This window comes from Mustela lutreola, chromosome 7 (assembly GCF_030435805.1).
Source record: "Mustela lutreola isolate mMusLut2 chromosome 7, mMusLut2.pri, whole genome shotgun sequence".
NCBI lineage: Eukaryota > Metazoa > Chordata > Mammalia > Carnivora > Mustelidae > Mustela > Mustela lutreola.
In genome coordinates this window covers 20,342,759-20,414,847 of record NC_081296.1, presented here as the reverse complement: position 1 = coordinate 20,414,847, position 72,089 = coordinate 20,342,759, and the positions used below count along the sequence as shown (strand labels likewise).

At 40.0% G+C, this 72,089-nt stretch overlaps 1 protein-coding gene and 1 pseudogene across 1 annotated transcript; both read left to right on the top strand.

Annotated features, from left to right (window-relative positions):
• Window positions 1–20,647: 20,647 nt before the first annotated feature.
• Window positions 20,648–20,722, top strand: LOC131837344 (U4 spliceosomal RNA; annotated as a pseudogene).
• Window positions 20,723–32,304: 11,582 nt separating this feature from the next.
• Window positions 32,305–63,227, top strand: LOC131835455 (uncharacterized). The gene is made up of 4 exons (XM_059179748.1): window positions 32,305–32,602; window positions 41,613–41,898; window positions 57,051–57,148; window positions 63,102–63,227. The coding sequence occupies exons 1-3, from the start codon at window positions 32,305–32,307 to the stop codon at window positions 57,127–57,129; spliced, it is 663 nt and encodes a 220-aa protein (XP_059035731.1). The 3' UTR covers window positions 57,130–57,148; window positions 63,102–63,227.
• The last annotated feature ends 8,862 nt before the right edge of the window (window positions 63,228–72,089 follow it).

Genomic DNA, 72,089 nt, shown 5'->3' with positions numbered 1-72,089 from the left:
AGGCCTACCCACAGCCTCCTCCATGGCCCCCCCGTCTGAAATGTTATTATTCTGTCGTGAGGCCTTCTTCGGCCAGGATGTTACTTCATTTCCACCTTTTGTCTCGGGCTGAATGTGAATGATGCCCTTTCAGCAATATACAGCCGCTTAAGCTCCCAGCAGCAGCCTTACATAAATATACAACACCCGTCTCGCCCTATAACTCACTTTAGGCCTGGAAAAATAGTGACTTCCTTTATTGGTCAGATTCTCTCCCAATTCCCAAAAGCTGTATGTTCTCACCTCTGAGGATCCGAATCTTCAAGTTTCCATTTGTCTCAGCACTATTCCAGTGGATTGCCAATAAAAAGGGTTCCCATTTTTATAACCCTTGAGAACCCAGGAGTCGGCTTTCCAGAGAAGTGGATCCCCCCCCAACACACACACCCTGCCCCGCCCCCCCAAACAAACAAACAAACAAAACCTCCCTAAAATGTACCAAAAAGTGGTATTTGAGTCAAGGATTCAGTAAAACGTGAAGCCTGGTCTCTGAACACATCTGTTCTATTTCAGAAAATCTGTATTTGTTTTCCTCCTGGAGAAAACATATTGGGGGACACAGCATCAGCATATCGTCATTAAAATAACACAAGTTCCTCGGTGTATTTGATAGCCATAAATGCAAGAGGCTATGCCTGAAAGAAATATGAAATTCACATTACCTTAGTTATTCGACCTCTGTTAAGAAATTCAGTTACTTCCCTCTGCCTCTGAAATGAGAGTGGTGTTTTTTGTTGTTGTTGTTGTTTTGTTTTGTTTTTTTCTAGTTCTACCGAATTCAGTTATTAAAGGAGACTAAGGAAAGAAAAGTGCTTTTGAAATTAAAATTGCTACCCCTTGGAAAGGTGCTAAAGGCACTTGATTTCCTTACAGATGCTCACGGGGTATGGAGTTAAGCTCCTGTCCTGCTTAAGACCTATAAAAGGTGGAACAACTTCCTACATATATCTGAGGCTCAGTTGCTACATCTGTTCAATGGGGGCTAACTACCTCCCTGTCATGCTTTGTCAATTAAAAGCAAAAATATGCCCATGCGCCTTGGTGGCTCAGTCCCCTAAGCCTCTGCCTTTGGCTCAGGTCATGATCCCGAGTCCTGGAATCCAGCCCTGCATGGGACTCCCCGCCCAGCAGGGAGCCTGCTTCTCCCTCTCCCTCTACCCCTCTCCCATCTCTCTGCCAAATAAATAATAAAATCTTTTTAAAAAGAAAGAAAATATGCCTTAATGAGTGAAACCCCAAATGCTCTACAAACGGGAGAACTCACATTTTTTTTTTTCCTCCTCCATAATAAAGTTGTGGCTACTATATGCAACTTTTAAATAAAAATGTTCTGGAAGGGCAGGAGCATGTGATAGAGGAAATGAGCACATTGGCACATTTGTGCCACAGAACCGCATACTGAAGAGAAGGGCAAGAATATTAAATACTAGGGGCGCCTGGGTGGCTCAGTGGGTTAAAGCCTCTGTCTTCGGCTCAGGTCATGATCCCAGGGTCCTGGGACTGAGCCCTCTATCCGGCTCTCTGTTCAGCAGGGAGCCTGCTTCCCCCCCTCTCTCTGTCTCTCTGCCTGCTTGTGATCTCTGTGTGTCAAAAAACTAAATAAATAAATCTTCAAAAAAAAAAAAGAAGAATATTAAATACTGACGCACCAAGCTACACTTTAAAAAGAAGTAAGCTTAAGAAACAGGGAAATTTGCCAGATTAAAGTCAGTGATACTCTCTGTTTTATGACCTCGCAACTCTCCATAAGAGGAAGAAAGATGATTGCTGACACGTAGCATGTGTTAGCCGAAGAGACTGCCTGGGAGTGCAAACCGACAATTGTTCATGCAAAACTCTGGCTTTGGGAGGTGTTTTCCATTTGTGCTCCCAGCATCACCCCAAAGCAGGACAGATTGTTTTGGAAAGTCACCTAGCTGGGTTCAACATGTTAAGCCTGCCCCGGAAGACAGCTCCCAAATGAAGTCAAATTATCTGATCTGTATTTACGCTGAATATGTCCTAGAAATATGCCATGTCTTCATTCCTACACCTTCTCCTCAGATAGATGTGCAGAAGGAGCTTTTTATAAATTCTCTTCTACACTCTCAGATGGGACCCAAATCTCCAAAACTGTCCCTCTGAATGGGGAGGTGATTGTAATCTTATAGCCCGCATCATTGAAGGGAGCCCAGAGTCTTCCTTCTATTGCCCATTTCCTCCAACAGCTGTGGGTGGAACTTAACATTTTCTTAGGGTCAAATGTTCCCTTGTCAGTGGGGAAATTTTTCTGCTCTAAATGAAATGTTACAAAATACATTTCCCCCAACAAAGCTCTGGACTCGGAGCTGTTTTATTTATCTGACCATTCTGAGGACTGTAAAACATGGTGTTTCACATTGTAACATAAGCTTTTTTTTTTTTTTTTTTTTTTTTTTTAAAGTGTGCCCTGAGTATTTGCAATTGTTATCAGCCCCAGATGTATCCGAGTGTCTGCCTGAAGCTCTGCTAGCTGGCTCAGATATACAGAATGTAATTAGCTCAAAGATGTCTGTGCTAAGTTTGTAGTAGAAGCAGTGCCTGAGAATAACCATTTGCTCCTCTCCCCTCCCCCTCTCCCCTTCCAACTCACCCACCCCCCAAAAAAGGGGTGGCAAAGGTTAGAATCTATTGTTCTAGATGCTGAAGTTCTGAACAGAGCAAATTCATGTTCTGATGGAGATTTTTTTTTTTTTAAGTGAGAGAGAGCCCGTAACAAAAGTTAGCTGGGGAAAAGGGACAAGATTAATCAAAGCAGGGACTGGAAATGGATTGGTTGAGAGAACCTAAAAGGGAGAAGGTGGTCCTCACTGAGTTTTAAGACTGGGTGCTTGAAATCTCAAATCCCAGTACTTTGCTTTTTCCTCCATTCTGTTTTCCCCTTCTAGACCTTCAACTTTTAAAAATGTATCCAAGGTCCACCTGAGTAACTCAGTGGGTTAAAACCTCTGCCTTCAGCTCAGGTCATGATCTCAGGGTCCTGGGATTGAGCCCTGTATGGGGCTACTTGTGATCTCTGTCTGTCAAAAACAAAAACAAACAAACAAACAAAAAAATCTTAAAAAAAAAAATGTATCCAAGAAGGAACATCTGCCTAGAAGGCAACACTTCCCAACCTGGGCTCCATCCTGGGACTCATTCTAGAGAAAAGCTCTTAGGTACCATGAAGAAAGCAAATCTGGCGTGATGTAACAAGGATGGGCCTAGGGTGATCGGAGCTGCATTCTTAAGAAAACTGATCAGTATGTCAGTTTCAGAAAAAAAAAAGGGGGGGGGGCAAACCCAAACAAAAATAGGTGGGTCATTTACCCGATGCAAGCACACATTGGTGAAGGCAGTGTAATTCCTTCCTGACCCTTGGAGGAAATCAGTTTATGCCCTGAAGCATGAAATTTGATTGTAATTATTTTAGCTTGCTCGGCTACATATGTTATTGATGATCTTTCCTAAAAATCACCAGCCTTTTAGAAATCCTGCCACAGTACTTGACTCAATGACCTGTAAGGTATACATAATAGAAAATAAACCATGCAGGGTTTCTCTATTGATTATTCCATAGAAACTCTCTCTTCCTAAAGAGCAAGGCATCACAAGGATGGCGTATAAAATAAGATCATATTTACAAATGCCTATGTATTTATAAAAGATGCAAAGTCTCCATGAGTTAACCAGCTGCCTAGAAATCTCATGTGTCTGAGAAAACCCAGAGTTCGCTTAGACATTTTGCCCTCAGCTTATAGAAGGCTGTGTTGTGGGGTTTTTTTGTTTGTTAATTTGTTTTGTTTTATTTTGAGGGAGGTGTTTTCGGGGAGGGTTGTTTGTTTGTTTTTGTGTTTTGTGCTTTTTTGCTTTTTTTTTCATTTCGTTTTTTTTTTTTTTTTTTTCCCACAAATAGAGTGAAGTGACAGGTTGAGAGAATTGTGCAGAGGTATCCGAGGTGCTTTTGAGAACAGACCTAGGTGAAGATCTCATGCTGGCTTATGTATTTATCAGTGTTTAAATGAATTTCCCATTCCTCACTTTGCCTTGCTGCTCAGCAAGTGAGGGAAAATGCTAGCTATGTAAATAAATAATCGATCCATCAGATAAGCCAGATGATAGACGATTACGATTTCCTGAACCCCAAATTGGAGGCTTGAGGTATTTATGGGTTTGGTTGCTGACCTACTCTCCTTCCTCAGCTGATTTTCTTATCTTAAGAAAAATCAAAGACTTTTCTTGGAAAGCAGAGAAAGTTCTTTTTCACAATACAGGAAATACATGCCACTATCAATACATTTTCTGTTATTTTGCTCTTTGGAGAAGGCTGTCTTCCAGTCTGAGCAAGAAAACCTAATAGAAACAGAATTAAATCTTGACTACATCTTGAATCTCCATCCAAATGCCCTGTTTGACCAAGTTTTGCTCAGAATTTTGAATGGTTTCGGTACATATGCTTTTTTTTTTTCTTCTTTATGTTCTGCTTCCAAATACTTAATGTAAACCTACCATGTGTTATGGGCCTGATCCCAATCCAGTGATCAGACATGGCCATCTAGCCCTGGGGAGCTTCCCCTCACCAAGTAAGAGGAATATTACAAAAACTGATCATGCAATGAATTCTTGATTAGTCCTGCAGTGGGTAGGAAGAGAGAATGGTGAATAGTGTGAAAGCCCAGGGAAACAGGACCTCCGATGGTAGCTGGGAGCGAGGTGGAAGTGGTTTGCTGAGGGGATGTCTGAAATGAGATTTGAAGCTCCAATAGGAACCAAGCAGTCAGGTGGGAGGCAAAACACATTTTACACAGAAGAAACATTTCTTTCTCAGTGGAACACACCTGACTTTGCTTGGAGGTCTGAACTCTTCATTTAGAGGAAAAGTCAGTGTCAGCATATTCCTGACAAGATATGTACAAGAAACCTGTTCGATGAGTTGCCACGGGGACGGTTCTAATCTCAGGACATCCCTGTGACTCTTCTGGGTTCTACGGTCATTTTTCTTCAGACTTCACTCCCATGGCCCCTGATCTGTCTCTGGCAAGTCATCAAAACATCTCTTATGTAAAGGCCATGAGACCCCAGAGATGAAATTCAAACCAGCCTCATGTCAGAGGGAAAGAGGTTAAAGATATAAAGAGGCAGGAAAAAGATTTTTACAAGATATCAGAATATTCAAGAAGAGGGCAAAAGAAACATGGCAGATAAGACAAGAAAGAGGAAACCTCATCTTTCATAAAGATAATTCCTATTTTTTTTCATTTTTTGTTTCCTTTTTTTTTTAAGATTTTATTTATTTATTTGACAGACAGAGATCACAAGTATGCAGAGAGGCAGGCAGGGGCAGGGGGAAGCGGGCTCCCTGCTGAGCAGAGAGCCTGATGTGGGGCTTAATCCCAGGGTCCTGGGATCATGACCTGAGCTGAAGACAGAGGCTTTAACCCACTGAGCCACCCAGGTGCCCCAAGATTTTATTTATTTATTTGAGAGAGAATGAGTGAGAGAGAGCGTGAGAGAGGAGAAGGTCAGAGGGAGAAGCAGACTCCCCAAGGAGCTGGGAGCCTGATGCGGGACTCGATCCCGGGACTCCAGGATCATGACCTGAGCCGAAGGCAATTGCTCAACCAACTGAGCCACCCAGGCGCCCTCAGACGATTCCTATATTGTTAATAAGATAAAGAGACATCCATATGTTTCAAGAGCACCAGCCGGTAAATGTTGGGGAGGAAATGGGAGAAAAACCACAGGTCTTTAAATGTGGGTATGTTCTCTCTCCTTTCTGCCCTCCCTACCCCCACCCATCATCCCCACTTGGTCAGAGTTTGCAGGCTCCCTCGCACCTCCTCTTACGAGATAATTTCCCCCCTGAAGCCTTAGTTCTGCAAAGTCAACATGGCTTATGAAAATCGAGTTGTATTCTATATATTTAATACATCATCTCTAAGGATAATCATTCTGGAATCTGAACTTGTTTCTGTTATCTAGCTCGGCTTGACAATGATTTATGAACCAGAAAACAAGACAGCTTCATTTTCATAAAGCAAACGGAACCTTCTGGACCAGGAGGAGCTGTGAAACTCGTTTTGACTAGTAAACTGAAACAAACATGACATAAAAGTCAATACAATCGCACCGCTGGGCTCTCATTTTACAGAATAACTTTTTTCCCCAATCCAGCAAGATGACAGTTGAAATGTTGCATTATCCAATAGCAATTGTTATCTTACTAATTACCAGCCCAGTGTGATCAGGAAGGGCGCTGAGAAATGGAAATAAGCACATGACAATCATCTTCTAGAAATGTCAGTCTCACTCAGAAAGTGAGAGCTGAAAAAAAAAAAAAGCTGTTTTAAAGGAAATATTTTACAAGGTCTATTAAGAACACTTTGATGTCTTTAACTTAAGGAGATAGCGATATTATGTGCCTGATGTGGACATAATTTACCGATAGTAAATGTTACCCATAATGAAAATTTGCAAAATAATTGAATGACATACATGAACTACACTACACATTGTGAAGACTGACTTTTGCCTGTACACATGCGTAACATTTGCATAATTATCATAATAAACTCTTTGCTTATTCACGTAGAAGGAAGGTTGGTTGACTAGAGTGGTGGAGAGAACAAAGCACCATAGTTCATACCTGAGTGTAGCCACGTATTTGGGGCAAGTCTTTATATTCCCTGGGTATGTATCATTTTTCTCCTCTGCTAGAAGGAGACAATTAGGGGCTCCTGGGTGGCTCAGTGGGTAAAGCTTCTGCCTTTGGCTCAGGTCATGGTCCCGGGGTCCTGTGATCGGGCCCTGCGTCGGGCTCTCTGCTCAGCAGGGAGCCTGCTTCCCTCTCTCTCTCTGCCTGCCTCTCTGCCTACTTGTGATCTCTCTCTCTCTTTATGTCAAATAAATAAATAAAATCTTTTTTTTAAAAAGGGGGGGCAATTAATAACAGTATGAACCCAATAGGGTTGTTGAAAGACAATAAAAAAGACTTAGTTTGCTTTACGTGCCTCCTTTCATTGCGCTCGTTGAGTGGCTCAGCAAGCATTATGGAGTATCTGTCCATTTGCTTTTGGAAAATCAGACGAAGGTAAAAAATGATTCAAATGGTGCCCCCTATTTGAAATGCAAGAAGATGATTTATCAGAATCTTTTAAAATTAGGGAACAATGATGACTTTAAAGTTACATCATGAACACATCTGGGGAAAATGGAACAAGAGTGCTTTAAGTGCCTGATTTAGTCTTTGAAAATTGTCTTAAAAGGAGACAGGAACATAAAACAATGGGCATTTTAATGGACTGCGTTTGGTTAACTTCAATGTCTGAATAATTGATTTGAAATCATAATCTTCATCCATATTGTTACCTATTAAGGGTATATAAAAAGTATTAGATAGAACACAGGAGATCTCATATAATTTTCACGTATATTAAATAATCTCTGTCTAGTTTTGATTTAAATCTGACCTACTACAGAAACACCTTTCTATTTTTGAAGTACAATGCACAGCTTAGAGGGGCGCCTATTTTTGCCTATACCAGAAACCACTCCATGGTTGTGTCAGAGTTTTTTTTTTTTTTTTTTTTTTTTTTTTTTTTTAAGTGAAAAAGAGAAAGGAACAGAGCTGTGTCTTCGGAATCATCTCTACGTCTTCTCTAGCTATTGTTACTTTCTTTTTTTAAGATTTTATTTATTTATTTGGCAGACAAATTATAAGTAGGCAAAGAGGCAGGCAGAGAGAGAGAGGAGGAAGCAGGCTCTCTGCTGAGCAGAGAGCCTGATGCGGGGCTCGATCCCAGGACCCTGGGATCATGACCTGAGCCAAAGGCCGAGGCTTTAACCCACTGAGCCACCCAGGCACCCCTATTGTTACTCTTTTAAAATTTATTACTTGCTTGTTTTTTTTTAATTTTAAAAGGTATATTCAAAAGATGGATAAATTATACATGTGCAATTAAAAAAAAAAAAAGCCCTTCATATCTACCTTCTAAGGTTGAGAGATAGTGTTTCAATTCAGCAGTGTATTAAGAAATCTCTCCACCCACCGCAACACATTCCAATGCCCCAACCCACCAACTCGTTACTCCCAAGGATTCTGTGTTACTAATTCTCTCTTTTCCTTTTTTTAGATTTTTTTCACATTTATATAGTTCTCTGATCAGTATGAAATTTAGGTTTGCTTTTTAAAATTTTTATGGAAATGGAGTCATATGTGTTTATCTTTCATGGACTTGTGCTTTTATTCAACATTAAGTTTTTGTGATTTGTATGGCCATACACATCGCTATACATTCCTTTCTTCCAGCCTATATTTTCCATCTATAGTTTCCATTGTAGGAACATGCCATCAATTCTTTTTCATTCTACCTCTGATGTCTGTTCGGGTTATTTCCAATTTTAGACTATTTTGAATAGTGCTGGGCACATTTATAAGAATTCCTACAGGTGTACATCTACTAACCAAATTACTGTGGTGGAAAGTACACACATTGCCAAGTTACCTGATAATGCCAAACTGTTGTCCAAGATGATCACATCAATTTTATTCTCCATTAACTGTGGCTAAAACTCCCATTGTCCTATGTTCTCACCAAATCAATATAATGAGCATATTCATTGATTCAACTTTGGGACAACAAATCACCAAGGTGACATTTTGATTTTACAATCAGTTATCCCTGAGTATCATAAATATAGTAACATTTAACTGAAGTCTTCTTAGCTAATTAATTCAACACTGGTGTTTTCCGTGAAGGACTAAAAACAGAGTCAAGGTGCTCATCCAGGATTTTGTCCAAAACTATCTGACCATTTAAAATGCCATACCGACTCCGAAACCTCAAAATCAGAGGTGAGGAGATAAAGTCTACCATGAGATATACAAAGGACTGATAAGTACCCCGTCTTTTCTCCCTGGCTGCCTCATTTGGGTGTGGAGGGAGAAGAAGGCATAACACATCTCTTACCCAGGGGGTATTTCAAGGAAGAGTTAAATTTTGGTTAAGGAAGACCAGCCAGGTGATTCTAAATTTCCTCTTAACTCTACATATTGTCCTGTTGTCTTCAAATGTCAGCTCAACAGTGTAGAAAAGTTATACAGCTGTTTAGACCCAAGAATGTCCATAAATCCTCAGTCAATGATTTTCACTAATTACTCTGATGTTTTACCCAGGAAAACTTCATCAAAAGATATTTTCTCAATGGGATCAAATGTTGTAAGATTGGTAAATTTACAGACTTAAATAAGTCTAATTCTTAATGATTTCTAGCAATAAATAGACTAAATGATTTTATGACTAAATGATAGACTAAATGAATTTATGTGACTGATGAGGAAGTTACATATCGACAGATATTAAAAATGTATTTATGTTAACTAGATTGTGTGAACAGTAGCATTTTCAGAGGACAGTTTCTCCATACATCAAATTAATGCTTTTCCTTCAGAAGAAGAGACATAAAGTACTTAAAAAAAGGTTAGGTTAGGTCCTCATGTGGTGACCAGACCCCACTGAAAAATACAAGATTTAATCATTTCCTTTCTAAGAAAAATCAGCCGTAGTTACTATATAATTAATCCATCAGCAGCAATTATTGTATTGACTATAAAATAGACAAAAATATGGGTTTGACCCTGCCCTGTCTTCTTGTTCAGGTGAGAGGAGAGATGGTCTAAAGTATGAATCATCATCTTCTCACTTAAATTAGGCCAATGCAATGGGAATACAGAATTTAGGAGGGCATTTTTAAACAAACTGAAACAAAGCCCTTAAATTGACAAAATTTAACCTGACAGTTGCACTTTGTGAACTACATCTTGGAATATTTGTTCAACCAAGGAACAGAAAGACCACATGTGGGGATGGGATAAAGGTCTAAATTCTCCTTGGGTTGTTTATTTTCAAAATTACATTTTTGAATGGTTAAGGATAGTAATTTAGGCACGTTCAAATAATTTGCCAATAGAGAGTGTGGCTTGCCTAGTGGTGTGTATTTGTCATTATATAGTGCTATTGCCTTGAGATGATCTGCAAATTGTCCGCTTTAATGCGGAAGCATAGATGCAAGTTCATGAAGAAAAGCATGACTTGAACTCATCTCCGACTGAGATGCCGTAGTGACTCTTGTCTGACGTGTGTTTGTTGCTTGCAAGTAACCTGTTTTGATGGCCATTGGCAAGTAGGAACGGAAATCCCAATTTGTAAGATGGAGGAAATTAGAGATGTGTTTACTCACTCTTCCAACCAGTGTTTGTTGATTACCTACTCTGTTCTACATCCAGAGCTAGGTGCAGTGATTGTGACTGAAAAGAAGGCACTCCATAGACCTTTGGCTTCTCACTTGAGAGAATGGTGGTGGGAGTTTAACACATACATGGAGTAACTAGTTGAATATAACTCTGAGGCAATGTACAGTAAATACCTTGATATTGAGCCTGCCTTCCTGTGGCTGATGTTTTGTTCTGGGTTCTAGTACCAAAATGAATATTATTTTTGACTCCAACCTTCTTTTGAGTCACAGAACAATTTGAATGACTTTTACTAAAGATAATAAAATTCCCATGAATTGTGTGTGTTTGTGTGTGTGTGTGTGTGTGTGTCCATCCTTACTTTTGGTATAGATTGCTGACAATAATTAAAATGTTGGTATAGATTGCTGACAATAATTAAAATGTTGCTGACAATAATTAAAATGTTCTGATCAAGGTCATCAATGAGAATATTTATAATGTTAAGAATGAACTCAGCCCCTACGAACATATGTGTTCTGTTTCAATAGGAGATCTAAGCCAAGTTTAAAATTTTACTACACTCACAAAGCAATGCCTGTTTGTTTCTGAAATTTAAAGCCCTTATCAAACTCAAGTCGAGTTGTGGGGTCTCTGGGTTTCTACCAGCATTGCAGATACAGCTACATAAGTCAGTATGCTCATTGCTGAAAGGAAGAAAAAAGTCTTACAGGATTACTGTATTTTGAAATCAATGTTGGCCCTTCTTGAAATGCCCCATGAACCACAGAACATATTGTAATTTATGATAGCTTACAGAAAAAGGAGACGTGTCTGTGCAGAAATTTCAAAGGCCTCTGACGTAGGCCTTGCCTACCAGAACATGCTTCCAGAATTTCGCTTCTGGCCTGTGCTCCTCTTTTCTGCACATGGACTCCAGACTTTTAGGCCAGGAGAGCTGAAGGGAACCCCCTCCTGGCACAGAGCATCACTGAAGAAAGCCAACAGCAAGATTACCCCCGAAGCCCATTCATTATGTGCTTCCAATATCCTCTAAAAGGGTTGCCCACCCCTAACTACATATTTATACATATTTACTTGATAATCAATAAAGGAAAATGGCTGCATTATTTTGATTAAAATATCAACTCTACGTGTGACTATAAAATCACATTTAAGAAGCCAGAAAAGGGGAGATAGGAGTTCATGCTACTCTCCAGCCTATGATATATGATATTTTCAGGCTGTGAGGAGAGCAGACACATTAAGAAAATAGTGCTAATGATATTAAAGTACTTTACAAGGCTTGTTACTAAGAGCTGACAAACCTGTCAAGTGTATAATGTAGGAGGCTATCGTAACGTTCTCAGAAAACCATACCTCTACCCCATTTCACTGCAATCTCCTAATAATGGAGCTGCTATAAATTCTAGCCAGCAATGGGACAGAGCCATGGCTTCTCACCCCAATGTGAGGACATGATAAATATAAAAGAAAATGGCTGTCAGTTTTGGCGCCCGAACCTTATTACAAAGTCTTAATCTTACTGGCCTCAGCACCTTTTATCACCGCCTTGTTATGAGCTGATGGCTTTTTTATTTGCTGGGAGATGGAGGATGTGTCATTTGATGTCCTTTTATGTAGCCACTGCTCTGTCCTCTCATGAACACACACACACACACACACACACACACACACATTTTATATGTTTATTACAGAAACCGATTAAATGGAAGACTCATGCTGTTGGCTCAGGTACTGTGTGCGCTTAGGATTGAATGGAATCAGGATTTAAATACATCATTAGGAGTATTTATGTGAATGGGACTCAAATAGGAAATTAATTTTTCTCAGCACTGGAGATGGAGCATTTGCAATATTCATGATTGTTTATTCTCCCTATTATTGTTCCCGGGATTGGTCATTCTTGGTTCCAAGGTCAGCAGGAAATCCCAGCTCTCCCTTTTCTTCTTTCTTTAAACATCTCACTCCTTGTAAACACAATCGAGCTCAAACTCGGCTCAGGTTCAATCAGCTTGATCCTTAAGATGAGATAAATTGCAATTATCTAAATATTAGTCTGAAAATCTCGCAGCTCACTTCCCATCTTCTTCATTTATGGCAAATGAAGAGCCTGAACTTCACTTGAGACATTGACCCCCGCCAGAACCTTTATCCACCGGAACTGCTACGAAGTGCCGGCATCAGGTACTTAACAGAACCTGACATTGACGGGCTGGTTTCAAGCTGTGGCCGGAGACTCCATCACTAGATCTTATCTTCAATTTGTGTCCATAAAACGCGATGGCCCTGAGTGTCTACACACCGAGCGCGTTATCCTGTCTGCCGTGCCTGCCGGCTGAAAATCAGACTCCCGTGTTGGGAAATTGCCAATTTCACGCAGGGGTGGGACTTGCTGGGTGTCTGTGTGCGTTCGAGCCAGTGCTCAGCATCTGTTTCTCTTCACCCAAGGCTTCTGCATTCCAAAGTCAAAGGCCAAGGGTCCCCAGGGATTTATGTCTCTCTATCTCGTAGGAAATTGCCAAGCTGGTTGTTTGAGTTACTAAGTCTATGTATCTCCCATCTCTGAGGCAGAGTCTGTGGGAAGCAAGCAAAACTGTCTGACAAAAATTCACTTACACGGCTGAGAACCCCTGTTCACAGCATTCGACCAAGTCACCGATTTGACTAAATTTTTGGCATCATGGATTATTTGTTTTACTAGGATTAGGAGCTGGTAAATGGAACATCGTGGTAGAGATGAAATTCATATTCTTTCATTTATTTTCTCAGGAGAAATTGCCTGAGTTATGGGGGTGCAGGGGAGAGGGGAACCCGTTTTGTTCTCGTATCTAGTGCTGGGCGGTGAGAAGAGATGGAAAATACTTCATGTTCTTTGAAAAGGAAAGTATTTGAGTCCTTCCGTTTCCTGGAGATGTTTGCCATGGGAGAGCGAAAATCTCCCTGAGCTTTTTTAGAACCTTGGCTTTTCACTTGTAATTCTTGGTTGCAGGTGCATTTATGCTTGAAATGCAGCTTTGGCATGAGCGTGCACCAAAATGGCCCCTCCTGTCATTGTCCCTGAAATAAGGCATTTGTGATTTGCCACTACAGGACCTGATGAAAAATCCAATACATAGGGAAAGGCAAATTGCATGTCTAGAAATTTAATTAAAAAAGAAATAACCTGCCCTGTATAAAGGTTGGCAGTCCCCTTCATAATCATCCTCTCAGACCTCTTCTTCCTCCTCTTCCCAAATACCAAACAATACCCAGAGTTAAATCCACACATGCATGGTAATGAGGGAAAGCACTCTATTAAAAGGAACTCTTTGGTTCTTGGCCCCTCAGAAGAGGTGGATAGGTTAACTGGTCTATAACAGTATCTCCTTTCTCTGTTCCTCCCTCAGGCTGCTTAGAACAGACGACGTTGAGTATACTCTTCAGGCTAATAGTAAGAGCATTCCCTCCCATCAGAACCACACGTTACAATTTACAAAAATTCTGCAAATATATTTCTTTCCTGTCATCGCTCCCTGGTATAAGATAGGGTAAACCAAAATGTATTCATTGGACAAAGGGGGTCAATGCCAGGGTTTCCAGAAAAAACCCGGGATGCCCAGTTAAATTTCAAGTTCAAACCAGTAATGAATACCTTTTTAGCATGTGATATTCCAAATATATTATGGGACATTTTTCATCTTAAAAAATTTATTTTTGGGGGTGCCTGGGTGGCTCAGCGGGTTAAGCCGCTGCCTTCGGCTCAGGTCATGATCTCAGGGTCCTGGGATCAAGTCCCACATGGGGCTCTCTGCTTAGCAGGGAGCCTGCTTCCCTTCCTCTCTCTCTGCCTGCCTCTCTGCTTACTTGTGATCTCTCTCTGTCAAATGAATAAATAAAATCTTTTAAAAAAATTGATTTTTGGGGGTGCCTGGGTGGCTCAGTGGGTTAAAGCCTCTGCCTTCGGCTCACATCATGATCCCAGGGCCCTGGGATCGAGCCCCACATCGAGCTCTCTGCTCAGCAGGGAGTCTGTTTCTCCCCACCCCCCCCATCTGCCTCTCTTGATCTGTCTGTCTGTCAAATAAATAAAAATAAAATCTTTAAAAAAATTCTTTTTTAAAAAAATTCAAGGTTAATTGGATATTCTGAATTTTTATTTGCTAAGTAGATAAGCCTTGCTGGAGGATCAGGGAAGAGTTTTCCAGCTTGTACAAATAATAAGTGGCAGAGTTGCTAATTCCACAGCATAAAAATTGCTAACTCTATGATTTGCATATATCATCTCATTTAATCATGACAGAATGACATAATTCTCCCCATTTTCCAGATGAGAAAACTCAGGTGCCCAGGGAGTAAGTAGCTTGCTCAAGATCTAAAAACTGGTAGAGCAGGGATGTAACTCCAGATCTACATTACTAAGCCCCCTGATGTCTTCACCACTCTACCATGTTTGGGAGCAGGGATACTGACTCTCCCTTGCTGAGTCCCATTTGATTGCATGTCTCAGGCAACTGCTTTGTGGGTTTTGGGCCAGACATTTCGGACTCCATAAAAGCACCAGAAGATTGTCAGCCACAGATGCCCAGTATGCCCTGCAGTGCCATCTCCCCTTCACAGAACCATTTAAATGATATTTTTGCACCAAGCGCATCTTTAATAAAATGCTTTTGCCCTGTGCTGGGAAAATCACATCACCCGGTGAAGTCCGACTTGTACCCAATGGGATCTAAGGCACATACTAAGGGTTCCTTAAAGTAAGTCCTTGGTTCAGACACCAAGGGTAAAGAGCTATAGCAGCAGGCTTACTCTGTAGTAGCATCGGAGAAGCCCAGAAGGTCTTCAGTAAAATATTTTCATCAGTTAAAAAAACAAACAGAACCAGAAGAATCCCAAAATTTAGAGATATACTTGCCATGTCAATCAAACTGCTATTATTAATTTTAGCCTCCAAATGAAGGAAAAGGGCGAGAGAGAGAGAGAGAGAGAGTGAGAGAGAGAGAAAATTGAGAAGGAAGAAGATGTGTTGCAATTTTTATGTCTGTTCACAGAAAGGTGGACCTTAGAGCTTTTTATTTTCTCCTCCTAAGCTTTAGATCTTATTCCCTGGAAATTGCCAACAATACGCGTTCTAGGATCTCTGGCTGCCCAGGCAATATGGACACATGAGTCATACTGTTTCTTAGTTCTTCTTTGCTTCCTCATCTGTCAATAGGTCAGTGACTGTTTGATGCCTCAATACTGAGCCATGGTTTTGGAGGCTCCAGCAGGCTTCCCAGCACTTAGCTAACCGCCAATGCATTTTCTTTTTCTACTTCCTATGTAGCTCCCTTTTACAATTTCCACTGTCCTCATTAACTTGCTCTTCCCTTTCACATTATGATGACATTTGGGAAACAACTTTTCCCCAGAGAACCAACTTCCCATATTCTTGACCCCTCTGTGGGACTGTGAGTCAAGATACAAATTAATATACCCCTTGGACTTTCCACATTAGAAAAGTGTAAGATGCTCTAATTACTTTGTTGTGACTGCTTCTTAATCACATGACTCGCACCGCGGTCTCGCATTAGCAATGCGAGAGAGCACTGACAGCAATGCTAAGTGGTTCACGTTATGGCTACTTCCATGGAGAAGGATCACTGTATTTCCCAGTCCTGTGTGCAATAGAAGTGAATGCAAACTCTTCTTTGAATGTAAAAGGAAAATCCACTGTATGTGTGCAGAGCTGGTGAAACATTTTTAAAATGCTGCTTAGTCCCATTCTCTTCCCAAGCCCACCCCTCTCAAGGTGACAATCTAGCCTTGAGACTGCCATCAGGACACAGGTGGAAAGGGCATCAGAGAAGTAAAAGACCAGCCTGACCCTTGCAGGCAAGGGGGGAAAAGATGGGATAAAGTTCGGAAAGACATGGATTGCTCAATCTTCCTTCCTCTAAGTTTTAGCCAAAGGAGGGCATTTATTTGATAAAACACGGGTGCATCAGGGACAGAGCTCCTCTTGCCCAGCTCAGTGTTTGGGACCTGGTAAGGGGTCATTTCAGAGCCTGCATACGCGCCCCCTGTGGGGGCTGCCACATAGCAATGAACCCAGAGTGACAGCATGGTTAAGGAGGAAGGCATAGTTCACTTTACACAAGCTTCCTTCAGTTACACCCGGAATGGACCCGATCTAGAGAAGAGCCCACTGGTGTCTGGACAGGACGGACAAAGGTAACTGAGTGAGGAACAGCTAGCCTACCACGGGGCGCACTGGGACCCAGGGGCGACAGGACTGCAAAGCATAGTCCATCAGATGCCCCGCTCAGACCCGGGACAGGTGAAGCCCGTGACAGTGACTCAGAAGAGCTGGCCCCAATGTGGGAGATGCCATGAGGCTGACCTGGGAGCACGAGTGGGGCCCAGTGAGGCTGAACGAGGCTGACCATCAGTTCAGACAGATACACGGTGTGGCCAAACATGGTGGTCTTCACACCAGGTGTTCTCTACTCAGAAAGCCACCCGGAGCAGCAACTACTCCCTTGGTGGAAGAGGCCAGGGATTCCTTGATGGCTCAGAGACCTCATCTCTTCTTGAGGCTTGAGGACAAAATGTACAGATGCGAATTCAGAGAAAAGAAAGGAAGATGGGGTGTCTCTGTATAACTGGACATTTTATCTAAAGATTGCATTTTCTAAAGACACTGTTCACATTAAACCGTTAAACTGAGATTACTAGATTATTCTGTTCCATGAAGCCAAGAAGGACCAAGAAGGCATGAGAAAAATCAAATATATATATATATATATATATATATATATATATATTGAATTTATATATTTGATATATATTTGATATATGTGTGTGTATGTATGTATGTGTGTGTGTGCATATATATATATATATATATATATTTTTGTACCCAGAAGTGTGTTTTTGTGAGTAACTGTGATTCTATGACCCATCCTTATAGGATATGTCATTTGAGTCTCAAGGATGCCCATTTCTTTATGAGCCAAGAGTTGACCTACTCAAGGAACACTGGAGAGGTGTGGGCTTGCGGCAACCAGGAGCCTCACACATATTTCCATCTGTAAACAATGTCACCATCATGGGAGGAGATGTTCAGCGTAAAGATCCTCTGAGCTGGTCTCATGATCTCTGGGGCTGTGCTCAATTAGAAATCTCTGTTTTATAAACATTTAGCCCCTGTGTTCCTCATCTATCTATCTATCTATCTATCTATATGTTTTTTTAAGATTTTATTTGGTAGAGAGAGCGAGCAGGAGTGCAGGGAGGGGGAGGAGCAGAGGGAGAGGGAGCAGCAGACTCCCCACTGAGCAGGGAGCCCAAACTGGGGCTTCATCCCTGGAGTCTGGGATTCTGACCTGAGTCAAAGGCTTAACCAACTGAGCCACCAGGCGCCCCTCCTCATGACTTTTCAAGCGACAAATTGAAAGGGGCAGAATATTCCAGTTCAAACTAGTCTGTAGGGAAGGGGAGCATGTTGTCCGGAGGAACCCAGACATGGGGAGGGTTTTCCATCCTTCATCTCTGCCCTTCTCAGCTCATGCTTGCAAACCAGTTTTCTCGTACAGTCTCTCAGCATTTCTAGGCTCACATTTCTCTGGCCTTGAAAGTTACTCACTCGCTATGCCTTAAAAATTTATTTGCATGAACATCCTTGTACTAGTTTCCCATTGCTCCTATAACTTACTATCTTAAACAATATAAAATTAATATCTTATAGTTTTGAAGGTCAGAAGCCTGAAATGGGTCTTGCTGGGTTACCGAGTTCAAGGTGTTGGCAGAGTTGATGGCCTTTTCTGCCGATTCTAGTGGGAAAATCCTTTTTTTTTTTTTTTTCTTTTTGTTTTTTCTATCTTCTGGAGATCACAGGCCTTCCTCCTTCCTCCCAGAACCAACAATGGTGGGTTGAGTTCCCTAAATCATCACTCTGACCTCTCGGCCTTTCTCTTCCACATGTAAATTCCTAGTGATTGGATTGGGACTATGCAGATAATCCAAGATATTCTACTTGAAGGTCAGCTAACTAGCAATCTTAATTCCATCTGGCACCTTAACTGCCCTTTGTTGTTTAACAGATGCCATAGGCAGGCTCTGGTTATCAAGAAGTGAGCGTATTTGGGAGGCCAGAGTTCTGCCTACTACAACCTCCTTGAACTTGAAGTGAAGTGCTCTGTGCTTCTCAGAGTGGATCAGAGTTTATACTCCTCTGGCGGGGGGAGTAGTTCATCTATACTTCTAATATTTGAATCTTAGAACAATTGCAAACCACATCAAGGAACTGATACCCCCCAAGGGAGTGATGGTATAAAGCAACTGAATGTCCCTAGGAGGTCACAGGAAATCAGATTACAGGCCAAAAAGAAGAATTTGTTTTGATATCTTGGAGACTTGGAATGGTCAGCCCTCCGAATATGTTATCCAACATCTATAGCCCTGTGTCCAGTATAGTAACCATCAAATCATGTGTCTTCATATGAGGGACAGAGTTGGGAATGGAGGCAGAGAAGTGGATGTCCTTCAGTGTGCCTGGGTCAGAAGTGGAATGATGGGGGCTTTTGGCCAACCACACACTCTCCAAATCCTGAAAATAGCCTCCAGGGAGATTCCGTTCCTTTGAGTGAGATTCATGGCCCCATAGTCTGATGCTACTGTGTGACCATTGGTTATTCCTTAGTGGTACCGTCAGGAACAGAAGACTGAGCACCACCTATGTGGGACTTGGCTTGAAGAGGATCCCTTTAGAAAATAGGCAGTTTAGCAATTGTATTACAAAAAGCCGTATTCGGTATTTCAGAGTAGAGAAAATTATTTCAGAGCACAGCGTTCAATAGAGGAAGAACAATCCAGGTGAAACACTAGGCACAAATTAAGTACGAATTTCCTGGATGACATTTTTTTAAAAAGTACGTGACTCAATTAGAGATGAAGCTGGCATTGAGAATGGCAGCATTCCTGATTGCATGTGGAGATCTGGATTTATCCCACCCACCTGACCTATTGTACTTAATCTTTCTGTACAGCTTTCCCAAATGCTTTCTCATACATTAATTCATTTGTTTCTGATAACAATACTCTGAAGTAAGCAGGGCAATTATTATTGTCCCCCAGTTAGAGATTTGTCATTTCACAGTACCGTGTACGCAGTGTTGGTGAGTCCTTCTGTATTTCCCACTAACCTTCCTTCCTTCTTCCCCTGCATTTCCTTTTTTCCTTCACTCCCTGTTCCCAGGCTTTCTTGTTTTCTTTCATTCTTCCTTTTCAAAATCTGCTTCTGTACCAAATTGTGAGTAAATAGAGTCTCCAGTTTCTCTTACATTTCTTTAAAAACAATACACCTTTAGTGGGAACTCAATTCATACTCGTGGCATGCAAGTTCAGCAATCACGAATGACTGGGGAATGAGGAACTATGAACAACAGGAAGGTTTACACATATATAGATTAAATTCAGAAATAAAATGGACGAGGATACATCAAAGACTGGTTTCAACAGACAGAAAATAGACAAACTTCTGGCATGTCCCACCAAGAATTTAAGAATAAATAAATAAAATGAAATGAAAAATTAAATAGTATTAAAAATTTAAAAATATCTATAAGGGGAGGGCATACTTTAAAAGAATAATATGAAAATAATCTGTACCCCATGCAAAATATAGAAATCATAGAAAAACTGTTTTCTAGAAAAATACAGAGTATCACATTTCTGTCAAGAAAAGAAAAGCATGAATATGCCAATAACCCTTGAGAAGAGATTCTTCTAAATTTAGAAGATTCTAAGCCCTTGCCAGAGCCCTGCTCCTAAAAGTGACTCCAGACTTTGAAGATAAATGTTATACTTTATATAAGCATCTATAGGATAGAAAATGTCCAAGGCATGGAAAGATACGGACATCTTTCTAACTCATTACATGATAGTAGTATAATCTTGAAAATAAAGTTGTGTAAGATCACACACACACGTACACAAACTCATCCATTCACGAAGAAAGCTGTAGACCAAAATACGTGTTATGAACAGAGGCACATATTAGTGAATTCAATCCAGCAATGGGATAAATGGATCATGACCAAACAGGGTATATCTCAAAAATGTTAAGATGGGGACACCTGGGTGGCTCAGTGGGTTAAAGTCTCTGCCTTCAGCTCAGGTCATGATCCCAGGGTCCTGGGATCGAGCCCCACATTGGGGTTCTCTGCTCAGCAGGGAGCCTGCTTCCTCCCCTCTCTCTCTTTGCCTGCCTCTCTGCCTGCTTGTGATCTCTGCCTATCAAATAAATAAATAAAATCTTTAAAAAAAAAAAAAGAAATGTTAAGGTGGTGCAACATCAAGAAATGTGTCAATACAAGTTGCTATATAAAACAAAGTTGAAGCTTTGCGCAGTGGCAGTATCGTAGCCAATGAGGTTTATCCGAGGCGTGATTATTGCTAATTGAAAACAAAGTTGAGGGGTGCCTGGGTGGCTCAGTGGGTTAAGCCTCTGCCTTCGGCTCAGGTCATGATCTCAGGGTCCCAAGATCGAGTCCCGCATCGGGCTCTCTGCTCAGGAGGGAGCCTGCTTCCTCCTCTCTTGCTCTGTCTGCTTCTCTGCCTACTTGTGATCTCTCTCTGTCAAATAAATAAATAAAATCTTTAAAAAAATAAATAAAACAAAGTTGAAAGTCAAATGAGTATTTCTATAATAGTAATAATAACAATAAACAATAACTTATTAAGTGCTATGTACTAGGCACTACTTTAAGCTTTTTCATGAACTCATTTAATTTTTAAAATAACCTAATGGAGTAGATCCTATTGTTTCTCCCTCTTTTCAGATTAAAAATAATAAAAATAAGGCACAGGGAAATTAAGTGATGGAGTGACATGGGATATGCAGATTTGGGACTCTCAAGCTTGCTCTTTGAACGAATGCATTATGATGCATTTGTGGAAAGATCACTAATGATTTAACTGAAAAACAAGCAAATGATGACAACAATTCATTTGTTAACTTATATAGAAGCTTAGCTACGGAAAAAAAAAAGTTTCCATCTGAAATATGGAATGTATCAGAAATATATAGTCCAGATCATGCTTACTTCTAGAATGTTAGAATCACTCCTACCAGATTCACAAAATAAGTAGGGGAACTGACTCTCATTGCTGGTATTTAGCACGTTATTAGAGATTCCGGTTAATATATCAAAGTGAGAAAGATACGAGAGAAATAAATGTTAAAATGGAAAAAGGGAGAGGATCCTAATTACAGACACTGATTATTTATCTAGAAGTCTTAAGAAAAGAATAGACAAACTTATATCACACAATTCATAGGATGCTGACCAGATACAGGATCAATATTGTAAAAGCAATATGCTTTCTTAAGACAAGAATAATTGACGAGAGAATAGAATAGAATGAAAACATGTCTTTCATAACAGTAATAGAAACCGTAATTTACCTAGAAATAACAGTAATTAGAAATAAGAAATGCCTGTGTGGACAAAATAATTAAATGAAAATTAGCCACAAAACATAAAAGAATACCTAATTAAAGGGTGAGTGGAGATGAATGTTTTAAAAATTCAATATTTTAAAGGTATAAATTATTCTAAATATATCTATAAGTTCAAAGTGATTCAAATAAAAATTGCAGTATGATAATTAGTGGCACTTCATAACCTGACTCCTCTGTAAAGATAGTCAAGAAAGTTTGGAAAATAAGGACACTAAGGGAAATTTTATTGTAGAACAAACTCTGTGATATTCACCAAATGATAGAAAAACATATCAATGGAAAAGAAAATATAGAAGAAGACCTCTGTGTATCTGATAATTTCTGATAACATTTACATCTTAAATTAGTGGGAAAAGAAAAGCATTTTAAAAATGTTGGATGATCAATTAACTTTTAGAAAAAAGGTTCAAGGTAAAGCCCTACTTGACAGAAAAGGAAAACATTGGGGCACCTGGGTGGCTCAGTTGGTTAAGTGTCCAACTCTTGATTTTGGTTCAGGTCATGATCCCAGGGTCCTGGGATTGCTTCCGACAGGTTCCAGGTTGAGCATGGAGTCTGCTTAAGACTGTCTCTCTCCTGGGGCGCCTGGGTGGCTCAGTGGGTTAAAGCCTTTGCCTTCAGCTCAGGTCATGATCCCAGGGTCCTGGGATCGAGCCCCACATCGGGCTCTCTGCTCCGCAGTGAAGCCTGCTTCCCTTCCTCTCTCTCTGCCTGCTTCTCTGCCTACTTGTGATCTCTGTCTGTCAAATAAATAATAAAATCTTAAAAAAAAAAAAAAGAATCTGTTAAAAAAAAAAAGAATCTGTTAAAAAAAAAAAAAAAAGGCTGTCTCTCTCCTTCTTCTTCTGGCCCTCAACCTCCCAACTCGTGCATGCTTGCATGTGTGTACTCTCTCTCTTTCTCAAAATAAATAAATAAATAAAATTTAAAAAAAAAACAAAACAGAAAGAAAAGAAAACCATTTTAGGTGTGCCAAAGAGGTACATGTATTTGAAACCACAAGAAAAACCCATTAGAATAACATTTCTGGATGATATATTTATAATCTTGATACGTACATGACCAGAAGAAACCTTAGAAGACTATCATACTGATGACATAAAGATAACACATTTTTTGGATAAGAAAAGGTATCATAAACCAAAAAAAAAGTGCCAGATTAGAAGAATTTAATGTATGCAATCAATTATTACTATCCAGAATGTATAAAGAACTACCATTAATCATTAAGAAAATAATATAGCTTTTTGATTCATTACACTGAACTAAAGTGACTTTAAAAAAATGCTTAAATTGTAAAATACTTGAAATTACTGTATATTTTGAAAGATTTTAAAAAAAACAGACTAACAAATGTGTGAGAAGCTTCTTTCATCAGACCTCGGCTCCCAATTCCTTCTCCTTCTCCTCTGCCCCCGCCCCCAGAAGTACTAATGTTTTTTGTTTTTGTTTTTTTCCACTTGACATATCTCGGAAGGTTTCCCATCCCAGGCAATTGCAAGGGCTATCTAGAATCCTAGCACAGCTAAACCAAGGTTTAGATAATCACTTACGTACTGGTTGGACATTGAAACTATTTCCAGTGTTCCACTGTTACTAAGAAGTCTTTTCTGCACCCATGATGGAGTTTTCAGAATAAATTTCTAGGAGTGAGATTTCCAGGTCAATTTACACCTGAGTACAAAAGTTCCTGCCAACTCCTAGCAACCATACATGAGCACGTATCCTTGCCAACATTTGTTTATTAATATTGTCAGCATGAAGGACAAAATTGGTAATAGTGGAGTGCCTGGGTGGCTCAGTGGGTTAAGCCTCTGCCTTCGGCTCCGGTCATGATCTCGGGGTCCTGGGATTGAGCCCGGCATCAGGCTCTCTGCTCGGTAGGTAGCTTGCTTCCCCCCCTCCCCTCTGCCTGTTTCTCTGCCTACTTATGATCTCTGTCTGTCAAATAAGTAAATAAACTCTTTTAAAAAATCGGTGATAGTTTTTCTATTACTTTTGTCTGGTGACTAGTATTTCAAAAACATATTGCTTTATAAATTATTTTGGTGTTTCATACATTTATTGTGTCTTTTTTTTTTAAGATTTTATTTATTTATTTGAGAGAGACAGCGAGAGAGAGCATGAGAGGGGAGAAGGTCAGAGGGAGAAGCAGACACCCTGCGGAGCAGGGAGCTCAATGCGGGACTCGATCCCAGGACTCCGGGATCATGACCTGAGCCGAAGGCTGTAGTTTAACCAACTGAGCCACCCAGGCACCCTACTGTGTCTTTTTTTTTTTTTTCCTTCTGTTGAATTCACTGTTCATATTTTGCTCATTCTCTCGGATTTCTTGTTGATGTGTAAGAACGCTTTGTATTTGAATACGAGTGTTTTGCCTCAAATCATTATAAATACTTTTTTATGGCAAATTTTCAAGATAAGCAGGAGTTTATCAAAGAATGAGGAGAACACATTTTAGGCCTAAAGAAATTTTGATTCTTTTATTTAATGATATTTATGTAACCGGTCTTATTCTAATCAATGCAAGTAAGAGGCTTTATATGTAAAGACAGTCTTACCCAAATTTAAATGCAAGAGATTTCCTGGATCATGTGGGTGGCACAGTCAGTTAAGAATCTAATTCTTAATTTCAGCTCAGGTTGTGATCTCAGGGTCAGGAGATTCAGCCCTGCATTGAGCTTAAAGTCTGCTTGGGATTCTCTTTCTTCCTCTCCCTCTGCCCCTCCCTTGCTGTGTATACATACACTCTCTCTCTCTCTCTCTCTCTTTATCTATCTATCTGTCTAAAATAAATAAATAAATCATCTTAACAAATGCAAGAGAGTTCCTTTAGGCAATTTGAACTAAGGCTCCAAGCCTTCTAAGGTAGAACATGGCATATCGCTGCCTACACTATACAATTAGAGGCTGGAACAGTTTGACCAACTCAAAAATAATAAATATTATCTGCCTGCCATGGTCTTTATAGTTTTTTTTTAAATACTGGTGTGTGTGTGTGTGTGTGTGTGTGTGTGTGTGTGTGTTGAGGGATGGAGTTTCTCTTTAATCAAAGTGGAAAGAGAAGACAAGAAGGGGTCTAGCACTGAGAGTTGCCCAAATTTATCCAGTTATGTCTTAACTCTCAAAGGTGACATTTTGAGAGGTATAAGTTCAGTACATTTTCTTAGATGACAGTAAATGACTTGTCTAAATCCATGAGTTGATGAGGAGGATGATTCTTCCCTTCCCTGTCTCTCTCTCTCTCTCTCTCTTTTTTTTCTGTCTCATAGGTCTATACAGGTAACTGTTTAAGAAAGTTTAGTTGATTAGATTAGTTAAATGATAACCACTGGTCATCAGATAAGTGTGTGAATGTGACACAGTTTCACTTGTTCACCCATTCAAAAGAAGCTTCTTTATCACCTACCACTTGTAAGGCATCCTGTAGAGGAGAAAAATAAATAAAAATATGGACTGCATGGCCCTCACAGAGCTGAACTGCAGTGGCAGGTCCTGTGTCCTAACTTGATATACCAGCTCAGAACATGGCACCTAGCATTTATCAGGATGGTAACAAATGTGTATTTAATCAGTGGGTCTCAGACTTGGGCCTTTAATGAACCAGTAGCAACAATGAGAAAGACGAAAATAGTGATTGGTGTTCATTGTCAACATTTTAGTTTTCCAAATAAGACTATTTTAAAAAACTATAAATCATATAATGATTGTAAAGATATATGCACTCAACATTGGAGTACCTAAATATTTAAAGCAAATATTAAAATAATTTTTTAATAGACAGCAATACAAAAATAGTAGGGGGCTTTAATACACCACTTTCAACAGTGGATAGATCATCCAGAAGAAAGTTAATAAGGACACAGAGAATCTGTATAATACCATAGACCAAATGGACCTAATAGACACATTCAGCACATTCCATTCAACAGCTTTAAATACTCTTTCTTCTCAAGTTCTGACAGAACATTTTGCAGGATTGATCTTATGTTAGGTCACAACAGAATCCTTAAAAAATTTAAGGTTGAAATCAAATCTAGTGTTTTTTTTCTGACCACAGTGGTATGAAACTGGAAATCAATAACAGAAGGAAAACTGAAAAATTCATGGAAATGTGTGAATTAAACAACATGCTCCTAAGCAACTGTCAGTTCAAAGAAGTCAAGGTTGCCTCGGTGGCTCAGATGGTTAAGCATCTGCCTTCCTCTCGGGTTAAGATCCCAGGGTCCTGAGATCAAGCCCCGCTGGCAGGCTCCCTGTTTAGTGAGAGATCTGCTTCTTCTTCTCCCTCTGCTCTTCCCCCAACTCATTCTCTCTCTCTCTCCCTCTCTCTCTCTCAAATAAATAAATAAAATCTTCTAAAAAGAAGAAATCAGAAACAAAGTCATAAATGATCTTGAGAGAAATGAAAATACAAAATGCATATCAAAACATACGGCATGCAATAAAAACAGTTCTAAGAGGGAATTTTATAAAACACCTACATTTAAAAGAAATACCTACATTAAGAATAAAAAAATGATTTCAAATAAACAACCTAACTTTACACCTCAGAAAATGAGAAAAATAAAAAACTGAGCTCAATGTTACCAGAAGAAAGGATATAATAAAGACTAGAGCATAAATAAACGAAGCCAAGACTAGAAAGACAATGGGAAAAAAGGTCAATGAAACTAAGATTTAGTTGATAAACCTTTACCTACATGAACCAAAAAAAGAAAAAAGAAGAAGAGAGAGGACTCAGATAAGCAAAATTATGAATAAAAGAGGAGACATTATAACTGACACCACAGAAATACAAAAGATCATAAAAAGGTTATAATGAATGATTAGATGGTGCCAACAAATCAGATAACCTAAAGAAATGGATAAATTCCTAGCAGTATGCAACCTACCAAGAAATAGAAAATCTGAGCCGACCAATATAGAAATTCAAAATAAACAAACAAATAAAAAAGGAAAGTAAAGCAATAATCAACCCCCCCCCCAAAAAAAAAAGCCCAGGATCGAGTGATTTCTGGTACGTTGTACAAACATTTAAAGAAGAATTAATGTCATTTCTTCTCACACTTTTCCAAAGTATTGAAGGGGAGAGAACATTCCCAAACTCATTTTATAAGGCCAACATTATCCGGATGCTGAAGTCAAATAAGGGCATTGCAAGAAAACAAGATTATAGGCCAATATCCTTGATGAATAGAGATGCAAATATTCTGAACAAAATCCTAGCAAACCAAATTCAACAGCACATTGTAAGGATCATACATCACAATCAAGTGGGATCGATCCCTAGGTTACAAGGATGGTTCAACATATGCAATCAATAAATGTGATGTACCACATTAATGAAATGAAGGATAATGTGATTTTCTCGATAGAGAAAAAGGCATATGGCAAAATTCAACACCTTTTCATGATAAAAAAAAAACTCCTAACAAAATTGGGTACAGAAGGAATATAACTCAAAATGTAAAGGCATGTGGGCAAACCCATAGCTAACATACTCATGGTGAAAAGTTGAAAGCTTTTCCCTTAGAATCAGGTATAAGACATGAGTGCCCATTCTCACTCCTTTTCAACACAGTACCACAACTGCAAGCCAGAGCACTTATAAAGGGGGGGAAAAAAAATCTAAATCAGAAGGAAGACGTAAGGAGCATCTGGGTGGCTTAGCTGGTTAGGCACAGGTCATGATCTCAGGGTCATGAGATTAAGCCTGGTTTTGGGCTCTGTGCTAAGCCCTGAGTCTGCTTGGGATTCTTTCTCCTTCTCCCTCTGCCCTTCCCCTTGCTCTCTCTCTCTTTCTCTTAAAAAAATAAAATAAAATCAGATTTTTAAATGAGCAGAGGATTTGAACAGATGCATTTCCAAAGAAGGCATACATATGCCCAACAGATACATGAAAATATACTCAACATCACTAACCAACATGGAAATGCAAATCAAAACCAAAAGGAGTTATCTCCTCAAGCCCATTAGAATGGCTTGTTATCAAAAAGATAAGAGATTCATAACTGTTAAGAAGGATGAAGAAAAGAGGATTCTAATGCAGTGTTGGTGGGAAGGTAAATTGGTACAGCCACTATGGAAAACAGCATGGAAGTGCCACAAAAATTTAAAAATAGAAACACCCTATGATCTAGCAATTCTACTTTTGGATATATATCCAAAGAAAATGGAATCACTACTGCAAAAAGATATCTGCATCCCCGTAATCGTTGCAGCATATTTCACAATAGTTAAGACATGGAAATAACCTACGTCTCCATCAACAGATGAATAGTTAAAGAAAACGTGGTACACAGGTACACAGAGAAAGGGAGAGAGAGTGGGGGCAAGGGAGAGAATGAGAGAGATTATTCAGCCACAAAAAAGAAGAAAATCTTGTCATTTGCAATGCCATGAGTGGGCTTTGAAGGCATTATGCTAAGTGAAATAAGTCAGAGAAAGACAGATTTTGTATAACCTCTCTTATACATGAAATCTAGAAAAGAAATAAAAGACCAAACTCAGAAAGTCAAATGGGAGAGGAGGATGGGAAAATGTCAAAGAGTCAAGCCTCCAATTACAAGATGAATAAATTCTGGGCGTCAAAGCTACAGAATGGTGACATTAGTTAACAATACTGTTTTATGTGCTTGAAAGTGTTTAAGAAAGTAGATCTTAAGGATTCTTATTACACACAAAAATCACAAAGTTTTTATTATGGGAAGTAATTACGTGTGCTAACTAATGTTCTTGTGGCAACCATTTATATATATATATACATAATCATCACATATACATAATCATATATATATATACATAATCATCACATACATATTGAACTTACACATGCTATATGTCAATAACACTGGACAGAAAAATAAAGTTCTGGGATAACTTTAAAGAAGTTTAAAAACTATTAATCACATCAGCAAGGCAAGAAAGAAAAATCATGTGATTAGATTTTTACATGCAAAAAATGCACTTGGCAAAATCCAACATTCATTCATCATAACAATTCTCAGTAAACTAAAAATAGAGGGTATTTTCTCAACTTGATAAAGGCTATCTGGAAAATACATACAGTTAACATCATACTTACTGGTGAGAAACTCAAATTTTTCCTACTTTATCAGGTATAAGGCAAGGACATCCCCATTTACCACTCCTTTGCAACTTAGTGCTAGAAGTCCTTGCTAATTCAATAAAACCAAAATAAATAAATAAATAAATAAACATATACAGCTTAGGAAAAAAGGCATAAAAGTGTCATATTTTTTGCAGATCACATCATCTATGTAGAAATTTTGAATGAGTGCACATACACACACGCACATGCACACAAACACACACACACACACACACAACCTTCTGGAAATATAGCAAGTGACCATAGCAAGGTGGCAGGATATAAGGTTAACAGATAAAACTCAACTGCTTTCCTGTGCAACCAAAGTTAGCAACTAGAATTTAAAGTTAAAAACATAATACCCTTTACATAATCGCCCCCCAAAATAAACACTTAAGTATAAATCTAAATATGTACAAAATTTGTTTTTATAGGAAAACTACAAAACTCTGATGAATAAAATCAAAGTGAATTATCTAAATGAAGAGATATCCCATGTTCATAGATGGGAAGATTCAATATTGCAATATTGTCAAAATGTCAAGTTCCTTTGAACTTGATCTATAGATTCAATGCAACCCCAATTACAATCACCCACAAGTGATTTTGTGGATATTGGCAAGTTTATTATAAAATTTATATGGATAAGCAAAAGATCCAGAATAGCTAAGACAATAATGAAGGAGAGAAACAAAGTGGGTAGACTGACTCTCCCCAACTTCAAATCTTAATTAATATAAAGTGACAGTGATCAAGACAGTGTGGTTATTGGCAAAAGAACAGACAGACAATGGAACAAAATGGAGAGTCTAGAAATAAACCCACACACATATACTCAATTGATCTCTGAGCAAAGACACTACAATGGAGCAAAGATAGTGAATAAATGGCATGTAACACCTGGACATCCACCTGTGAAATCATGAGTCTAGACACAAAACTTTTATTCTTCACAAAAACTAACTCAAAATAGATAATAGACATAAATGTAAAATGCAAAATTATAAAACTTCTAGTAGATAACACAGGAGAAAACCTAGATGACCCTGGATACATGATGTGTTTGGATATAACACAGAAGATAGGATCCATGAAAGAAATAACCAAGAAACTGGACTTCATTAAACTTAAAAACTTCTGGCCTATGCAAGGCAATTAAGTGAATTAGAAGACAAGGCATGGATTTGGAGAAAATATTTGCAAAATTGCATCTGATGAAAGACTATTATCCAAAATATACAAGGAATTCTTAAAACTCAATACTAAGATGAGAAACTCAAGCAAAAACTGGGCCAAAATTCTTTTTTTTTTTAAGATTTTATTTATTTATTTGACAGACAGAGATCACAAGTAGGCAGAGAGGCAGGCATAGAGAGAGAAGGAGGCAGGCTCCCTGCGGAGCAGAGAGCCCAATGTGGGGCTTGATCCCAGGACCCTGAGATCATGACCTGAGCCAAAGGCAGAGGCTTTAACCCACTGAGCCACCCAGGCACCTCTGGGCCAAAATTCTTAATAGGAATCTCACCAAAGAAGATATACAGGAAGCACAAAAACATATAATTTTTTTCTACACACTTGTCATCAGAGACATGCAAATGAAAACACCAGTGAGATAGTCCCGCACTTGTCAGAATGACCAAGATCTGCAATACTGGCAACAACAAATGCTATCAAGGATGTGGGTCAACAGGGACCCTCATACCCCGCTCATGGGAATGCAATACGGCACAGCTGCTTTGGAAGACAGTGGAGGTTTCTTATAAAATAAAGCATATGCTGGTGGGTATGATCCAACAGTTACAGACCTTCGTATTTTCCCAAAGGAGTTGAAAACCCATGTCCACACGAAAACTTGTACATGGATGTTTAGGGAATATTTACTTATAATTGCCTCAACTGGAAGCAACCAAGATGTCCTTCAGGACATGAGTGGACAAATTAACTGGCACAGCCATGCAAGGGAATACTATTTGGCCCCAAAAAGAAATGAGCTGTCAAGCCATAAAATGACATCAGGAACTTTATGTGCATATTACTTAGTGAAAGTCGTCAATCTGAAAAGGCTATGTATGGCACGAATTCAAGCATACGACATTCTGAAAATGTAAAACTATGGAATTAGTAAAAGGATCCACAGTCGTCATGGGTAGGAGTGGACACAAGAGATGAAAAGGTAATGTAGAGAATATTTGCGTGGTGGTGAAAACACTCTGTATATTATAATGATGGATATCTATTCCTATGAATTTGTCCAAATCCATACAATGTAATATCACTGAGTAAACCCCAAGGTAAATTATAAACTTTGGGTGATTATGGTAAGTTACTGTACATTCATCTTTGGCAAAAAATGTCCTGCACTGTGAGCAATGTTGGTAACGGGAGAGGGAGCATGTGTGGGAGTGAGGGACAAATGGAAAATCTCTGTAGCTTCCTCTCAATTTTGTGGTAAACCCAAATTTCTCTAAATAATAAGGTCTTCAAAAATAATTCTAATATAATAATTTAACTATTCTCCACTATGACAATTATTTTGGAAATCTGCTTTAGAACTTGGGAAGAGAGGGAAAGCTGGCCCCAACCTTTCATCTGGGGCTGCTTCAGCTTCCCTTCTAGGCTTCTGTTCCTGTAGATGTGCAGAGGGGTTGTTCAGCACCTGACGGAACAAGATGACATACTGTGTCCAAGCTCTGCCCATCTGATTCACCCTTTGAGGTGTTCAGATTATGAAGATACATTCAAATATCTGGACCTGAAGGTTTGAAGGTCCAAACTATCTAGTTTTTCTATCTATGTGAATAAATATAAATGAAGCCCTTATACTTCTTGGATGAGGGACCAATGGAAACCACTGGGGTGTTTGGCAAAGTTAACGTACAAAAGCATATGTGTCTCAAAATACAGTAAGATGTACATTTGATGGGGATGAGGAAGAGCACTTGTCATGAACACGAGGGTGATGTGAGAAATTGTCAAATCCCTATTTTGCCCACCCAAAACTAATGTAACACTGCATGCTACCTATACTGGGATTTAAAATCAAGTTAAAAACAATTTCATGGCATTCAAAAAACTAAATAGAAAATAACAGAAAAAAATAAAAAAAGAAGAACAAAAGATATACATTTGTTCTATGCATTCTACGTGTTATGCTTAGCGATAGGTGTGGGGTTTTTGTTTGTTTATTTAGCAAACTAATAACTGGATTAAAACATCAACTAGATAAAAGTCTACAAGTTCAAGGTGGCACTTAAGAAAAACTTTAAAAAGAAGACATCTCATTGGACACTGCTGGAGATTGCTAGGGAACAGTTTATTTATCCTGAACACTGATAAAGTAAAACAGTTTTTAATAAAATGGAGCCAAAATTTCCCTCCAGTTTGTGCCTAGCGAGCATTGATCCAGCCTGAAGAAGTATGACTGAAATAGGCAGGACTGATCGATTTAATTCAGCCCATCTATCTCATTATGACTCCTGCAATGAAAGGACATACGGCACGGACCCTGACAGTACGCGGGGGCCTGCCTTACAGAGCCCTGGTGGCCGTACAGATCTGGACCCCACGTCCAATTGGCTTCTCCTTGGCAGCAATGATGGCAAACCCTATAAAGGAAAAGGAGAGAAGCAGAAAAACACAACAAGGGTAAAAATTAAGGCTTCTTCTCTAAATCAGATTCATCCAAAGAAAGTTCATAGAAGTGAGATTTGCAGAGGTATCCACCACCAGTCAACGACGAGCAACATCTTAGAGACTCGTGCACAGAAAAATGTTTAATCTGATGGAAAATCATGTCATTTGAGTATCTTCATCTCTGATTTTATTAGTATAATACAAAGCCAAGAACAAAAAAATTATAGTATCAGGTGACAGGAAAGTTAATGATAAAAAGCCAAAATAATGAAATGATATAATCATCGACAACAACAATGACTCCTCCTCACTGAGATATGTGCTACCTAGGAGCCAGGAACCGGGCTACATGCCTTTGCTGGATTCTGATAAACATTTGTTATTATCTCCACCTCACATGTAAAGTGACCAGTTAACACAGATAGGTTAAATATCTTTCTAATAGGCGGCAGACATGGGATTTGAACCTAACTCTGTCTGGCTCAAATCTTGTGTTCCCAAACACTAGGACATATTCCCTCTACCAGTTACAGTCTCAGGAAGAAGTTGAAAATTATGAGGGAAAACCCTTGGCATTTTATTTCAATGATAAAAAAAAAAAATTCATTTCTTCAAGCACCAGGGCCAGCACGTAATCAGTATTTGCCACATGCTATCAAGCTCATTTTCACAATGGTAATATCTATTTGACAACCAGGGATAAAAGTGATATTCTTTGAAAACGAGGTCACAATCCAGCTTAAAAAAAAAAGAAGTCTCAAGCAAGGTGTGCTTTAATTTAAGTCCTAGAAAACAGCTTGCCCAAAAATGACTTTTGCAAGTCACATACAGTATTTCAATCTGTCATTTTGAATTGACCTTCACAGGCCTGAATATATTGCAGTGGACTTGGGAAGCTTATGAGAATGATATTAAACTTGGTACTATTTTTTAAATCTTATTTTATATCCACTCTGCTTTTTACTTCACTGTGTATAATTCTTGAAAGCATTGATATTATGGAGCTTTCTTAGATATATGCTGGTTTTCTTGCTAATTAGAATTAATCAAGGTTAATTCAATAAATACCTGTAAAGGTAGAGTGTTTATTCAAACACGATGTGGAGAATCGCGTATTCAGAAGAATAGTTGTCTCAATATTTTGACGATGAGTAGCAGATTTTACTTGAAGGTTTTAGCAAAGTGTGTTTGAGATCTAGCACTCAGTTTATTAGCATTGCATCTGCAAGAAGAGTTTGGAATAACTTACTTTAATTAAATCTTACATTGCTGATTTTGAGTCTTCAATAATCTCTCCTATTTTCATCTCACCTTTTAATAATCTCATAATCGAAATTAATCATCTTTCATCTGGGGTACCTTTCGCTCTGTTGGCCAATACAGAACTCAATTCTGCATCGTACATTCTGCCTATTTCCATCCCATACTCAGCATTCTTCACTAACATCAGGAATAATCAACTGTTGAAATAAGCAACAAAAATACTTCAAAATAGCATTTTTTTAGAACACTTATTTCTTTGAGAGAGAGAGAGTATGAGTAGTGGGGAGGGACAGAAGGAGAATGAGAAGGAGAATCCTCAAGCAGACTACCTGCTGAAAATGGAGCCAGAGGTGGTCAGGATCATGACCTGAGCTGAAATCAAGAGTTGGCCATTTAACTGACTGAACCACCCAAGCATCCCTCAAAATAGCATTTAAACAATATAAGTTGTCAAAATAATCTCAAGAAAACACTAAGACATGAGGTATGCATAATTATCATTAGAACAGAATCTTCTAGAATTATATGGAGTCTATCAATCAATTGATTCTAGAGTCTTCTAGATTCTAGAATCTTCTAGAATCAATTATTCATAGAATCTTCTAGAAGGATGGAAACTTACACATTATGGTACTTTAGTATTTCTTACTGATATTTTCAAAAACTGTAAAATACTTTATAAGCACACATAAAAATAAACTCTTCTTTAAAGAAATGTCGTTCTTTTTCATTTTAACAGATTATGCAAACTATGTTATCATCTATTTGTACTTTTTTTAAAGGTTTCTGAATACAGATATCTGTAAAATGCAACAAGAAAAAGTGTATCCTACCCTAGAGTTTCAGTCCAAGCCAGACTACTAGGAAACAGGTTGTATAAAATAAGAACATTTTTAGACTACAAAGACTTGCTCATATTTTTATAGCCAGCCACATATAGAAGAAATAAATAAAGAAACAGAAAGAAAGGGCATATAGGAAATGGGATACCCAACAGAAGAGACAGTTGAGGCATCTCCCAACACAGTTGTAAAGGAGAGCCCAGAATAACCATTGTTCCCAGATTACAAGGGCAGTTAGTATAGTGGAGATAGACCAGAAGGTCCTGGAAAGATTTTTTTCTTTTTTAAATTAAATTTAATTTTTTAAGTAGACTCCATGCACAACGTGGGAATCAAACTCACCATCCTGAGATCAAGAGTCACATGCTTTATTTACTGAGCCAGGCAAGTGCTCCCTGGAAAGATTTTTTTTTTTTTTTTTAAGAAAGCCTTAGTTATTTTTCCTCTCTTCCCCTCTGATCCTATGTCTTATTTCTTAAATTCAGCATCTCAGAGAGATCATATGATAAGATCAGTTATCTTTCTCTGATTGACTTACTTCACTTAGCATAACCCCCCAGTTCTATGTTGCTGCAAATGGCAAGATTTCATCTTTTTTGATGGCTGCATAATATTCAATTGGATATATATCACATCTTCTTTATCCATTCTTCTGTCAATGAACATTTCAGCTCTTTCCATTGTTTGGCTATTGTGGACATTGCTACTATAAACATTGGGGTGTAGGTCCCCTTCAGATCAATGCATTTGTACCTTTGGGGTAAATACCCAGTAGTGCAATTGTTGGGTCATAGGGTAGCTCTATTTTCAACTTTTTGAGGAACCTCCATGCTGTTTTCCAGAGTGGCTAAACCAGCTTGCATTCCCACCAACAATGTAGGAGTGTTCCCCTTTCTCTGCATCCTCGTCAGCATCTGTTGTTTCCTGACTTGTTAATTTAGCCATTCTGACTGGTGTGAGGTGGTTTCTCGTTTTGATTTGTATTTCCTTGATGCCAAGTGGTGTTGAGCACATTTTCATGTTGCCAGTTGGCCATTTGGATGACTTCTTTGCAGAAATGTCTGTTCATGTCTTCTGCTCATTTCTTTATTGGACTATTTGCTCTTTGGGTGTTGAGTTTGATAAGTTCTTTATAGATTTTTGGATAGTAGCCCTTTATCTGATACATCATTTGCAAACATACACACACACACACATATATGTGTGTGTGTGTGTGTATAAAGAACCAAGATAAAACCAGAGAGAGAGAGAAACCATAAGAAACTCTTATTCTGAGGAAACAAACTGAGCGTTGCTGGAGGGGAGATGGATGGGGGGATGGGGAAACTGGGTGAGGGACATTGGGGAGGGTATGTGTTGTGATGAGCACAGGGTATTATATAAGACTGATGAATCACAGACCTGTACCCTTGAAACAAATAATACATTATATGTTAATTAATTTAAAAATGTATTAATAAAGCCTTGGTTAGAGAAAATGAAGTATCTGAGTGTTTGAGAGAAGTTTCAGAGATTGGGAGGAATTAATGATGTCATAGTGACAATTATTAGAAAGTAAAATAACATACAAACAAACAAAAAAGCAATTATTAACACCAGAGGAAACAGAAATTGTGCAAAAAAAGAAGTGTTCACTAGCACAGCCCTCAGTGGAATTTATTAGTGATAATGCACCCTGAATATTAATTAAAAAATTATACGGTAACTCTTTTTTTTTTAAAGATTTTTTATTTATTTGTTTTGCAGAGAGAGACCACAAGTAGGCAGAGAGGCAGGCAGAGAGAGAGAGAGAGGAGGAAGCAGGCTCCCTGCTGAGCAGAGAGCCTGATGTGGGACTCGATCCCAGTACCCTGAGATCATGACCTGAGCCGAAGGCAGCGACTTAACCCACTGAGCCACCCAGGCGCCCTATAAGGTAACTCTTAAGAAAAAGAGGATATGGGTATTGTTAGGAACAGGGTTAGTAAAGATAGACAAATCTTGATCTTCTTTAGGGAAAGTAATAGATAATTTCCCATACTAAAATAATAATAATAGTAAGGGAGAAAAGAAGAGGAAGGAATTTTTAAGAAGTAGCCACAAAAATATGTTAGGGAAGCCAATTCCAATAGCATTCAATGGAAATATTAGAAATACTTGCCTTTAGGAAAAGAGAAGTGGGATGAAAGGCAGAATGAAGGATGATATTTTTCTTAACATTTCAGAATTCAATGTTTGAAAATGATGAGTGTAACCTTACTACATAAAGTCTGCATTATATATAAATGTATTTTATTTGGGAACACAAGGTAGAAAATCCAAAGTTTAGTCTGTGAACAACTAGTTAAAGTTCAAGTCATTCAGAATTTTTAATAAGTTATGCTCTCATTCTATCAAAAATGAAACCCGTGCTTTCCACCAAATAATATAATTTTCCTTTGCAGCTGTATAAAATATGCACATAACATCATCCACAGTTTTAGTTCACATGTGCTTTTAGCAATCAGTTAGCCCAGACAATGGGAAAAAGAATATGAGCGTGGTTCTTCAAATTTATTTTTTTTCTTCATTTTTTTTTTTTAAGTGAGCTCAATGCCCAACATGAACTCAGAACCCCAAGATCAAGAGTTGCATGCTCTACCACTTAAGCCAGCCAGGTGCCTCAATGAAATATATAAAACAGAACATTGTGAAGTTTAGGATTGAGAAACCATAACATAAGATCTGCTTTAATTAAAATCACTTAATATTATAAAGCCCATAATTTCAATACATGTCTGTCACATGATGTGAAAAATAAACATTCAATAGCATTTATTTACTCATTTAATTCAGTAATGACATTGGGGACGTTCCTCAGGTACTTCTCACATGGGGATTGAGGAATGAATGACGTAACCAAGGTGTCTGCCTCAGGAGTCTGCTCATCCCGTAAGTATGAGATTCTAAAATTCTCAGAAAAAAAAATTAAAATTCCCTTATCTGTATTTTTATCTTCCTTAGCCAAGACATGTGTTCAAATTAAGATCACTTAGAAGGGTGTCTTTAAGTAAATGTGAAAAAAATCTCCTTTCATTTAGGTATAACTGATTAGAGGGAAAATAGGAAGAAAATGGACAGTTCCATGTTCATGAAGCAAGACTGTTTTCCAAAGTATTCTTCATGTATCTCACTTGGGACCTAGAATCCATTTTCCTCGGGAAATAATACTGAAATGGGGGCAGCTAATATTTTACAGGTGTGCTTGGTGTTCTTGGGAAGCCATGACTTCTTATTTTCTACTGGCAATATTCACATGGATATTTACACATGTTAACTGTACTCGAATCATCTTTTGTGCATTGATAGTGTAGTCAATTGGAGTAGTTAGAAGTCTCTCTTTCTTTCAAAAGGAACACAGTGAGTTCTAAGACCTGTGCCCGGAGGTTTTATGGAAGCTTATGTTCCAGCATAAAATTTGATATTTGATGATATATTATTTTCTCATTCCCATTAACATTTTTTGTATGAACTGCATTATGCATAGCCAAGAAATTTTTGGAGGAGGTGTACCAATTAAATCTGAATGTCATGAACAGTTTGCTTAAGGGTAAAGTGCTGCCGCCACCCCCCCCACAAAACCAAAACTTTTTGTAAGGTCATTTCAACCTGAATCTACCAAAACCTGTTCAAATAAAGAGCTTGGAGAAAATAAACTCCTACAAATATTATTTTGAAACAAATACAACATTTCAAAATAAGCAATTAGTGGAAGAAATATTTCTTCCACGTATTAGTCTATGTATGACTTTCTTATTTTAAAAGAAAAGGATTTTTTTTTTTTTTTGGTAAATGTTCTTTTCTAAAATGTAGGAGAACAATTTCCTCTCCAAAGTAGGTTTCACACAGTCTCTGCCACAAAACCTGAATTATTAATTTGGTTAATCAGTACAGTTCTTCACAGAAATTGCAGAAGGAGACAGGTCCTACTTCCTCTCCAAAATTTCACCCAGTATTAATTAGTACATTTTTTTTTAATTTTAAAATGAAAACAGTATTAGACCTAGTCAATGCTCAGTTGTCTTATATAAAATATAGGATTCAAACTGCTTACAGCAAGCAACAGAAAAAAAGTGTGCATTTAATTACAATTTACACAAAGGAATTCAGTCTATAGCTCCACTACCTGTGCAATCTGGGGTTTATAACAGAGCAAAAATTCCCACCTGCAACCCCGAGACTGACCACAATTTTTTTTTTTTTTTAAGATGTATAATTAGTACACCTGTCTCAAATCCTTTGAGGGGTTTTTCGTTCATTTCTTGGGAGAAGTGTTCTGGCATTTTCCTTTTTAATCAAAGCTACTTGGCGAAATTGCTTCCCGACCAGACCTCAGAATATTAGCAAAAGTCTGGCGCTGGCCTTGTTGCCATTTGAATATTCACAGCCATAGTTTTACAACTGCCCCATCTTGAGTAATGCGCTGAAACTCCCGCAATTCAGTCATCATTTCTTCCCTTCCTCCTCTGGCCCTGGCCCTTGGAATGTTTGCGTGGTGTCACCGCGAATGTGCTCGGAGCAGAGTTATATGGCATCATTTGGAGAAACATTGCGTTAATAACCAGAGTTCAAGGGCAAAGGATATAAACGGAGCAAATTACAAGTCTGAACAGATATATAGCTTTTGCTAAAAGGGACATGGGCTGCTACTTTATTTACTGGGCGCGGGTGCACTGCAAAGGTGCCCAAGCGCACGAAGGCATTTTTAAACGACCACATCACGGCTTAAGAAAACAACACAAATTTTCAGACGCGAAGGAAACCTAGTGCAAGGATCGACGGTTCTGAGTTTCCTAATGAGAGAATACGATTTGCTATAAAGTACCTTAAGTTTCCGCGGTAATTTCACAGATGATAATATCGTTTTATGTGTCACCACGGAGAGGAAGCAGAAGCTTGCTGGAAATCTAAATTCAATAGATCATCTCAAACTGCAGGTTAACCCAGTTTTGCCAGGGATTTCTTGTTCTGATCATTTTAACCCGGGGATACCACCCTACTTCAAAATGAATACCATGAAAGAGGAATTTGTAAAAATGCTGTATTTCATTTTAATATGTTGATTAGAGGTCTCTCAATAATTACATAAAAAGGGAGCCAGAAATTCAAAAGAGGGAAAGCAAAATCAACTTTTCTAAAGGAGCCAAAAGAGAACTTCATTAATAATCAAAGAAAATAAAAATCAAAGAATCGCAAGTGCTACATTACCAAGTATTTTTTATTAGTGTTCTCAATAACACTGAGCATACTGTAAAGTAGGCTGGTCTGATATTTTTCTGCTGGTGAGATGGAATGCTACAACATTTTTGTCTTTCTTTTCCTTTCTTCTTTTTCTTCTTCTTCTTCTTCTTTTTTTTTTTTGTAAAGCAATTTGGAAATTATTGTAAAAAAAAAATCACGACGTTCATTAAGCATGGCCTATATAGCCCATTTAAAAAGTTTCTTTGAAATCAACAATTTACAAGATGAAAATTTTGCCTTAAGATGTTCCTTACTGTATTATTTACTTTACTGAAAACTCGAAGTTACCTAAGTGTCCAAAAAGGAGGAAATGGTTAGTCAAATTTTATATACACTCAAGGAAATATTATGCTGTTGCTAAAATTGATTAAATGTTATTAAAATTGATTAATCTTCTACTAATCTTAAAAAGTTCTTTTGACATATCTATGAGAAAAAACCCCACACAGGATTCAAATGAACACTTTTACAGCGGTTCAAGCATACATTAAAAAGAATTCTAGAAAGAAACATACATGAATTTAATTTATGTGTGCTTTTTTTTTGTGGGGGAGTGCAGATACGCTATCTGTGCTAGCACAAATAAGTTTCTTTAGTTTTTTGAACTTACTTTTACATTGTTAAAATATGGCATTTCAAAAAGCAATGCGTGGAGCTGGGTTCTTTCTCCCCTGACTCACTCTCAACCACAATGAGATAAGATACACCTCTGTGACATGATTCATTTTCACTTATTGCTATTTTTAAACACAGGTTTTATTTTCTTAGTGGTGGTAGTTGTTAGGGCAGAAGGGGATGGTGGGTATTCTAATACACAATGAGATAGAATGATATTCCCATATTAAAAAAAAGAAATCCCACTGTTTTCTCTAAACTATTTTGCTGGCAGAGGTAAAAGAATCAGCTTATAGGCAGGACTGACTTATTTCTTGACATAAGATATATTAGCTTGCACATGGCAGCTCGTGCAGGAGGAAATATTCACCGTGAATGGACCTGTCCTTCAGTTGCCAAAGAAGAGCCCAGATGATACAATAGCTCTCCACAACCCCATTTCCATGGTGGTTCATGACATATTTTTTCCTGTTATCCTTCTGTCTGCTTCAATCCCTACTCTCAACCTAATGAGTTTTTAAAAGGACACTTCTTAAATCGAGTTGCCTAAAAACATGTGCTGTCATCTTTTTGCAAGGATAAACAAAACATATCCAAGTCGCTCATGACTTTTAAGCACATAAAAGCTAGACAAATTATGAAAATTTTACACATTCTAAAGATCAGAATTATCTCTAGAACGCATTCTTCTATTTTATTTTATTCCTTTTGGGCTAAAGTTTTTTTTTTTTCTTTTAGCATTTAATATCCAATTTTCTTATTCTTATTATTTTTTAACTAAAGTGCATTGCCCACCCTCCCGCCCCATTTTCTGAATCTATTTTCCATGATCTTCATGCTGCCTGAGATAAGAAAATGCAACCGTTCAGGTCTGATATCATATTGTTTCGGATAACCGATAGGGGATCATTCCCACAAATGGCAAATAGGACTTGAAAACTGTTTGCAGTTTGGGAAGAAGAGGTTGAGGGCTTGTTCCGATGGCTCAATGATTTGTCAAACATCGGTCCTCAAGGATGCCAGGTTCTTTGCCCTCCACTTTCCCATAGTGCATTTTCCTTTCTCCCACAGAGATATAACAGAAACTGATCTTCAAAATCTAAACATTCCGAGCCGGGTCCTTTTGTGCAGGCATCCTGCTCTCTCTGCCCTGTGCCGGGAGCCGCGGAGCGCGGTCGTATTTACACTGGCCAGCCCCCCGCTGCTCAGACCCCGGCCGGCAGACAGGCCATCCATCATCCGCCCTCCTCCCGCCGAGCGCCGCCGCAGCGGCCAATCCGGCGGCAGGTGGGGCGCACCTGCGGGACGGCCCGCCGCTCCCCGCCGCTCCCTTCCGTGCGCTGCGCCGGCTGGCGGTGCCCTTGCAGCCCCTGCGTTCTCCAAGGCCAGAACCCGGCAGGTACGTCCGGGTGACCGGGACGGTGTGCGCGGCCGAGCCCGCCACGGGCGGCCAGGGGGGCCGCAGGAACGTAGGCGGACACGTTCTCCCTTAATGCCCACGCCCGCTTTGGATTGGTCTGACATCCGTGGGTGCGGACACGCGGGCCCTCCCTGGGTTTAGCCTCTAAAAAGTGGAAGAATGACGATACTCACCTTGGGAAAGGGACGAGTAAGTGAGAACACATTTGAGTGAGAGAATTCCTTGCCTCTGGTCCGTTCCTTGGAGAGCAAGGACTTTCATATGAGTTTGCAAAGCAAGTCTGAATTCAGCATGGCCCGTGCAGACTTCAGGGAGAACTCCCCCCTGACACCTGCCCCCACCCCCAGACCTAAGTGCAGGATAGTAACACAAGGCCATAGGACACCCAAACTACTCCAAGCAAAAACCTAACCTGGATCTCAAAGATCGGTAAAAAAAAAAAAAAAAAAAAAAAAAAAAAAAGAAAGAAAGAAAGAAAGAAAGAAAGAAAAAGAAAAGAAAAAAGAAAAAAGGCAGAACCTCAAACCACAGGGAAGCCTTCATTTTCCAAATAGGTCAACTAATTGTAGTGCAATCACCTTGCCTTTAAGGGCAGGGCTGGGTTCCTTGGCTCTTCTGAGAAGAAAACTACTGGGAGTTCTGCGAACGTGTTGTGGATTTTATAGCTGGACTCCATAGCTCCTTTTGGTGTAAACGATCCAATACATCTACTCGATCATGTAATTTTAGAGCAACTGAGGACAAGCAGAATCCCCAACCCTCTCCCTTATGTTCCAAGAGTGTGTCTATGTAAATGTCAGTTATGCCCAGGCAAGGTCTTGGGGGTTCGGTGGGTGGGGTGGGCGGTGGGGGAAGGTGAGACAGCCTTGCCAAGGGCTTCAAGGTTTTCCAGAAACGCGTGTGTCTAAAAAATACAAATACAAAATAAATAACAGCCACCACAGCACCTCCAACCCTCCACCCCTGGCTTCCTTCTGAATCATAAATCATGAAAGAGAGATCAGTGAGTCCAGTTTTCCTGCCTTTAACAACTGGAACTGATAATGCCAAAAAGGAAGAGAAACAAACCATGTGAGCCTTATTGCTGCCAGAGGAGGGGTACGCTGGGGAAGATCCAGGTCTCTCCTTCGTTTGGAACTCCCATGGCTAAGAAGGCTCTTGGATCCTCCAAGTGGGTGGTTCTCAAACCTGGCTTCCCAGGAGACCCAAGCCTAGGTTTGTGAGGTTTGGTTTTGTTGTGTTTTTGTTTTTTGTTTTTTTTCTTTTGGGTTTTGGTTATTCTTTCCTTTTTTTTTTTTTTTTTTTTTTTTTAAAGAAAATGCCAATGCCTAGAGTAGCATTCTGATTCTCTTGTTCTGAGGTGTGGTCTGAGTATAAGTACTTTAGAAAACCTTCTTTGTCTTTGGCATGCACGCCCTTCCAGCTGCACATTCCATTTCTGTTCTGTTTCAGGGATCCATGGATAGGAATCGTGGGATATTATTCTGCTCTGTTTCATGGGATACAGCCGCCCCCTTTCCCCCTCCCCCATCAAATACACACAGTCCACACCAAGTTGACAGTCTCTCTCTCTCTCTCTCTTTTTTTTTTTTTTTTGCCATCTATCACTCACTCTTATTAGCATGCTGCTCTGTTTAGTCCAGGTTTTAGAAATCGATCACTCCTCATTTTAACACCTTGGGAGCAAGAGCTTTTTGTTGTTGTTGTTGTTAATGCATTTATGTTTTCATTATATTTGAAATACTGACTGGGAGGGGGCAGGTAGAGAGCAAGCGATAGGGGGAATTTTGAAGTCTAAAATATTTTTCTCCGAACTTGGGGTAGTTCCTTCCTCCGCCGCACCTTCGGTTCCTGCGCGGCTCCGGGCCCACCAGAGCCTCTCACGTCGCCTACCCAAGTCTGGCCACGGGTTTTGTATGAGCGGAGCGTTCTGCCTGTTCACCGAAGTAGAACTGGAATCTCTCCTTCCTCAGGTTTTTCTCACTCTCCGTGGCCAGCAGTGCCGCGTTTCTGGATTATGTTGTACACTTTTCCTTGAGAGATAGATGATCTGTTCTTTGATTAGACATCCTGACCTTTTACGGGTGTTGATCATTGATCTTGATCTGGGCTGGATAGAAAGCTCTTGACTCTGAAAAGTTACTCTGTTGCCAACACCACGAGGAAATTCAATTTCTGCCTGCGCCCGGCCTGGGACTCCTCCTCAATTAGGATTTCTCTTGTTATGATTTTACTTTTATTAAGCAAGCTGCAGCCTCTGTTTTTCCAGCCCTAGCTTTTAGTTACAGTAATCAATTTTTTTTTTTTCTTTTCTAGGGCGGCTGGCTATAATTGTTGGCTTGGATATTGAGATTTCATGGGATTAGACATAGTGTCTAACCCTTCTCATGAAGGGTCTTCTCCATACCTCGCAGACAGATGGGTAATAATAGCATACATTAATACCTCCACATTGGTTTATGTGTGTTTGACCACAGTGCAAGCATAATTATTTTTGCCCAGTAAAAGCTATTAGAGATCTATTTGGTAGGTTTTACGATCAATAGCTCCTGTGGTATTTGTGTAGCAGCCACAGAATAATCAATTGAAGGTCATATAAAGTAAATTACCATCCTCCTATAATGATTCTTTTTTCCAGATGAGAATTGGGTTTTATTATTTCATCAGGAGCCTCTCGGCGACGCATGCTCCGTCTGTCGGAGAAAGAGATAGAAAAGTTGCGAGCCTGTTTTGAACATATTATTAATATCCATTACTTGAATTTATGTTATTGGATTATTGAATTAGTGGATTCACACTGGAATTCCTTCAAAACCCTTTCTTATGGACTCAGTGACACAGTTAATAACAGTCGGGAGCAAACGGACGTCTTTGGCTGCATGGTGGAGTGAGTCACTTTGCAAAAGTCAATCTTTGTAGCTGTCTCTTTAAAGCAAATTTAGAGTTGGTTAAATGTGTTATATTGACAGTGTGACCGAGCTTCTCTCTTCAAACCCTTTTGGAGAGTGACTGGTGAACTAAGCAGGGTTTGGAGTCAGGGATGCTGCATACTAATGCACTGTCCACTGGTAGCTCAAGGTGAAACTGGGGGCGAGCTGGAGTTGGGAAGGGGCTCAGCACCTGCCTTGGGGACGCGAGTGGGACACCTCTCCTTCGCCCATGATGCCTAACCTGGATTTCATACTTGCAGCACAAGCCGGAGCGAGGGCTGTGTCCCTGTAAAAGATTGCAATTTACCAACCGGAGGCATGCAATCCCCCAACTGTCTTAAAGGGACCCATTTTCAGAGTTTAGCCCTTCTTTTTGTGGGTGCAATCAGTTGTGCACTGAAAACCTGCAGCCACAGTCGGATAACTGCAGGCACAACAGGCCACGAGAGACCTCTTCGCTCCAAATTTTGTACCTGCCGCTAATTGCACTTACAGAGAATGGGAGTGTGGTAGGAGCTTTTTTAAAAATTTGGGCCAGTAAATTCTCCATGGAGGAAAGAGGCAAGGAGGGAGACGATTACTCACTTTCTTAAAGACAAAGGCAAATGGAGACATCCTTTTCCTCACACGTTCCATTGCGTCTGGGGAGCACGGTTTGGGAACCAAAGGCCAGGTACCACGAGTACCCTGATCGGGTGGGGACACTGCCCGGCAACTGGGAACCCTTCATCAACGCACGAGAAATAGTACATTGAAAAGTACGGTAGGAAAGATATTAGTGAGCTTGAGACCACAGCTTGGTGAGAAAGGAATGAAGAGTTTTAAAGTAAATGGCAAAAGGCATTCTCTTTCCTTTAAAAGCATGGTTATTATTGTTGTAACTTCTCATTTGCTTCGGGGGCAATTAAGATAATGCCTCTAGAGTGTAATCAAGTGGTAAATCACGGAGCATACATATTTAAACGTATGTATATAATATATGCTTATGTATTTATACGTAGAGAAATGCATCTATACAAATTATGTGTGTGCTTTATACACACAGTTACATACACATGCACATATATATACCTATTATACATGTATATACATGTATACACACACACACACACACATATATATATACACACACATATACATTTTATTTACTTTTTTGTTAGCTTAAGGAAAAAACACTCTGGAGGTACCTGGCTGGCTCAGTCAATAGAGCTCTTAATCTTGGAGTCGTGAGTTCAAGTCCCATGCTGGGCATGGATCCTAATTAAAAAAAAAAAAAAAAAAAAAAAACTTAGGAAGGAAGGGGAGTCTGTGGCATGAGTCATCCCCTAGCCCTTGTGGGTGGACCTCTGTTTACAGGGCCTCGTGGAGCTGTCACAGGGACCTCGTTCTATCATCTTTTGAGTAAATGTGATGAGAAGCAAACTGGGAGTTTAAAACCAAGAACTTGCTTCCTAGCTTTTGGAGATGACCGTAAATTAAGCACATATTCTAGATATTAGAAATCAAATGCAGAATGAGAGGGGTAATTTGAGATGCTGTTCTTGCAGAAGTAATTATGAAATATAATTATATTCAATAATACATTTAATAATCAAACAAAACAGGAGAAGTTTTGGTATTCCTTACAGGTCCCAGGAAATGGTTGAGGAATAGGAAGTGTAGGGGAATGAAAAAGTAAGGAAGTCCAAGATACCATGGTAGACTAGCCTTGGAATAAGACAATGAAGGGCCTTGGAAAAGAAAATTAAGGGCCAGGAATTGTCCTCTCCTCATTACAATTTAGTTATTGTCTCCACATCACAGCTTGGTTTTAAATAACATTTTGAAATCTGGATAGATTTTCCCATAGAATACTGCTAAAAGGAACGATTAGGTTCTTCTACAAGTTAACTTTAAAAATTGTCTCTGAATGGAAATATAAATGGAAAACTCAACAAAATAGTGGCATTTGTTTTCATCTAGCTATAGGGGCCTGACTCTAGTCTCCAGGGAAAATGCCTTCAAGAGATTCAGTGCCACAGGAAATAAAAGCGAACCCTCAACCAACTTGTTAAGGAACGCCCAACCTGCCACAGGTTGGGAACATTCGAGATTGTAGACATGCCTCTGCATTTTTCCCTTTCTTTTCATGATGCCTTAAAGCATGAAGCTTCCATCATCGCCCTTTGGAGAGACAAACTTTCAATTCCACATTTCAAAAAGGGACAGAGAACTTGGAGAGAGTTCAGACAAGAGGGACCCGAGGCAGGACCATTTTTCTTCAAAGGGAGAAGCAATAACTGAGGAATGGACTTAAATTAGGAACAATTTCAGGTATACCGGAAAACAGCCAAAGAACCATGGAAATTTAAAAAAAGTTTTAAGGAACACCACGAGAAGTTACAAAGTCACAGTTCTGATAAGCAAGAGGAGCCCTATGCAAATGAGGCATTACATCAATAAAGAGCTGTGATTGAAACCGATTGATGATGATTATGGTGATAATCATTATGATTACTTCCTTACAAGTATTTTAACAACATCACATTCTCTAGCCTCTAGTACTTGCTTCGTCAAACCCCAACGTTGGATTAACTCAACCATCTGCCTTCCCCATATCTGTGCCAGTAGCTTCACTTGGCTAATATGGTCTGACCCTGGCTAACCTTGGTTCTACTTTAAAATAAAATCCTCAGCTTCACTTGTGCTCTGACCACTGCCTTGTAACTCCATCCTGTCACCCCACAATGTTGGATCTGTTGGACAACAACAACAAAAAATCCCACACCTCCCCTCTCTCCGGAAACTTCCTGTTTTAGCTGACCTTTCTACAGATGTCACCAGGACCATAAGTGCCATCAGCTGGGAATCTCTCATCTTTGACATGATTTTAAATATTAAGTCTTACCTCCAACTTCCCTGACTTACCTTTTTTCTTCAAAATTACAATTGATGATGGGTCCCTTCTGCTTTCAAAGAGCCAGCCTTTTATTAGGTTGTGAATCCTATCTCCTCATCCTTCTCAAGGGTTTTGTGGACTTTGATCCTGTAGCCAACATTCTTAATGGATCAGCTCACAAACTCAACTGTACAAACACCTGAACAAAAAAGCAAACATACAAATAAAACTCAAACCCTGTTTTTGGAGAAGGATGATAATTGATCTCCAGTGTCCATCATTCCATTCTCCCCTTGATTAAAGAACCCATGTATTTAGCTGAGTCCATCAACACCTACAAGAGAGAACTTTCTTTAGGTTCTCTTGCACCGAGGTGTGGCCATGGGATTGAGTTAGTAGATGTAGTACTTCAACGTCTTGGAAGCATCCTCAAAATGAGAGGACCCAAGCTTATCATGACTCCATCTTTTATATATCTATATCTATATCTATATCTATAGATATATAAAATTTATATATAAAATTTACTTATATACAGAGAGCCTGTGTGCATGAGCAGGGAGAGAGGCAGAGGAAAAAGTAGACTCCCCAATGAGCAGGGAACCTAATATAGGGCTCAATCCCAGGACTTGGGATCATGACCTGAGCTGAAGGCAGATGCTTCACTGACTGAGCCACCCAGGCAACCCCCCTCTCCTGTTTTTGTTGACATAACTGTAAGAGAGGAGAATCTGGGGTCCTGGTGTTTGGAAAGCCACCACAGCAGTCCAGAACTTCTTAATGCCTGACATAATGGGGGAGAAAAATAGATGTCTCTTAAGTTGTTGTAGGGTTTTCAATCATTTGGAGCCCAAACTAATCCTAATGGATAGGCTCGCATGCCCTCAATTTCTCATTTCCCTAAACATACTGCCACTCCCTCATCTTCCATCCAGGTCCAAGAATTTTGAGTCATACACACATACCTCCTCTATATCCTCACCCCCCACACACAGCCTCTATATCTCAACAGATTCCCATGTGTCTCCTATCATCATTCCTACAAGAAATTGCTTTAGTCAGACTCAGGGTCTCCATTTGGCCAATCCTCATTGTACCTGATGATGTCTACACTCTCTTTCTCAAGTCGCTTTCTTTCTTTCTTTTTTTTTTTTTTTAAAGATTTTATTTATTTATTTGACAGAGAGAGATCACAGGTAGACAGAGAGGCAGGCAGAGAGAGAGAGGGAAGCAGGCTCCCTGCTGAGCAGAGAACCCGATGTGGGACTCGATCCCAGGACCCCGAGATCATGACCTGAGCCGAAGGCAGCGGCTTAACCCACTTAGCCACCCAGGCGCCCCTCAAGTTGCTTTCTTATAAGATTCTCATATATCACGTTCTTCTGTGTTTTCTTTGGCCTCACGGGTCCCTACCCCTTGGTCTCTTTTGCAAACCTGCATTCCATTGGCCTTCTCCAGCACCCCTCCTTTGGTTTCAGAGACATTTTAGCTCACTGAGTTCAAAATGGAACTCCTGATTCTCCTGCTTCCCAGACATGTTCCTACTTTTCTCTTCCTCGTCATAGTAAATCATCTTAGTAAATTCTCTAACTGGAATATGGAAGTCTGCTTTGATTCCTCTCTCTACCTCATTCTTCAAAACCCTAATTTCGAAGCAATTGTGGTGGAGTCTATCTCAAGCATCAACACCATATGCATCTATTTCTGTCCATCTTTCTGCCACCCTCATCCACAATATCATCATCTCTCTCTTGAGCTATGGAACAGCATTTGATCTCATTTTTCCCACCTTTGCTATTATCCTGGGGTCAAACTCTGAAGTGAATTGATACCACACTGAGAAGAGAATCTCAGCTAGTTACCATGGATCATATGGCCCTATACGACATTCTTCCATCCCACATGGGACTCCCCTCAGTTTCTCAGAAAAGCTGAAGTTTTCTCCCATTCCAGAAAGCTAATCCTTCTCATTTATACTCTCTTCCCTCAAGAGCTCTTGTGCTTGGCTCTTTCTTACCCTTCTGATTTCTCCTTAAGTATTACTGCCTGAGCAAAATCTTCATCGGCCAGCTTATTTAAGGAGACACATACACAGGCACACTGATCTTTTACCACACTCCCCTCCTAAATTCCTTTAAAGCAATAATTTTTCTTTTTTAAGGAATAATTTCTGGAATGCATTGGCTCAATTAATTCTTAACATTTTAAAAAATGATTTTATTGAGGTATGAATTATATACCATGAAATTCACCTGTTTTAAGTGTACATTCAATGTTTTCTACTTTAAGGAAACCTAAAGAGTTGTACAGCCATTGCCTCAATTCAATTTCAGAACATTTCCTTCATGCCCTTTCAGAGTCACTCCTCATTCCCACCCCAGGCTCAACCAACCACTAATGCACTTTCTGTCTCTATAGACTTGTCTTTCGTAGGCATTTCATACAAATGGATACATTTAAAATGTGGTCTTTTGTATATGGTTTCCTCCATTGAGCATGATGTTTCAACATCCATCTTTCTGTGTTATCACACACACCAATCTTCCATTCCTTTTTATTGCCAAATAATGTTTCATTATGTGGCTATGCTATAGTTTGTTTTCCTCTTCACCACGTGTTAGTTATGTGAATCGTTACCACGTTGGATTATTACATATAATGTTTTAAAGTACTTACTATTTTTATTTTTATTTATTTTTTAAAGATTATTTATTTATTTATTTATTTAATAGACAGGGATCACAAATAGGCAGAGAGGCAGGCAGAGAGAGAGGGGGAAGCAGGCTCCCAGCAGAGGAGGGAGCTCCATCCCAGGATCCTGAGATCATGACCAGAGCCGAAGGCAGAGGCTTTAACTCCCTGAGCCACCCAGGTGCCCCTTCTCACTATTTTTAAATGGAACATTTAAAAACTTGTTAAATTTGTCTCCACCTAAGGCTACAAGACTGACATCAGTGACTGCCTGCTTTGTTATCAACCTCTGCCTCCTACCTAGCAAATTCCTGCCACACAGTAGGAGCTCACAATGTAGTCATTAAATGAATGAATGATAAGTAACTCCATGTTGATATCCAAAACTCACTTAAGGATCACAGACCAGGGGCACCACGGTGGCTCAGTGGGTTAAGCGTCTGACTCTTGGTTTCAGCTCAGGTCATGATCTCAGGGTCCTGAGATTGAACCTGTGGCCGGCTCCAGTCTCAGCATGGATCTGCTTATCCCTCTCCCTCTGCTCCTCTCCTGCTCTCTCTCTCTCTTGAAATAGGTATGGAAAATCTTATAGGGGAAAAAAAAATAAATAAATCACAGAGCCATTCATATGTAGAAGATGGAAGAAGGGTGATACTCTAATTTTTGGATGACATCAGCTCTCGGTCACATAATCTCCCCAATCTGTCCTTTTTGTACTCATTCAGAAAACATTCGTCTGAGATGCACGGAGCCCGCATGCCCTCGGTTAGTTTGCCGTGTGCCCATCTCTGACTCTGGAGAGTCTTGGAGCTTTGCAAAAGTATGTAATGCTACCGTACAGTTAGCTGGAGTTCAGGAAAGGAATCTTAGGGGCTATCAGGACAGGTCTTCCATATAGTGAAATCAGACCAATGACTGGGAACCTGAATAGAAGATTCCAGAAGAGTTTTTAACTAGGAGGGTGTATGAAGGTACATGTAGCAGACAGGATCCAGCAAACCGTCTACCCTCAGAGCCACAACTAGGGAGACTTGACTCCCAGAAACAAGCAGAGTTCCCAGCAAACAAAATGGCTCTATCCCGCCCCACACAGAGCTGAAAACTAACCACTGTTGTAAAGATGCTCTGGTTCTGCTTCATTTAAACAAGGATATTCTAAACCTCCTGCAAGCAGTGCCCTGGGTGTCAACTTTGGGGAAAAACTGCAATCCCCATTGCTTCTTTATGAAACCATTAAATAAAATTAGAGAATCTGTGAACTTACTATCGGAAGCTACAAGTCCACGGAGAAAACTGTGGTGATTGTAGCCTCCTCCTCAGGGGAAAAAAAGATCCAAGGAGAAAAGAGGCTGAGGAAAGCACATGGAATACCTGGGGCCCTCCAGAAGCCAAAATTAGGCACAAGAGGCCAATCTAGCAAAGGCCGGAAAAGGTCTAGGGTATCAACAGCCCAAAGGCTCAGAGAGGGAGGGCTGGGCAATTTCCCTCCCTTGTGGACAAACTCCGTTCGACTCAGTAATTTCAGCCAAACTCTAAGAAGAATGTGGCAAATAAGTAACCCTCCTCCAAACATTCTCTGTTTGTTGGAGGAAAACAAAACAAAGCAACCTCAAACAATGCAAATGGACTGGGTTTTGAAAGGGTAATTGGAAAAGCTTTTGATGAGTGGATCTTGTAAGAAGGTGTTGGCTGGGAACCTGCCTGTTTATACAGGGCAGGGACAGGAATGAAGAACAACACAGAAGCTTTTCCTCTAGATAAAGGTCCCAGCAGGATGAGTTTCCGTGGGTGGCAGAGTTCAGAGGCAACTAGAAGGATATGAAGTGTCCAGGGATGAGCCAGCTAGAAATTCCTGGGAAAATGGGAGGGACCACTCCGCATCTGTCACAGCAGGCCCCAGAAGAGGTGGAGGGAAGAATCCAGCTGAAGGAGAAACTAGAATTACTGGGACAAGGGGAGTTAGTTGTGGAGTAAAGAATTCTGTCTGTCCTGGAAACGAAGAGAGCTGATGGCAAGAAAGCTATGAGCCAACCCTAATGCTGTGACTAAATAAATGATGGGACCAGACTTGACAAATAAATTTGGAGTGTGCAGAAACCAAAGTGCCTTTTATTTTATTTTTTTTATTTTTTGATATATGTCTTCACAGTAGTTCGCAGAATAAGACTCAGAACGCATAACACATCCCTCAAAGTATGCCCACTGTCCGCCAGCTACCCTTGGATAGACCTTCCTCCGCATTTTCCAACTCCCCTGCCCCTCCAGTCCTTTCTGGTTTACTCTGAGAAAAAAAAGGAAATGTAAGAATTTGGATTTAAAATGTCCTATGGGGGCACCTGGGTGGCTCAGTGGGTTAAGCCTCTGCCTTCAGCTCAGGTCATGATCCCAGAGTCCTGGGATTGAGCCCCACATCCGGCTCTCTGCTCAGCAGGAAGCCTGCTTCCTCCTCTCTCTCTGCCTGTCTCTCTGCCTACTTGTGATCTCTGTCTGTCAAATAAATAAATAAAATATTTAAAAAAAATAAAAATAAATAAAATAAAATGTGCTATGAAGTCATGGAACAAGATAAAAATGAACAGTACCATTGACAGACAACTTTTAGCAAAATTGAGAACAATTGTCACTAATTGGAAGGTTGGTCAGAAAAGGGAAATCAATCCATCACCCATACAATGCCATTGAGATGAATGTTAGTTGGAAGATCTTTCTTTGCACTTTCTTCCCCCCTCCAACTACCCCCCCAGACCCACCGCCTCCCATGAGAACCGTCATTTAGGTTTTCTAGTCATAGGATATGTAGCTACAGATTCTTTGAGGCTCTCAGAATTCAATTCCCCCCTTCTATCTCCCGCTGATGAATATTTAGCTTTTTAACATTGATAAGCATTCTCTACCTTCCAGAAAAAGACAAGGAGACATGGGTTTTGAGTGTGTGTAATGATGAGCATAAGGCGAGGAATGGCCAGAGTGACTTTTGTTGTGGGAAATGTGGTACATACAAGAGGAGTCCTTTGGGAAATGGCAGATTCTAGAGTTTTTCCTCTGTGTTTGATAAGCCACACACAAGCAGTGGGATTAGGATCAGATCTAATTTTTGCCTAGCAGGGTCACTGGTATTAAACACTGGGAATTAGAGCAGGTGGCATGGAACAGGCAACAGCTGAACCTCTTAGAAGAGATTTTCAGTGAGCACCCAAGTGGACTGTGAGTGGTATTCAGAGGGCCCCACTTAACGCGCTCTGGGTGGAGGGCACTTTAGCTAAACACTGGTACGGAGAGGACGTGGCCCCAACAATAACTTGAAGGACCAAGACAATTTTACTACTGAAGCAATAAATAAATAGCATGTAGTCTATTGCCAGAACCAGGAAAAAAAAAAAAAATCTGAGAAAAAATTTGATTTGATTGGTAAAATGCAAGAGGACCGATGGAAAATCCCCTCTTCTCCGGAGTGTGTCTCCTTTAGTCTCATCCTGGTACCACACTAAAATCCTTTTGATACCAGCTATGGAGGACTTTTCCCCACCCCAAGTGATTCTCTGTGGCACCTGTTATGTGTCCTCCAACGTGCCTCAATTCCAACCCTATATACCTGGAGATTGTGTCAGATCCCATAGGCCAAGGCCTCCGTCCCATGAGACCGACCTCATCCCCCACTCCAGATGCCATTTGAGAATCCAGATTGTCACCTCGGCTTCCCACCAACCAGCTATGAATCAGAGGCCCCCATGAACCTCTTCTTGGGTTCAACTCATTGGCTAGAGTGGTTCACAAAACTCAGGAAAGCAGCTGACTTACTGTTTACCTGTTTATTATGAAAAGATATGGCAGCCATCCTCATGGACTTCCAGCACACTGGAAGGGGGATAACAAAGACTGAGTGGGCATCTCTACACTTGCCATGACTGGGATGATTACATATGAATTTTCCTGTAGCAGACTGAATAATAGCCGCCCCCCCCAAAGATGTCCATGTCCTAAAATCTATGAACTTTTATTACAAGGCTAAATGTAACCTTGCAATTGTGATTAAGGTTTTTATTTTGTTTTGTTGTTTTTGTTTTTGTTTTTAATGTTTAAAGTGTTTGAGACAAGGAGATGATCCTGGATATCTGATGTAATCACAAGTGTCCTTTTAAGAGGGAGGCAGGGAGGTCAAGCTCAGAGATAGGGATGAGGTTGTGGTGATGTGGGGGGGTTATGAGTTAATGAAAGGAGGTGGTTTCTAGAAGCTGTAGAAAGCGAGAAAACAGATATCCCCCCTAGAGCTTCTAGAAGCAACATAGCTCAGTCCGTCGGTTTCAGACTTCTGGCTTCCAAAACTATAAGACGATAAATGTGTTGTTTTAAGCCACTAAATTTGTTACAGCAGCAATAGAAAACTAGTACATAACTTAAGGAAGGTTCCTGGAAACAATAACATGCATTTTGGCATCTGTGGAGACGGAGACTATGTGAGAGAAATTAAGCTAAGTTACAAAGAAATTTTCAATTCTGAGTCCTGCAGAGTATCATAACTGCGATGTATCATACCAGTGACACAAAATAAACTAAGAATATAACTGTTTTTGCTAGAGCAAGAATGGATAGTAACAATGGGCAGAAATCATACTGAGGAAAAAAAAAACCCACAAAAACTCCACTGCTGATATCAAGACACTTGATCTTGACACTGAAGTAAATACTCAAGGGAAAATAAAAATGTAGAAGATATTGATAGTAAAACAGAAATTCGTAAGAGCTTTGGTGGAAGAAGACAAAACAACTGGAACAAAAACAGTATTCAAAGACAGAATTAAAGAAAACTTCACTGCATTATAAAAACTAAAATAGGCACCGCAAATAGTTTCATAGCAGAATAAATAACTAAAACAGGCTGACCTCAGACTTTTCTGCGGAAAGCGCTAAAGATATATGAACTTTAGACTGTGACTCACTGTATTGTCACTAGCCACTATTTCTCTGCTATGGGAAGGATTCATAAGAACATTTTCAAATAAGATGAAAATTGATCATCCATGTACCATGATTTTTTAAAACAAATTCACACTTAGATAGTGGCCCACAGAGTGATGAATCAAAATGATAAAATCAGGAATGAGAATTCCATCACACCATACAGCCCCATCTTCACTTTTGCAAATTGTATTCTGATTTTAGAAATACAAATTAGGAAGCCAGTTTAGAGGATGATTATGTGTTCGAGAAGTGTATCCTGCCCCTAGAGGCAAGTATGATCCTGTGTTGCCTGCCTTCAGCTAGTCCTGTTGAAGACTCCTTCCTGGAACTGAGGAATGATGTTGTGTGGTATAACTCGGTTGCTTGTATTTGATTGTGACTTCAGACGGTAACTAGTGACCTTCAGCCCTCATTACAGATGACCCCATTCTTACATTTGGAGAATGTGGCGCTGAATCATGAGCTACCCCCTCCAAGTTACCTTTGCTTCCTTGAGCCAGAGATACACAGAGCAGCAAAAATGATTATCAGTTCATTCTCAAGGCCATTGCCAAATGAATTTTTGGCATCACCAAAACTCATTATCGAATGGCCTGTGTCACGGATTTTTCTTTTCAACTGAGCAAAGTATCATAATAATCCCAAGAGTAGCAGGTAGTATCTTTTGCGATGTTTCATCTTTCCGGGTATTTAATTATTAAAAACTACTATCATTTGTGCTTTTTTAATATAAATTTCTTTGTGTGTATACCCACATAAAGGAAACATACAATGCAGAAAATCCATTTCATTTTTGATGGCATTATATTTTGTTTTTCTTTTTCTTTTCAGCTTATGAATTTTCTCCCCCCTCTTCCCTCTCTGCTCACATCAGCCTACTTCTCCACAGGGAAATAATATGAATTACCCAGTAAGAATCTTTCCATATGTCTTCAAGCACATACATTCTTATACAAATATAATCCTATGATCCTCAATCAGTAGATATAAAGGGTTGTATGTGTGTGCATGTACACGTGCCTGTGTGTGATTACTTGTTTTTCCAAAATAAGCTGTACTTCCTATATAAGGATTTTCCTCCTCGAAATTTTTCATGGAATTCTATCTGAGTCACCTGATACGGTTCTATTTCTTTTTCTTTTTAGGGACTACATCATAGCCTATGCAATGGGGGGATTGAGCTTGACTCTTTTTTGTTTCTTTTCTTTTTTTTCCCCTTCTTTTATCTTCTTTCTTTTCCTTCCTTTCTTCCTCCCTCCCCTCCTTCCCTCCTTCTTTCTTCCTTCTTTCCTTCCTCCTTTCTTTTCTTTCTTCTAGCTATGAAGAGTACTAGAGCCAACATCCTTCTATATTTCCCACATACTGCCTGAAAAAGGATAGCTTTTATTTTGGGGGCTGGATTCCTGAGAGTAGAAATCCAGAATGGGAAGATAAAGGCACTCTTAACTTAAGATAGGCAATCAGACTGCTTTCCTAGAATGCAAAAAGTCTTGATGTTTTTACAAACTATGTATGAATTGTATTCTTTGACACACATTCCTCCCATCAATAGATGATACATTTTGTCAGCTTGATGAATATCTAATGATACTATGATACTAAGTAACAATGACTATCTTGTTACTTTCATTTTCTTGCCGCCAAGTAACTCTGACCATCTTTGTCTTTCTCAGGGCCCTGTGGATTGGCTCCTCCCCCACCTTCTCACAGCTCATGCTCATTCTTCTGGCGGACTGTTTGTCTGCATCTTGACAGGTGGTAAGAGCTGTTGGTATGTATTCGTTATTAACTCTTTCACTCTATTACCTTTGTAATAAAAAGGAGGTTTATTTTAGGGAAAAAAAAGGCAGAAGATAAAAGGATCTGAAATTCATTCAGAGATGAAAATGCTTAAAACATTCTCTCTTGGAAAGATTTGCATTTTAATTGGTATCAAGCCTGAAAAGAAAGAAGATCCTAGAGATACTTCTAATCATCAGGGAAAGGGTATAAATCAAACCTCTCTGGTGCTTGATTCACACTTCTCCTGTAGATATTGAATCTGTACACCCTACAGTATCTGGATACAGGAAGATGCTGAAAAGCTGAGGATCTGTTATGTTCAGAACGTATAAGGAGAAGGGGCAGGAACAAAATGCCAATGGGAGCAGTTCACAAAGACTTAAGTTTTCAGGTTCCAGGTGACAGGAGTGGACCTTTTGTATTTTGTTGTTGTTGTTGTTGTTGTTGGTTTGGTTTGGTTTTTTACTCTGATTTCTTTATATTGTGGGAAAATACATATAGAATAATATTTTTAAGTGTACAATTCTGTTCAGTGGTATGAAATATAATCTTATGGTTATACAAGCATCACCACCATCAGTTTCCAGAACTTTTTCATCATTCCAAACTGAAACTTTGTGCCCATTAAATAAAGGCTCCCCATTTTCTCCTCACTAGCCCCTGACTGCCACCATCCTACTTCCAGTCTCTGTCAATTTTACTATTCTCAGTACTTTACAGGAGTAAATCATGTTATTTGTCTTCTTATGACTGGCTTATTTCACTCAGAATGATGACCTCAAAGTTCTTCCATGTTATAGCATATGGCAAAATTTCCTTCCTTTTATGGCAGAATAATATTTCATTGTATGCATACACCACATTTTCTGTATCCATTCATCCACCGGTGGACACTTGGGTGTTCACTTTTTAGCTATTGTCATCAAGGCTACCGTGAACATGGGTTTACAAACATGTTCTCAAGACCTTGTTCTTGTTTTCTTTATTTTTAGTACCTATCCAGAAGCAGAATAGTTGGATCATATGGCAATTCCACTTTTCATCTTTGAAGAACTGCCATATTGCATTGCACAGTGGCTAAGCCATTTTACCTTCCTACTAACAGTGTCTAAGGTCTTGAGTTCTCTAAATCCTCATTGACACCTTTTTTTTTTTTCTTTAGTAGCCATCTCAATGGATGGAAGTAATATCATACATAATTTTGGCTTGTATTTCTCTGAGGATGAGATATGGTGAACATCTTTTTATGTACTTATTGGCTATTTGGGTATCATCTTTGGAAGGACCTTTGTTTTGAGTTCAGCATGGGCTTGATCCCACAAAGGAAGCTGATACTCAGTTCTAGGTTCAAATTCCCAGAGCATCCAGACCATCTGGAATAAGAGTCCTGAAGTTTGCCTGCATGATTTAGAAGCGACAGAGGTAACCCTGAGATAGTGCAGGCCCCTCCCACTAACTCACCCAGTGAGAAAGGACAATGACAGCAACCGTGGTCCCTGGACAGATCCTCTCCATTTCCCCATCATGTGGCCAAAGATCGCTGTTGTGGGAACCACTGTGGGCTCTACCATTTACTGCTTCTGTAAACTTGGGCAACTTCCATGCAGTACTTATCTTATAAAATGGGCCTTGACTTGCTTTTCTGTAAAGTCAGGAAAATACCTCCAGGAGCTCTTTGTCAGATCAAGCGTTGAATGTAAATGAAGTTGCTTTAAAATGTATTGAAAACATTATAGGAATGTCACTGCTTTGGCAACTTTTTTTTTTTTAAGACCATTTATTTATTTTTGAGAGAGAGAGAGAGAGAGAGCATGAGAAGGGGCAGAGGGAAAAGCAGACTCCCTGCTGAGCAAGGAGCCTGATGCAGGACTCAATGCCAGGACCCTGGGATCATGATCTGAGCCAAAGGCAGACGTTTAACCGACTGAACCACCCAGGTGACCTGCTCTGACAACTCATCAGAGGTCTAATTTCATTCTTTGAGCTGATGAACCCCAAAGAGTGATCATTAAACCCCATTTTTTGAGTGAGAATAAGAGGAGGTTTAAGTATGGTTACTTACATATGTGTATATATTATTCAAACCTCCTCTGCAATAAAGATGTTTTTGGGAGAGACTTAGCCAAGGTAGGACCTCTGATTCAAAGGTATGATTCCTAAGATAAAGTGTTAAGCAGTGGAAGCCACTCCCTCTTTTCCCCAGCCAAAATTTCAAAAAGCACAGATGAGTTACCTGCCAGTGGATGGGGGGCTGTGTGCATGATGAGCGGACTTTTCCACCTGACCTGAGGACTGAGGTCCTGGGGAGTGGTGGGGAGCAGCAGGCAGAGCCCATGCCTGACCTGCTAAGTATGGACCACATTATTCCCCCTGCCTCCTCCTCATGGCAACCAGGTGCTTTTTGAACTCAGAAACATTATTTCTGCCATTTACATCATATCAAAAAAATTGGAAAATATAAGTAATAAAAGTGAAATCTGCTGGTTGGCAAAGCGGGTTATGAATCACGACCGTTCTCTGAGGAATTGGAGCCAAGAGGATATTTTGGTTTAAACAAGTAATGTAATTCAGGACAAAATGGCTTCCAGATTTGAACTTGAAAAAAAAAAAAAAGAGTTGTGGCTTACCATGTCAACTTGGCCGACACGGATAAGGCGATCCCCACTCGTCGGATGAAATAAAATTTCTAGGAAAAATCAAAATCAGTTTGGATATTTTATCTCTGGAGGGCATGGGAAGAAAAGAGACAAAATCAGGATCATTACGATGTTGTAAGCTGTTAGTCATCAAAAAAATCTTTCTCTATGTTCTATAAATTCTATTCCAGCTGCATAAACTACACTAGACCCAAGGACAGCCTCCATGAAGGCGGGGAGGGGAGGGGGGAGAGAAACACAACCACATAATAGAACTGGGGACCACTTTCATGGCAACGTGGCCATAAACCAGTGTGTTGGAATTTCATCAATATGACATCATTCCCGATGTGACATCGGAGAGCCCACCCTCCATTTCCTCTCCATCTCTGCCTCACACTCGCCTCCTTTCCTCTTAAAGAGATGATGAAGCTGCCCGTGCAGCACAGAAGGATAATAAAAACCTGTATCCCTTAAGCTGAATTCAGCCCATTGAACTGCACAAACAGCAATAACCAAAACAAAGCTAGCAGGAAACGTTTGCACACAGCATCTGTTATGATCACATAACCACGAGACAGCTGTTTAATCCCAACTGTTAACATAAGATCATTTGTGTGTTTGAAGAGCAATCCCATTTGGATTTCCCCCTTTATTTATTTATTTTCTAGCTTTTCCAAGAGAGAGGCTTTCTCAGCTGTAGGATGCAATTGGTGTTTGCTGGCTTTTTAGACTTTCACGCTGAGCTTCCGAACTGAGAGGGTGGTGTGGTTTTCTAACTATCTAAATGCTCAGAGGGGAGAGAGGACGGCTGTGTGGTCTCCTAGCTGGGAGCAGGGCACGGCCCTTTCTCGGCCTTTGGGACCTGCTTTTTGCTCCCCAGAACATTCATAAACCATGCTGGTGAGATTATGGGAAAAGGCCCTCACATGAAACGCGTCTGGTGGTCTCTGCCAAATTCTGGTTGAGATTTTGAGTTTTCTCAGCACCACCCAGGATTGGAACCAGTCCCTGTAAAGTTCAGTTCCAAAACCTAAAAACAAAGTCATTAGGCTCCCAGTTGCTCTGAAGGGGTCAATGAGGGATGTCCGCAGTTTGGGTGGCCTGTCTCAGTGCCCACTTTGGAAGCCTGAGCAGGACACCTAGACGGTTTACAAGGGTGAGTGTTAAGATCATACTCTTCCCTTTATTTTGTTCTGTTTATATCCTACCTCCATGCCTGCAGGATCCCCAAGTGCTCAGGAGAGAATGTGCATGCCTCACTGTTGACATGGAGCCCTTGTGTCACAAAAGTGGTAGATGTCTGTGCCACCCCCTACCTGCCCGTAGCTGACCACGTGCTCCTGGGGTGAGGGGAGAGGCCGTGCCAATGCAGATGGGCATTACCTGGAACTCCCCGAAATTAGCATTACCTCAATAGTTCTTCACCTCCTTTAACCATTTCATCCCAGAGAATCCTCCATGTTGACCCCAACATGATAATAAGGTGCATAATATGCAATTTATCTTGTTGGGAAAGTGAAAAACCCAAGTCCTTCTAAATGTCACAGAAAGGTCTTAAACCTGATTTTCAGAACAAGTCTATTTCTCGGTCATATGAATCCTGGGAACGTAGGGACTTTTCACTCCTTCTTTCTTTCCTTCCTTCCCACCCTCCCTCCTTCCTTCCTTCTTTCCTTCCTTTGCCCGATTTTTTTTTTTAATTTTAAAGATTTTATTTATTTATTTGAGAGAGAGAGTGAGCATGAGCAGGGAGAAGGTCAGAGGGAGAAGCAGACTCCCCGCAGAGCTGAGAGCCTGATGAGGGACTCGATCCCGGGACTCCAGGATCATGACCTGAGCCGAAGGCAGTGGCTTAACCCATTGAGCCACCCAGACAACCCCACCTGATGTTTAATTTAATTTAATTTTCAGCTTTTTTGAGACAAAACTGACAAATAAAAATTGCGATATTTCAGGTATAAAACTTGATAGATGAATACTTGGTGAAACGATCACGACTATCAAACTAACCTTTTCAGTTTTAACTTGTGAAAAATATCAGTTATTTACATGTAACTTGCATCTTTCAGAAATGATAACGACCACGACAACTTCTTTTTCATTTTTTTGAAGATTTTTTTTATTTATTTGATAGAGGGAGAGATCACAAGTAGGTAGGCAGGCAAGCAGAGAAAGAGGGGGAATCAGGCTCCCCGCTGAGCAGAGAGTCCGACGCGGGACTCGATCCCAGGACCCTGAGATCATGACCTGAGCCGAAGGCAGAGGCTTAACCCACTGAGCCACCCAGGTACCCCATGACCACGACAATTTTCGGACGACCTCTGAATTTCTCCTGAATAAAATAGCCTCTCTTCTCTCTTTGGTCCTCATTACTGCTTTCCTTTCCATCCCCGGCCCCTCAAAGAAGTTAGAAGAGACCAGGTGTCATTTTTTCTGAAGTTTAGTAAGAAAAAGAAAAGGCATCAGTTATGGCAGCAGTCAAAAGATATTGACTATCAATGTTGGAAAAAAATTAAATATTTAGGTCAGTCTGTGGTGTGATTTATTATCATACTTAGATGAAATGTTTTTGCTTTTAACTTGATGTTCTTTATCACACACAGAAAAGTTTGTTTCCCCCTCCGGGGAGTGGGGGGGATGCTGTGGCATGCACAGATTGAGAACATCCATCTTAATGTTCCACTTCCCCTACATGGGACAAAATCACTGACATCTTTAATGGGACAAAATCCTTTATCGACTGATTCATTTCCATGTTTTGTTTCTGCAGCTAGACGGGATATCCTGTAAGGTGGTGAAAGGGAGGGAAATTTAGTACTATCCGTTTCTGATTTGCCATTTATTATGATTGTTTTTTTTCTTCTCTTGAGATGATATTATATTCATCAACTGATTTTCGTATATAGCACTTATTTTTGGTGATTTTTTTTCTACCTTCCCTTCTCATTCTACCCTAATTAATAAATGGCTCTTGACAGGAATTTGAAGAGAGTTTATCTTTACTATATAAAAAAATCATATCATTTAATACTTGCTCTTTTTCTTAAAAATAGATAATGATCCAGTTATTATGTACCCTAAGTTTCTGAATAAAGGCTCTGGCTTATTTTATGTGAGTCAGTTAAATATAAGACCAGTTGAGGATATGGTTGGGATTGAATTTAGAAGAAGAGGAACTGCCCAAGTGGAAAGAAAAATCCCACTGTCTAAGCCAACATACAAAAGTTACAAGTATCTCTCAGATTCTCATTAGTCAGCTAAAACCAGGAAATAAATATCCTACTGTTTTGTGATCACCTCCAGTTAATGCTGTAACAGGAAACACAAGTGAGAGAGAGATGATGTGAGGAAACCTGGAGTCCCAGTTGGACAATGACTGACTCACATACCATCCACACCACACCAGGACACCCACCTCCCGTGAAAAGAACCAGGTAAATCTACTGTCCCCCCCAGTAATGTTTGAAACCAGCCACATTTCTTTCTGAAACTAGCATTCAAAATTTTAGAAAAGTACTTGTCTAGATTATTAGCCTCTGTTGCATTTCAAGGCAGCATATGTCTTCGAACAAAGCTTATGGATTTTCCCATTCAGCGTGTACTTTCATGTTCTACAAAACATAAGACAGATCTTGGCAAGGAACCATTCCTCAGGAAATCATGATTTTACACACGGACATCTTTGAAATAAGGACAGGTAGAAAGTTAAATGGTGTGATATCGTGGGTGAGGACTGAGAAATGAACCAATTCTGAACTGACCAGAGACTTTGTTTTGCAAGGTAGATCTTCCCTACACTTGCATGGTCTTCCCTTTGGTATGATAGGACCCAAGAGTGGCAGACCATTCTCAAGGTGGCCATCTTGAATGTAAGAGACAACCAAACCCTGAGCCAACCGATGATGGAGTTGTGGTTTAGGAATATGGACAGTGTGCTGGTGGGAAGGTTTAAGCTGAAAGCTTTGCACTGCCTCCATTCAGCAATGTGATCCTTCCCTCACTGACCCAAGCCCTCATCTCTCTTCCTCACAAGTGTACACTTACTGTGTCCACTACATCTCCTTCCTACCTATCCATCCTTTTATTGTTTTTGTTTTGTTTTGTTTTGTTTTTCTCCCTAGCATGCGTCCTGTGCCTGTGTGCCTATGCCATTCTGGGTCCCAGCTTTGCTTTTTTCTGATCTACATTTCTCTTCAAGATGAGACCAGAGTCCTCAGGTAGTTCTTGTCTACCTATTATCTATTCCTCTGATTTGTTCGTGTTATATCAATTTTCTTCATGATTCTTCATAGTAAGCTCTACCTGATAACTTATTCAACTTATTCAGCATTCTTTAATATAAGACACAGAGGATAAGCTTTAAAGCACTCCTAAAATTTACATTCCTTTTTTTTTTTTTTCAGGATTTTATTTACTTACTTGTCCGAGACAAAGAGCAAGAGAGCGACAGAGAGTGAGAGCACAAGCAAGGGGAGCGGCAGTCAGAGGGAGAAACAGACTCCCCACTGAACAAGGAGCCCAATGTGGGACTCTATCCCAGGACCCTGAGAACATGACCTGACCTGAAGGCAGAACCTTAACCGACTGAGTCACCCAGGTTCTCCTAAAATTTACTTTCCATACATCTTTTTAAAAGTTTATATTTCGGGTAAGTCTTAAAAAACAATATTTGCAATCTGATCTACATTGTTGGAATATAACCCCCTCTTTACTCCCTCCTCAGACCATCTCCTTGTCTACCTCCCAACGATATGCACATGCTGTGGAGGCAAATGGAAATTCTATCCAAGACTGGCTCACCCACATTTGTTGTTATAAATCTGATAGTATATAACTCAGTGCAATGTGGAGGGTACATTTCATTTTACTTGTTACAAATATTCCAGGGAAGATTTTATACCTAGAAATATGTGTTTTGAATTTGTTAAATCGGTTGGTTGTTTTTTGATTTTCTTTTCTTTTTCTTTCTTGCTTTTTTTTTTTTTTTTTAACTAAATTGATAGAATTGATTGGTAATTTGGGTATTGAAAACAGGAAGATTCTTTTGACAATTGAATCAAAGTATGTTTAATATTTTTAAAGGCTTTTCATTGAGCAAAAAAAAAAAATACTTTGAGAAAAATGGTCTGATTAAGCATTTTATACAATCAGAAAAGAAAACTTATGCCAGCCAATTCCTGATACCTCATTCCGTCAACCAACTGAAGTGGTAAATTGAGGCAATTATCCCAAACACTTTTCCTTAATTATAGGGATTGTCTAGGTAAGCAAGTTCTGGGCCTAAATTTTTGCAATAATTATCTTAATTTGCACTTTGTTTTGCATGTGAAGACACAGCCTTAGCATCATGGTCACTTATAATTTTGTATCCGAACTATGTAGCTAAACACACTTGAAAACAGAAATTCATCCAAAAGATATTTTAATATCAGTGTTAACTTGATTTTTTTAATCTTACATTCTTTTATTGCATTCTCCAAATTTCTCATAATGGGCTTATATTACATTTATAATTTGAAACAAATGAGCATATCAAAAATTATATTGAAATAAAATACCTTGAATTAGTTTACAGAGTTTCTCAGTGTGTGGTCTGGGATGGGAAATTGTTGCAACCATCTTTGGAAAATACAATCTGTCACAGAGCCCTTCTGGTAACATGCGGTACCTGACCATTTCCTCTCTTTAAAAACCACACGCTGAATATTAGGAGCCTTTTTAGTTCAATATACTCAAAGATCTCATTCAAAAGTGTAGGGTTGATTTCTGTGAACAGGATGTTCACTTAAAGCGAGCTCTCTTCCCTGGTCTCTCCCGAGGGACTTATTCTCTCCACCTTGGCCAACCCCTCATGTCTTTAATGAAACAAGAAAAACAAAAGCAAGAAGAATAGTTACTTCAAATTATTGCAATTAAGTCAGCATTGTCTAGCTCTGTGTTGACTCTGTTTACTTATATTATTTCAAATTCAAAATTAAATATGAATAATAAAGACCATGATCCTCAGTTGTCCAGTAAGGCTTAATCAGAGTATCTTGTGCCCAAGGTCACATAACAAAAAAAAAAAAAGAAAAAGAAAAAGCACACATGGAATTTGAATCTAGATCTGTCTGAATCCCCAACCTACCCATTCCCTATTTATATCACACAAAATCTATGATGCCATTGGAACTGTGACCAAAAAGATCCCGACCGGAACCAAGAATTTTCTGCATTCTCTCAAACCAATAGGACACATTCTCTTCAGTTCAATAAAGTCAACCTGGACCTTACTATTTCAAGACCAACAACAAAACCTTGAGATAGGATCAGATCCATGAAAAATATAAGCACTTAAAGAATTCTTCTTTTCCAAAACTCAGTTTGAGGTGGAACTTATATTATACTTTACTGTTGAGGGAAGGGGACAGAAGCTTAATTACTTATTTCTGGCCAGAGATTTTGCATATAATTTTTTTCATATACTTTATTTTTTTTTCTATATATTTCTCACACAAAACCTGTGAGGTCAGTCACTACCTCAGAGATAAGGATCAGACAGGTTAAGTAACTTACCCAAGGTCACAAAGTAGGAAACGACAGGCTGGGATTCCAATCTAAGTCCTTTCGACTCCATAATCCATGCCTTTATTCTCTGTAGCATAAAGTTTCTCAATGTGGCATTACTGGTATTTTGATCTGGGTGATTCTTTGTTGCATGGGTGCCTGTGGAAGGGGTGGGGGACTGCCTGAGGACTGATGGGTATTTAGCAGCACCCTTGGATTCTTCACACCAGATGCCTTAGCACCAAGTCACCAAAACATGACAACTGAAAATAACTAAAAATGTCTCCAGACATTGCCAAATGCCCCTTGGGGGGACAAAATCCATCCTTATGTGAGAACTACTGTTCTAGTATTTACCCGTATCCAAACTGATCTGCGAAGAGAAACGTAGTTAAGTGGGTTGGTCTTTGAAATGGATTGTACTTTTTTTTTTTTTTTGGTCATTGTTCTCAGAGTTGTAGATTCTGACCAGTAAAAACCGGAATTTTGAGAGAACACAACAGGGTCCTCAGTTAATAGTTATACCTGCCTATCTCCTAGAATGAGGGAAAAAAAAATAGTAGCTAGAAGACTTCTGATGAGTTAGGTCAAAAAGGATAGGATTTTGTGAAAATTCAGAATCTTCTTCTAGTTATCTAGTCCCAATGAGGGAAGAGTTGTTTTGTTTTGTTTTGTTTCTATTTGTCTACCTCAATCTTAAAGCACTGAATAAAGGCAGTCTTTGGAGAGATTTTGAAATATATTTCCCAACCTGGGTTGATAAGTGGACCACAGAACACGTGCTTATTTAGAAAAGCTGCAACAGCTAAGCTACAAAAATATCACAAGTCTCTGGGGATGGCCGATATTCCAGAAGACTCGTATCTCACAATGTGGTAAGTCACTGCAACCTACCACGAAGAGACTGATGTTTCTAAAGACAGAGAAATGACAGATTGCTGGGGGAAAGAAATCGGGGGCAAGTACAACATGGCCGTCATAACTTCAGAAGAGAGCATCTGTCCTCATCAGGTCACCCCCAAGTGCCCGAACCAAGTGCCCCAGTGTAACCTCATCAGGTTACACCAAGTACCTGCTCCTTCCTCTGCCAACCCAAGTAGGCCCAAACAGCTACCTTTATCTTGGCAAAGACTTGAAAGCGTCTGCTCTGCCCGTGTGGTCTTGAAGCATTTCATAGCTCTGGGTGGCTGGACATGTCCATGTCAAGCAAGGCTCCGAAAATAAAGAGCATTCAAGTTTCCCCCTGTGACCCAATCCCATCAACACTCTGATACTGGAAAGCCGCCATAAATACCGTTCACTCATTTTGCAGCATGGAATCAAAGGTCTTTATAGGAAGTTATTATCAACGATCTGTAAAGAAAGGGGTCAGAGCTTTGCTTCCTCCCCCAGCCATAGGAGTCACCCCCGCCAGGCTGAAACAGGTAAAGGAGTGTGCGGAGAGGAAGCCCTATCCAGCCTGGGGGGGCCCTGGGGTTTGTCCCGTTCTATGACCAAGATGTCTCCACAGTCAACACGTCCTGTAGAGCACATGCCTGCAGGAGACCCAAGGAAGGGAACAGAGCAGAGAGAAAAATGCTCGCCGCAGAGAAATTCCACGCAGGGTCCTTCACACCCAGAATGGAAAATTCCCTAAAGCCTCCCCCACTAGAGGGGAGGCTGTTTCCCTCCCCCTTGGAACTGCCCAGCTGTGCCCCCTCTGCCCCCCCCCACCCTGAGCCCCAAGACTCTCCTTCTGGAAACTTGCTTGCTAAAGAAAAGTTAACTTGGCACCCGTCTTAAGTATTGACTATCTGTCTTGAGGGTGAAGGCTGTAAATTCTGTCTCCTAAGATCCAAGTCGATTTGTTATCAAATCAGGCATTGAGAAGCTGATTCATTGCTATTCAGCGCTATGCTGATTTATATGCAGAATGTAAAACAGATGCCTTATGTGATACATATTTATGGTGAGTGCTGTTCTAGGAAGATTTATTACGGATTCCTTTGTCGGGGTTTGCATGAGCAGAGCCATGATGACTTGTATTTCCTCTCAGCTGCCAATGCCAAACTCATTAAAAAGAGGTGTGACTATTAATATACATTGTAATACTGACAGGCTCTAATTTATAACACCCTGGCTGGTTGGAGTATTCTCCTGACTTGAGAGGTGGTTGCTGCGTCTCCTTCTCTGTAGCTAAATGGTACAAATAGAGATGTATATTCTCCCTCTCCCTCTCTCTCCCTTCCTTTTCTGTCTGTCTCTCTCTCTCTTTCCCGTGCTCTCTCTCCTCCTCTCCCATCTCTGTCTTTTCTAGTCATCTATGTCAAGTTATAATCTGCTGAAAAAAGCCAAAATCGAGGATGATGGGTTTTTTTGGTTGTTTTGTTTTGTTTTGTTTTGTTTCTTCTTCCTCCCTGGTCAAATATGTCAAACGGTGTCAAGCGGTGCTTCAGTGCCCTGGAAACGTGCGTTATCTCCACACTGGGATGCTGACTCTCTAGGCCCAATTAGTAAGGAGGAAGTTGGGGGCAGGCCACACCGAAGCATTCTTGGCGGTGGCCATGTCTGACCCCAGGTTCTAGAGTTGAAGAACATAGGTTACTCTGTGCATGGGAATCGGAGATCCACTGCCCACAGGGCCGCATCAGGGAGAGACACGTGACTAATAACTGGCCTGGATCAGATGGGGGCCGTTAATCAGGGGAAAAGTGAAGGAAAATGCAGTGTTACCAGTGGGCCTGATGAGGAACTCTGCACCTGGGAAGCAAACCGACCGGTCGGTTGCTTCGGTTGGTAATGACAGAAAACAGGCAGTCCCTGGGAAAAATGGCTTTTTGCTCCATCCTAAATTTGTGATAAATTTGTGAAAAACTAGTTCCTAGAGAGAGAAAACGGAGTATGTAGCGATAGTTTTTTTTTCCTCTTTTTTTTTTTTTTTGTTTAGCCATTGTACTATTTTTTTTTTGTTTGTTTTGTTTTGTTTTATTTTCAGCATAACAGTATTCATTATTTTTGCACCACACCCAGTGCTCCCTGTAATCTGTGTAGCGATAGTTTTTATCAGAGTGTCAGGAGCCCCTGAAAAGCACCTCAGAGAGATGATTCGGAAAGTCATTGTATATAAATGTGTTTTTAATGATTCTGTGGAAGGATGTTTTGGCTAAAATCGATTTCTATCGAATATTAAAAAGCTGCACTGACAGAAATAAGACAAGTGTGCCGCCATCTTTTCCTGCCATGTGAGCAGGGCTGGGAATCTGGTGAGGCCAGAAGGGCACCGAAAGACTGAGGGATGGAGAGAAACAATGTTTGAATGAAATATCCTAAAAACAAAGTAATGCAAAAATTCATGAGGAACAAAAAGTAAAAATTAAGAAAAAAAGATAAGACTTATTATTGAGCTTTCTTTCGCCTCGGGCTCCCATGGGGCTGGCGAGAATCACTGCTACTCACCTTGTCTTTATTTAAAATGTCGACAGCCTGCACTTAAGCTCAGTCAAGGTGAGGAAAAACATCCTCTTTAACTTTTTTGGTGGCCTTTCCAGGTGAAGCATAACCTCTTTTACTAGGAGGAACCATTCGGTCGTGGGTAAGGCTTTTGATGGTGGAGATGTTCCAAAGGCCAACAGAGGACTTTAAACCCAGGCCACCCTTCCTGACTCATCTTTTTTAAAATCCCTATTGACATGCGTCACCAAAGCATTTCTAAAACTGCTCTTGATTTACTTTGGTAGCAAATTCATGAGAGTTCGACAAGATTATGGTGTCCTCAGGTCCCAGTCATTCGTCTCAGCGAACTTCACCCCAGAAATCTCTCCATTTTATTTGTACCTTTAACCACGTAGTTCTGTATCATAACCCTGGGGAAATCATTGAGCTGCGCTGAGTAACTTCAAGTGAAACACGGACATAATCCGTTTGTGTGTAATCTGTATTACAGAAAGGAGTTATCAAAGTCCCCTTGGCTGCCCTCGGCCAGAATCAGTGGGGACTACCACATCAGTGACTCCAAGAGAGCAGTGAACACCTGGGTTGTTTTCAGAGATGAAATTTTGCAATGAGGAGAAGGAAAGGCCTCCCATCCTGCCACATGCCACAGAATGTTCTAGACTTCCCATCACTAAAAAAATAAATGGCATCTGAGATCTCTAGATGTGAATAATGTTTGCCTGTATGAACAGGATGATTTTTTTTTCCCCTCTAATTAAACTCTTATGACACTCAAGCTGCTTTGGAGTTGGTCTTACTCAGAGAATACTACTTTTTTTTCCTTTCCTCCTCCTTTTCCTCCTCCCCTGCCAGTTTGTAGAGAGCTTCCCAGAACCCCACTTCAAATCTCAGAAATGTCAGCAGCCTCTTTCAAACCACATGGAAAGGGTGGGGAGCTAGAGAGCAGGAAGGCCTGATAAGACAGGAGTGCTTCTCTGGCCCCGTGTGGCTCATGCGGTTCCCTAGAGCCATTTTCAAAGAAAGGAATTAAATTGATATGGTTACAACCCAGTCGACATGCTTCCCAATAAGGAAAGCTGATCTAGTTATTAATTTTTGTTTTGGACTATTCTTTTCGAATAAAGCGTTTGCCTATTACACTAAAATACATAAAACTATAGCAAGTATGCCCCTTTCAAAATACTATTGATCACTTGACATCGCTATCTCCCTAACCATTATTTCCTGAATAAATCATGACTTCATGGTGTGTGAATTTCAATGCATGCACTTTTCCAAACCAGGTGCTGTACCTGCAGAACCAGTCTGCAAAGGGAAGGAGATCCAAAGGCTAGCCAGATACATGCAGCCTGATGGCAAATGGCGCAGGAGAATGTGTGGCTGTGACTAGAAATCAAATATGGGTAAGGAGAAAACCTCTTTCTTTGTCCAAAGGAGTGATCACATGTTGACAGCTGGAATTTACATGGCTCCTTATTCAATAAACTAGCGCCTTCCCTGAATTCCAACATCAGCCGCACAATAGTGGCACAGAAGCAAACTGACACATTACACACGGTCCAGCTGGCCCGTCCACTCTCCACGGACACCACCCCACACCCCCCCGCCTTCAGTCTTCATCTCCCTCCCACGTGAGTTCTCCCTGGTGCAAGACCTAAGCACACACCCTTGGATGCTCCCTATTTTAAAGGAGCTTGATTTCCTGCTCTTCCTTATGCTTGTCAGCATGCAGGAAAGTAACTCTCCATTAAAGATGAAATTGGGAGGGAGACAAACCATAAGTGACTCTTAATCTCACAAAACAAACTGAGGGTTGCCGGGGGGAGGGGGTTTGGGAGAAGGGGGTGGGATTATGGACATTGGGGAGGGTATGTGATTTGGTGAGTGCTGTGAAGTGTGTAAACCTGGTGATTCACAGACCTGTACCCCTGGGGATAAAAATATATGTTTATAAAAAATAAAAAATTAAAAAAAAAAAAAAGAAAAAAGAAAAACAAATAAACAGACAAAACAAAACCAGGGCAGGATCAAAACCCAAATAAATCCTTTCTACTTTGCTGTCAGTGCCCCTCCCACCCCTGAAAAAGAACTGTGATCAATGTTTCCCATATCAACAATCTTGACATCTAAACTCTTTCTTTACCTTGGGTGTGCGTGGCTCTCTTTGTGAACTTGAACACAAAGGGAACGTGAACTGTGGAGTAGCCAGTGTTATAATTAGTGAGAAATAATTTTAATGCCCGTTGAACCAAAGTAGTCACCTGAAAGGGGGAAAAAAAGGTAACATTCCACCAATATCACATAACCTGCAAT

What these genes read in the sequence shown, in the direction of transcription:
- LOC131835455 (XM_059179748.1), top strand. Translation starts at nt 32,305, where the DNA reads ATGACTGAAATAGGCAGGACTGATCGATTTAATTCAGCCCATCTATCT. An exon ending in TAGAAGTGAGATTTGCAGAG is followed by an intron (nt 32,603 to 41,612) that starts GTATCCACCACC and finishes AAACATTCCGAG; the next exon opens with CCGGGTCCTTTTGTGCAGGC. An exon ending in CCAAGGCCAGAACCCGGCAG is followed by an intron (nt 41,899 to 57,050) that starts GTACGTCCGGGT and finishes TGTCTTTCTCAG; the next exon opens with GGCCCTGTGGATTGGCTCCT.